The sequence below is a fragment of the Oncorhynchus keta genome, chromosome 26, assembly GCF_023373465.1.
Source record: "Oncorhynchus keta strain PuntledgeMale-10-30-2019 chromosome 26, Oket_V2, whole genome shotgun sequence".
Classification (NCBI taxonomy): Eukaryota; Metazoa; Chordata; class Actinopteri; order Salmoniformes; family Salmonidae; genus Oncorhynchus; species Oncorhynchus keta.
In genome coordinates, this window is record NC_068446.1 from 31,128,060 (window position 1) to 31,187,876 (window position 59,817).

Here is a 59,817-nt window from a genome sequence, read left to right on the forward strand (position 1 = left end):
TAATATCTAAATAAACTATCATATTTAAGACGGAGAGTAGTATGTTCAATAGGGAAGATAAATAACGAGGAGCGTGCACCTCATTCACACACCAACAACACTACTTTTCTAATGACAGACACCTTGGAAAAACTACTACTTGCTCATTTTTCAGAAAACACGCCTGAAACCCTTTCTAAAGATGGTTGATATCTAGTGGAAGCCATAGGCACTGCAATCTGGATCCTATCTATTTGCATATCCCATAGGCTAGCATTGAAATGGCCTGTGACCTAAAAAAAATAATTCAAGATGGATTTTCCTCTGGTTTTCGCCCGCCATATCAGTTCTGTTATACCCACAGACATCATTTTAACAGGTTTAGAAACTTCAGAGTGTTTTCTATCCAATTCTACCAATTATATGCATATCATATTTCTGGGCCTGAGTAACAGGCAGTTAACTTTGGGCACGTCAGTCATCCAAAATTCCGAACAATAACCAGTATGCTATAGAAGTTTTAACAGCCCAAGCCATAAGACTGCTGAACAACTAATCAAATGCCCACCCGGACTATTTACATTGACCCCCCCTGTTTTACACCGCTTCTACTCGCTGTTTATTATCTATTGCATAGTCACCTTACCCCTACCTACATGTACAAATTACCTCGACTAACCTGTACTCCTGCATATTGACTCTGTACTGGTACCACCTGTATATAGCCTCGTTATTGTTACTTTATTGTGTTACTTTTTATTTGATTTTTTACTTTAGTTTATTAGTAAATATTTTCATAACTCTATGTCTTGAACTGTATTGTTGGTTAAAGGCTTGTAAGAAAGCATTTCATGGTAATGTTTACACCTGTTGTATTTGGAGCATGTGACAAATACAATTTGACTTGATTTTTCACTGCACTGAGACTTTAAACAAACTTTTCATGTACTCTGAGTATAAAAAACATTAGAAACACCTGTTCTTTCCATGGCAGAGTGGCCAGGTGAATCAAGGTGAACGCTCTTATCCATTATTGATGTCACCTGTTAAAACCACTTCAATCAGTATATAGATGAAGGGAAGGAGACAGGTTAAATAAGCCTTGAAACATGGATTGTGTAGCATTCAGAGGGTGACTGGGCAAGACAAAACATTTAAGTGACTTTGAACTGAGTATGGTAGTAGGTGCAAGGCGCACTGGTTTGGTTATGTCATGAACTGTAACGCTGCTGGGCTTTCAAGCTCAGCAGTTCCCCATGTGTATTGAGAATGGTCCACCACCCAACCGACATCTAGCCAACTTGACACAACTGTTTCGACACCTTGTAGAGTCAATGCCCCGACGAATTGAGGCTGTTCTGAGAGACAAAGGATGTTCAATGCACTATTAGGAATGTGTTCCTAATGTTTTGTACACCCAGCACAAATTGCACACATTTTATGTTGACTATTATATTTGTTTAACAAATAATATTCTACACTCCTTTCAATACATATAACACATAATTGTCTTGTTTCTAAATCTACTCTTCGATGTATTAGTAGTCGTCTATCCTTGCCTACACTCTGCTCCTTTGTGTTCGATTAGCTTTGTCTTTTTCAAGATGGCAGCCTAGCGTGGAGAAGTGTTGTGCAGTTATGTGAACATGTCGCTATTGAGACTGTGTGCCTTACCGAAGTGTCTGAGTGGTCTAATATTGTTGGAAAGAAGTGTTCGTCGTGTGTCAAATGCTGGCCATTGCCACTACTTTCTTACACTCCGGAATAACGTTGGAAGACGAATATCAGGTAAATGTTGTTGTCCCTTGCGCTATCTAACTTGTTAAGTCAACGGGACGGTTGCTCAAGCATGCAGGATTCATATTTCAGACAGTGTTGTCAGACCTGGAAAGCGCGCTGAATATCACTTGTGATATGTCTCAATGTATACAGCTTGTTTGTAATGATGCATGATAAACGTTAGATACATTAACTGACCAGCCACCCCCTAAATCCTGTCGCGATTTGTATAGCCATGCAGCCAGCTAACGTTAGTTAGTGAACTTAGAAACAGTTAGCTAGCTATCATCATGGGTTACATTACTTAGACATCAGAGGTCGTTGGCTGATAAATGCCAATATATATGCATTTATTTTTTAAGACGTTGCTAATCCATACCAAATGGCAAATGATTTGACTCAAGTCAACCATTTACCTATGAGTTGGAATGTTTTGAAATGGCACATTTTGTTCATGAGCCGTGTCCCCCAGATTTGGGCCGTCATGTCTCTGTGATTTAAAAAAAGATCCATGTCCCAAGAGTTTGAAAATGTGTGAGAGCAGTGCAGCAATGGTTAGCTTTCTGTGTGTTATCACTTTTTCGCACCTCCATCCCATTATTTTTTTCCAATAGGGATTTTAACCTATGAGAAAATGTCAGTATAAAACAAAATATTGCTAGTTTATACCCTTTAATCATTGGACAGTTTTTATTCACAACTATCCATCAGACACATTTTCGGGTAAATTCAGGTTAACAGAACTTTGACCTCTAGGGTAAATACAGTTGAAGTTGGAAGTTTACATACACCTTAGACAAATACATTTTAACTCAGTTTTTCACAATTCCTAACATTCAATCCTAGTAAAAATTCCCTGTCTTAGGTCAGTTAGGATCACCACTTTTTTTTTTAAGAATGTGAAATGTCAGAATAATAGTAGATTTATTTAATTCAGCTTTTATTTCTTTCATCACATTGCCAGTGGGTCAGAAGTTTACATACACTCAATTAGTATTTGGTAGCATTGCCTTTAAATTGTTTAACTTGGGTCAAACATTTCAGGGAGACTTCCATAAGCTTCCCACAATAAATTGGGTGAAATTTGGCCCATTCCTCCTGACAGAGCTGGTGTAACTGAGTCAGGTTTGTAGGCCTCCATGCTCGCACATGCTTTTTCAGTTCTGCCCATGTAACAGTATAACTTTAGCCCATACCCGGGCGCGAACCAGGGACCCTCTGCACACATCAATAACAGTCATCCCTCGAAGCATCATTACCCATCGCTCCACAAAAGCCCTTGCGGAACAACTACTTCAAGGTCTCAGAGCAAGTGACGTCACTGATTGAAACGCTATTTAGCGCTAAGCTAGCCGTTTCACATCCGTTACATCCACAAATTTTCTATAGGATTGAGGTCAGGGCTTTTAAAGCCATTTTGCCACAACTTTGGAAGTGTGCTTGGGGTCATTTGTCCATTTGGAAGACCAAGCTTTAACTTACTGACTGATGTCTTGAGATGTTGCTTCAATATATCCACAATTTTCCTACCTCATGATGCCATCTATTTTGTGAAGTGCACCAGTCGCTCCAGCAGCAAAGCACCCCCACAACATGATGCTGCCACCCCGTTTTTCACAGTTCGGATGGTGTTCTTTGGCTTTCAAGCTTCCCCCTTTTTCCTCCAAACATAATGGCCAAACAGTTATTATGGCCAAACAGTTCTATTTTGGTTTCATCAGACCAGAGGACATTTCTCCAAAAAGTATGATCTTTGTCCCCATGTGCAGTTGCAAACCGTAGTCTGGCTTTTTTGTGGTTTTGGAGCAGTGGCTTCTTCCGTGCTGAGAGGAATTTCAGGTTATGTCAATATAGGACTCGTTTTACTGTGGATATAGATACTTTTGTACCCGTTTTCTCCAGAATCGTCACAAGGTCTTTTGCTGCTGTTCTGGTATTGATTTGCACTTTTCGCACCAAAGTACGTTCATCTCTTGGAGACAATGCATCTCCTTCCTCAGCGGTATGACGGCTGCGTGGTCCCATGGTGTTTATACTTGCGTACTATTGTTTGTACAGATGAACGTGGTACCTTCAGGCATTTGGAAATTGCTCCCAAGGATGAACCAGACTTGTGGAGGTCTACAATATTTTTCTGAGGTCTTGGCTGATTTATTTTCATTTTCCCATGATGTCAATGCAAAGAGGCACTGAGTTTGAAGGTAGGCCTTGAAATACATCCACAGGTACACCTCCAATTGACTCAAATGATGTCAATTAGCTTATCAGAAGCTACAACTATTGTTTAAAAAAATCACCCATATTGTGCCATTAATATTAGAACGTTGCCATAGAAATCCTATGTTTTTGGATTGTATGCAATTTGGTACTTATTTCACTTAAGTTACAATTCAAAAACATAGCTGCCTCATTACATGGATTTCTATGGCTACGCTCCAAACATTCTAATATTAATGGCACAATATGGGTGATCACATTTTTTTTTATTGCCTATTCTTTTAGGCAAAACTACTCCAGCTCCTTCAAGTTGGATGGGTTCCGCTGGTGTACAGCCATCTTTAAGTCATACCACAGATTCTCAATTGGATTGAGGTCTGGGCTTTGACTAGGCCATTCCAAGACATTTAAATGTTTCCCCTTAAACCACTTGAGTGTTGCTTTAGCAGTATGCGTATGGTCATTGTCCTGCTGGAAGGTGAACCTCCGTCCCAGGCTCAAATCATCTGGAAGAGTGAAACAGGTTTCCCTCTAGAATTTCCCTGTATTTAGCACCATCATTCCTTCTATTCTGACCAGTTTCTCAGTCCCTGCAAATTCAAAAACACCCCCTCTGTATGATGCTGCCACCACCATGCTTCACTGTTGTGATGGTGACTCGGGGTGATGAGTAATCTTGGGTTTGCGCAAGACATAGTGTTTTCCTTGATGGCAAAAAATATCAATTTTAGCCTCATCTGACCAGAGTAGCTATTTCCATATGTTTGGGGAGTCTCCCACATGTCTTTTGGCGAACACCAAACGTGTTTGCTTATTTTTTTCTTTAAGCAATGGCTTTTCTTCTGGCCGCTCTTCCATAAAGCCCAGCTCTGTGGAGTGTACGGCTTAAAGTAGTCCTATGGACAGATACTCCAATCTCTGCTTTGCAGCACCTTCAGGGTTATCTTTGGTCTCTTTGTTTTATCTCTGATTAATTCCCTCCTTGCCTGGTCTGAGTTTTGGTGGGTGGCCCTCTCTTGGCAGGTTTGTTGTGGTGCCATATTCTTTCCATTTTTAAAAATGGATTTAATGGTTCTCTGTTCTTCTCCACAACTTTGTCCCGGACCTGTTTGGAAAGCTCCTTGGTCTTCATGGTGCCGCTTGCTTAGTGGTGTTGCAGACTGGGGCCTTTCAGAACAGGTGTATGTATACTGAGATCGTGTGACAGATCATGTGACACTTAGATTGCACACATGTGGACTTTATTTAACTAATTATGTGACTTCTAACGGTAATTGGTTGCACCAGATCTTATTTAGGGACTTCAGAGCGAAGGGGGTGAATACGTGCTACTTCCGACAGAGATGTCCGCCTCGCTTCGCGTTCCTAGGAAACTATGCAGTATTTGATTTTTTTTACGTGTTATTTCTTACATTGGTACCCCAGGTAATCTTAGGTTTTATTACATACAGTCGGGAGGAACTACTGGATATAAGAGCAACGTCAACTTACCATCATTACGACCAGGAATACGACTTTCCCGAAGCGGCTCCTCTGTTTTGCCCACCACCCAGGACAATGGATCAGATCCCAGCCGGTGAACCAAAACAACATTGCCGTAAAAGGGGCAGACGAAGTGGCCTTCTGGTCAGTTCCGGAGACGGGCGCACCGCTCCCGAGCATACTACTCACCAATGTCCAGTCTCTTGACAACAAGGTTGATAAAATCCGAGCAAGGGTAGCATTCCAGAGAGACATAAGAGACTGTAATGTTCTTTGCCTCACGGAAACATGGCTCACTCGAGACACGCTATCGGAGTCGGTACAGCCAGCTGGTTTCTTCATGCATTGCGCCGACAGAAACAAGGAGCTTTCTGGTAAGAAGAGGGGTCTTATGATTAACGAGACGTGGTGTGATCATAACAACATACAGGAACTCAAGTCCCTCTGTTCACCTGACTTAGAATTCCTCACAATCAAATGTCGACCACATTATCTATCTACCAAGAGAATTATCTTTGATTATAATCACAGCCGCATATATTCCCCCCCAAGCAGACATATCGACGGCCCTGAACAAACTTTATTTGACTCTTATGTAAACTGGAAACCACATCCTGAGGCTGCATTCATTGTAGCTGGGGATTTTAACAAGGCTAATCTGAAAACAAGACTCCCTAAATTCTATCAGCATATCGATTGTGCTACCAGGGCTGGTAAATCCCAGGATCATTGTTATGCTAACTTCCGTGATGCATATAACCCCCGCCCTCCTTTTGGAAAAGCTGACCACAACTCCATTTTGTTGCTCCCTGCCTATAGACAGAGACTAAAACAGGAAGCTCCCGCGCTCAAGTCTGTTCAACTTTGGTCCGACCAATCTGATGCCACGCTTCAAGATTGCTTCGATCACGTGGATTGGGATATGTTCCGCATTGCGGCGAACAACACCGTTGACGAAAATGCTGATTCGGTGAGCGAGTTTATTAGCAAGTGCATCAGCGACGTCTTACCCACAGCAACTATTAAAACATTCCCAAACCAGAAACCGTGGATTGATGGCAACATTCGCGTGAAACTGAAAGCGCGAACCACTGCTTTTAACCAGGGCAAGGTGACCGGAAACATGACCGAATACAAACAGTGTAGCTACAAACAGTAGCTATTCCCTCCGCAAGGCAATCAAACAAGCTAAGCGTCAGTATAGAGACAAAGTAGAGTCGCAATTCAACGGCTCAGACACAAGAGGTATGTGGCAGGGTCTACAGTCGATCACGGATTACAAAAAGAAAACCAGCCCCGTCGCGGACCAGGATGTCTTGCTCCAAGACAGACTAAACAACCTCTTTGCTCGGACAATACAGTGCCACTGACAAGGGCCGCTACCAAAACCTGTGGACTCTCCTTCACTGTAGCCAACGTGAGTAAAACATTTAAACGTGTTAACCCTCGCAAGGCTGCAGGCCCAGACGGCATCCCCAGCCGCGTCCTCAGAGCATGCTCAGACCAGCTGGCTGGTGTGTTTACGGACATATTCAATCAACCCTTATCCTAGTCTGTTGTTCCCACATGCTTCAAGAGGGCCACCATTGTTCTTGCTCCCAAGAAAGCTAACTGAGCTAAACAACTACAGCCCCGTAGCACTCACTTCCATCGTCATCAAGTGCTTTGAGAGACTAGTCAAGGACCATATCACCTCCACCCTACCTGACACCCTAGACCCACTCCAGTTTGCTTACCGCCCCAATAGGTCCACAGACGACGCAATCTCACTGCACACGGCCCTAACCCATCTGGACAAGAGGAATACCTATGTTAGAATGCTGTTCATCGACTACAGCTCAGCATTTAATACCATAGTACCCTCCAAACTCATCATCAAGTTGGGTCTCGACCCCAACCTGTGCAACTGGGACAACAACCAGCCGAGCCACTGCCTGTTCACCCTGCTATCATCCAGAAGGTGAGCTCAGTACAGGTGCATCAAAGCAGGGACCGAGAGACTGAAAACAGCTTCTATCTCAAGGCCATCAGACTATTAAACAGCCACTACTGACATTGAGTGGCTGCTGCCAAAATACTGACTCAACTCCAGCCACTTTAATAATGGAAAAATGTATGGAAAAATGTATCACGAGTCACTTTAAACAATGCCACTTAATATAATGTTTACATACCCTACATTACTCATCTCATGTATATACTGTACTCTATACCATCTACTGCATCTTGCCTATGCCGTTCTGTATCATCACTCATTCATATATTTTTATGTACATATTCTTCATCCCTTTACAATTGTGTGTAAAAGGTAGTTGTTGTGGAATTGTTGGGTTAGATTACTCGTTGGTTATTACTGCATTGTCTGAACTAGAAGCACAAGCATTTCGCTACACCTGCATTAACATCTGCTAACCATGTGTATGTGTCAAATATAATTTGATTTGATTTTTTACATATGCACACCCCACTTTTCCATTTAGGATTTTTGATAATTTTTTTATTCAAGTTATTTATTTCACTTCACCGATTTTGACTATTTTATTGTGTGTCCATTACATGAAATCCCTTTAAAAACCATTTCAATTACAGGTTGTAATGCAACATAATAGGAAAAACTCAAAGGGGGATGAATACTTTTGCAAGGCACTGTATATAGTAATTCTCACAACAATCTTCTTACAGATCCACCATGGACATCACAACGAAGACATTTCTCAGCTCTGATCCCAAAGAAAGAGGATGGGAAAAAACGAGTATGGGAACAATCTCGGCTATTAGATGGTATGTAATAAATTCCTTTTATCATGCATGTGATCCCTCAAATGCTTTTACATGTTTGTTTTCTATTATATCACAATGCTAGTATTTTCTCTCTCCCGTTCTTTTTTCCAGTACTTGAGGCCAGAATCCAGCAACTCCAATCTGACATTGTTTTAGATGTCCAACATGCAAAGGTACAATTTGTCAATGCTACCAAGTCGGGGAGAGGGGCTTCTTCAGGGAAGAGTCACAAAAATGTTTGTGGGGGGAGGACTGAGTTGCCCAAGGTGGGACAGACTATTAGTAAGGGAGGGGGACAGACTGGTAAGGGAGGGGGCAAAGATGCTTCAGCCTCCAAATCCCGCTGGATGGAGAAACTGATTCAGGAGAAGACGACTAAAACAAAGAAACTGAACCTGAAGCTAGGCATAGAAGATAAACCTGTGAAAAGCAGAAAAGGAAAACTGATGCTGCCAGGTACCGCACAAAAAAACATATTGACAAAAGCTGGGAAAAAGACTGCATTGACCTCTAGAAAGAGCAAGACTCTGAAAAACCAAGAGCCAACTGCTATCCAAGCCGACACTATTGCAGGTCCCCCGGTTGCTGCTGCAACTGTGCCTATTAGAAAAGCCAAAGGAAAGGGGAAAGCCTCAAAGGAGCCGGCTCCTGAGTTTTCTGAGGCCAGGGACCAGGAGCTGGCTGAGCTGGAGAGGAAGACGGAGGCCAAGGCCCAGGAGCTAGCTGAGGTGGAGAAGTTGGAGAGGAAGCTTAACCAGTGGGCTATGTCTGCCAGCCCGGAGCTCGTGCAGGATAACAGCGTAGCTAGGATGTACGAGGGCGTCCAGCTTAGTGTGCATTGCTACCTGGAGGCCTGTGTGTTCTGTGGCGACATTGACCGAGCCCAGCGCCTCCTGCTCACTCACCACCGCATGATCAGCCGACGCAACCTGCTCAACATAGGACTCTACAACGTCATGATGAGGGTCTGGGCCAAGAAGGTAAGTGCTGCTCTTGTATTAGAATTCTATAATTCTAATACATTGTCTACACAAGTCTCTAAATTATGCATTACCTCCTTATTCTCCATGTGGACAACTGCAGGGCTCTTTGAACCAGATTGGACGTATGTTCATTCTGGTAGAAGAGGCAGGTCTGAAGCCTAACCTCACCTCCTACTGTGCTGCACTGGAGTGCATGGGCAGAACCCCTAACTGTTCTCCAAAGGTCATCAACAGGTAGGCTAACCCACAGACAGCCATTTACAGAACTTAACTAAAAACTGTAACTCTAGGTTAATCTGGAACTTGTTGACATTAGGTAAATATGATAATATCTGACTGTTAAGCAAAACAATGCTTAGACTGCTTTAAATGTGTAAGAGAATTCTTTGTGGTCTTGGATGATTATTACTAGATGGCCAGTGCATTTGTAACCTGAGTTTCCCACTAGATGTCAGACTCTCCTATTAGCTTTGCAATTCATATTTCTCTTTATTCTAGCCTCCTCTGTGATCCAGTGTTAACGAGCGTGTCTAGAGATACTGGGATTTCAACACTGTTTAAATATGAGATCATCAATATTTCTACCCAGTCTAGCACCTGGTCACTCAATAACCTCTAGTCTAGAGGATGCTGCCATTTATATTTCCTGTAATATGTTGTTGTTGTGGGGTATTTTATGAGGGCTGAGCACGTGGGCCAGCTGTGTGTGCACGTGGGCCAGCTGTGTGTGCACGTGGGCCAGCTGTGTGTGGAGAGGTCTTATGGGTGAAAGTGAAGTATCTTTCCTGGAAGTGAGGAGGCGCTAGGCAGGCATCCTGAATGGGAAGTCTCCATTGAGTGATATTGCGTTTAGGTCAGTGGTGGTGTCGGGTACTGCATGCTTCCTCCAGACAGATTTATTGCATGACATTTAGCATGGCGGCACACATTGTGTGTACTGATATGTGTATTGATGTGTTTACAGGGCTCATCTGTGAAAGAGACCATGGTCTCAGCATGACTCCCTGTCAAAATAAATGTTAATATAGACCTAGTCCTGGGAGAGGGAGAGAGACCTCGCTATATCTTAATGAATGTCCCTATCTGTTGTAGGCCAGGACAATCTGCTGGCTGACTATACAGAGACCGGGCCAAATGGATTTCAGTCAGGCCAAATGGATTGTGATTGATACTGTATGTGTTTGTTTGTTAACAACCTGCTGTCAGTAATTTGATTATGATTATTGGACAAGGAAATAACAGTCTGTTTGGAGGCTTGGTGGAACTCAATTTGTCCATGTCAATATGCTGACTAGAATGTTAGCCTAATTCATTCAAAAGGAGATTAAAAAAAAATAAATCAGCAAAAATTGTCTGGTAATGGTATTCATGACACAGACTATCAGATTTGGTTTCTAGCCTTGTTGTGTAGAACTGCAGTTTGTTTGAATCCATCAATCATGGTGATACCAATGACATTGTTGTTCTGCGGTGGTGCTCTCTTGCTCACTCTTCAGCCCAGCCATGACATCTTTCTCGCACACTGTTCTTCCTCCCCTTCCCCTGTTCGTCTCCAGTTCCCCCTCTTTCTGTCTCCAGTGTCCCCTCTTTCTCGTTGTACTGTATCTCCTGGCCTGATGTGGTTTCCATTGTCCACAGTGGCACTGTGCCTGGCGGCTAGCATCCTTTTTTAAAGCACATCTCATTCCTACAGAACTAAAGTTTATCTTCAGCTTACACAATTCAGCTTTCTCTCGGTCTCGCTTCTTCGTGTACCCTTGTCAGCTCCCTGTCCTGATCTGCGCTGTGTGAGCTGATAGCAGTGTAATCCCCGCCCCTGTCTCTTTATTCCTCCAGACCACACTGAGAGCACAAGGCCTAAACCCCTCTTTGTTCAAGAGACACTGAGAAAATGACATTTTAAACAGTACAGGGAGTCTTTAATGGCCAATCCAATCTGTCGCTCCCGACCAGAAGTACTTTAACGATACCAAAACAAGCAAAGAAATCAGGGTGACACAAACATTGAGGATTCCGTTTGGTTCTGTGAATGCTATTTAATTACTGTCTTACAGAAAGCTCTGGAGGGCAAAGGAATACTCTCTCATTGATGACAAATCTTCCCCCCTCCAATACCTCATCCCTTTTGCTTTGTCAGTGTCGCAGTATTCTGTTTTACTCCACTAGGGGGCAGTGGTAACACATAAGCCCACCAGGGCCCTCTGTCTCTGGGTTACATCGAGGTGTTACACATCACATGCCACAGCATAACTTTTCCTTCCTACTGACAGATGGCATTCATACAGTGCTCTGAAACAGTCACATATAGGAGCAATTGACCTCAACCCCAGAGTAGAGTAGGGTAGACGACTCACCTCATCATGGTCTAAGACACTGCATCGCAGTGCTAGAGGTGTCACTGCAGTACCTGGTTTGAATCCAGGCTGCATCACAACCGGCCGTGATTGGGAGTCCCATAGGGCGGCGCACAATTGGACCAGCGTTGGCCGGGGTAGGCCGTCATTGTAAATAAGAATTTGTTTTTAACTGACTTGCCTAGTTAAATAAAGCTTCAAAAGAATTGTTTAATCCCATGAGTAGAGTAAAATAGATGAATTATTGAATCTATAGTAACTAGACTGGAATAGAATGAAATAGAACAGAACACTATTTCCAGCATGCCATGCGGCCATGCTGTCTGACACACAACATGCCTCTTCTCAGACATTCAGGTTGACTTAGCTTAGTAGTACACTTCAGCTTTGTCTCTTGCTTAGTTCCCAAAGGCTCCATCGGTTATCCAACGGGCCGCTTTGAATTAGCCAGGCCTTAGTTTCCTCAATCCCTCGTCAGCTTCAGTTGTCGCTCCATACACTACATTCTGTATCCCACTGGCTGTGTGCACATCGCTATCTCCTGAATTCAACAGTCCAGTCATGGCAGGTGTGGAGTCTCAGGATAACCATCATTTGAATTAAAATTACACCAATGTGCTCTGTGACCGGTCTGTGGACTGCCTTGATGTTTCCAAAAATGATGTTTGTTATGTTGGCATTGTCAATCAGCATAATAAAGCCATGCATAATGATATCGGAGCCGAGGTGCTTTAAATATAATTAAGTCACCATGGGGCCACAGTAAACTAGATCCGGCATTAGGCCTTGTTCACCTTCTGAAGACCAAGGTCAAAAAGTTCTATGTTTTTTTTTATGCTGATGAAAGTACATGCCTAACGTTTTACTTCAAGCAATTAATATAATATTACCAGAAGATTATCAAGACTTGTAATCCATCCATTGCCTTTATCCATCCCCAATGCACTCATCTGTAAGTAATGGCTATTTGAAAGAAATATGCAAAATGCAACTTTGTAGTGGAGTACTTGCATCTAGATCGAGGTGTTGTACTACCTTGTTTCTGACATTGTGTTTCCTGTCTGTCCTCAGGGTCCTGCGTCAGATGAAAGAGGATGGCCTGTGTGTGGAAGAGCTGTTTAGACTCTGTGTGTTCAGGCAGGATGAGAGGGACATGGTGCTGAGGGCCATCCACACCGTGGAACCAGACTTTCAACCCAGCATCAACACTGTCCTGCACACTTGCTCCTCACCTCTGGTCAAAGACTTCTACACAGAGGTAGGACACATGTCAACATATGAGTAGAGTAGACACCCATCTGCAGAGGATGCACAATGTAGAGGCTTGGCTTTTATTGCTTGACCAGACCTGTCCTTTTTGTTAGTTTTTTTGCTTATGAAGCGTTTTGAGAGATCTATTATGAAAAGTGCTATATACATCTAATAAATGATTTACTATGAATAGAGTAAAATATAATAATTATTGAATCTATAGTGACTGAACGAGAATGAAATAGAATAGAACACTCTTTCCATTGTTGGAGACAGAAATGTGTCTCTCTGTCCCTCTCGCTGTCATGCAGCCATGCAGTCTGACACATAACGTGCTTTTTCTAGGGGTGTATACGTCTTGCAACAGAAAACGTTTATCGTTTATGAACCAAACTGAGCAAATTGAACGAAACATGGAGGGACCTACCTGAATTTGAGCAATATAAACTTGTTTTTTGTTGCAAAACGTTTCCGTTTGAAGTAAACGGTTTCGCAACAATCAGCGTAATAAATAAATTCGCCCCAGGCCTGGAGGGCTCTCTGAAAGCAGTGGTTGGACTGTGTCATGTTTGTCCTATAACAATCTCCATGTAATCATGGTGCAGTATCCAGCAGCATACCACCCTGCATCCCACTCTTTCCTCTGGTCTAAAAAAATAACATGACAGGGACTGAGGACATGACCCTGCGTAAGGTGACATCTTTCGGATGGGATGTTAAACAGGTGTCCTGAATCTCTGTGGTCACTAAAGATCCCATGGCACTTATCGTAAGAGTAGAGGTGTTAACCTGGTGTCCTGGCTAAAATCCCAATCTGGTCCTCATACCATCACGGTCACCTAATAATCCCCAGTTTACAATTGGCTTATTCATCTCCTCTCCTCTCCACTGTAGCTATTCCCCAGGTTGTTGCTGTAAATGAGAATGTGTTCCCAGTCAACTTACCTAATAATAAGGGTTAAATAAATAAAACACATTTACAGGAGCAATTAAAACCAAATCAAACTTTATTTGTCACATGTCAGTGAACAGCATTGTCAATACAACATGATTGAGAGTCATCTGTGCAGTCTGAAATGTCTAGGGTATCTGGGATGTACAAGCCCTTAACCAACAATGCAGTTTGAGAAAGTGTTAAAATATTTACCAAATTAAAGAAAGTAAAAAAAAAAAAAAAGAATTTAAAAAAGTAGCACAATAAAATAGCAATAACAAGGCTATATACAGGGGGTCAATGTTCTGGGTTACAGGTTAGTTGAGGTAATTTGTACGTGTCGGTAGGGGTAAAGTGACTTTGCATAGATAACAAACGGAGAGTAGCAGAAGTGTGTGTGTGGGGGGGTTTAACCATTTGATCAGTCATATGGCTAGTGGGTAGAAGCTCTTCAGGAGCCTTTTGGTCCTAGACTTGGCGCGGCGATACCGCTTGGCGTGCGGTAGCAGAGAGAGCAGTCTATGACTTGGGTGACTAGAGTCTTTAACAATTTTTTGGGGGCTTTCCTCTGCAGACAGAGTTCAGTCAAATCAGGGACACCATGTTGCTCTTTCCTACTATATAGGTCCTGGATGTTGCCTTTGCCTACCCTTACCACCTGCCCGTCTAAAAAAATGCAGAACCAAGAACAGATACAGCCCTTGCCCATCAAAAGGATCCATCGAATAGCCCCGTGCAGAGGGAGGCAGAAGTTTGCATCCTGTGTTTAGTCCCAGAGTCCGATAAATCCATGATTATCGAAAACATCTTCAACGGCTGGCCATGCCTTCCGCCTGTTGAACTTTGTGGGCACTGAAAGAGCTGCAAAGTCAGTGAACTATTTCTGAAACTATCTACCATTGTCACATTACTACAAAAGCCTGTTCAACATTCCTTTTGTCCAGGAAAGGACAGGGCAGTGTGGAGTGTGATTGAGAGTCATCAAACAGGTCACTGCATCTGTTCCAGGGGCGATCACGGGTCCCTAAAGTATGTGATGATATTGTGGAGTGGGTCTCGGCAGACTCAACAGCCTATCTGGGATGTCACTGTTGTGAGCCATGACCAGCCTTTCAAAGCACTTCATGGTTACTGATGTGATAACTACGGGCTGGTAATCATTTAGGCAGGTTACCTTCGCTTCCTTATGCACAGGGACTATGGTGGTCTGCTTGAAACATGTAGGTATTACAGACTCGGTCAGGAAGAGGTTGAAAATGTCAGTGAAGATACTTGCCAGTGGGTCATTGCATGCTTTGAGTACACGTCCTGATAATCCATCTGGCCCTGCAGCTTTGTGAATGTTGATCTGTTTTAAGGTCTTGCTCACATTGGCTACCGAGAGCGTTATCACACCGTTGTCCTGAACTTTTTCACCTAGCTGGTGCAGTGTTAATCTGCAAAATTGTATTATTCGCCTACCTCCTCATGCCTTTTGCACACATTGTATATAGACTGCCCATTTTTTCTACTGTGTTATTGACTTGCTAATTGTTTCTCATGTTGTCTGTTCACACTGCTATGCTTCAGGTCGCAGTTGCAAATGAGAACTTGTGTTGCTTGCACAGGGACTATGGTGGTCTTGATATACAGTAGTATACCGTTGTCCTGAACAGCTTGCCTCGAAGCAGGCATTAAAAGGCATTTAGCTCATCTGGTAGGCTTGTGTCACTGGGCAGCTCGCTGCTGGGTTTCCCTTTGTAGTCCATAATAGTTTGCAATCCCTGCCATATCCGATGAGAGTCAGAACCGGTGTAGGATTCAATCTTAATCCTGTATTGACGCTTGTTTGATGGTTCGTCTGAGGGCATAGTGGGATTTCTGTTAGGGTTAAGTGGTGCTGCTATGCTTTCTCACATGATTCACTTACAGCATTTTTGCCATACAGGATGTATTTTTAGCTGTGCTTGCACCATGGGGAGGGGGGGAGAGAGGGAGAGTTGTTTTTTAACTCCGTGCCAAGTTTTCATAACACCGTCTCACGGGAAGTCGAAACTGCACATTAGAATACATTAGAAACTACACACACACACACACACGCATATTTATATATTAATATATATATATATATATAAATATTAATACTCTACCTGGACAAAAGGTATACTAGGTACTATTTGCAAATTGGATGTGCAGAAATGCAGTTTGATCTAGTGTTTGGAGACGCTGTGTTCTCCTGTGAGGGGGATATTTCATTTCTATCATTATGAGCTAACTCATTAATCTTGGTTCCCTACTGCACTTGATCTATGGCCTTTGCCTTTGCCAGGGGTCCTAGCTGGAAGAGAGAGCGAGAAGGAAAGGGAGGGAAGCTTGGTAGTTGTCCCATTCCGAGCCATGCTGGCTCTGCTCCGTCTCTGGACAATCTCTGCCCCTGGGCAGAAACAAGCGTCTGACACACGCAAACAACAATACACATGAACATACTTATTATTCCGTCCTCTCTCATGGCCCAGCATGAACTGCCACAGATGCACTGAAACAGAATGTTATAAGATTGTCTGCTAAATGACTCAAATGTAAATGTATGCGTCCAAATACATCAGTGTATATACTGTAGTTCCTCAGCAGCAAAACTGGCTCTTTAATTAAGACTAGTATTGTGCCATGCTTTAGTGCCTTCGAGCCAGTGACGAAGTGATTTATCTCCCGCGTAACCTTTAGCTTTGTTTTCGCTGCCTTTCAAGCGGCCTCTCCTTTGCGGACATATTTAGTGTCTCTTCCTGTGTCTCCCGGGTTAATAAAGAGACACCGTACATCAACCCTTCAATGAGGTGTTACCTGATAAATCCCAGATGTCCTTGCACAGGTCACGGACGCCCTCTTTCAATAATAAATCACAACATGTAAAAGTACACAGGCCCTCTCAGTATGTAGGCCTACTCACTACCCTTCTCGCTGGACCACTTAGCCAGCTGTGTGTTTATATAATGAGATATATGTGCCGCCACTTTCTAGGAGCTTTTTAATTGGGTGCCAGCCAGACCTTTGGTGAGGGTTAAGCTTAAAGCAGCAGCATGTAATGATGCAGTATAAGCATATTTATTTTTTTATTGGCCGTGGGAGGGTGATTGGATGGATGTTAAATTTGCATAGCTACTGGCTGTTAATTGAGGCTCCGGGTTTGGTTTGTGTTAGTTTGGGCCCTCGTGTCCTCATTATTTCTCTCTGTCAGGTGACTGCAGGCACATGGGGAATGGTGGCGTGGGCCTGCCTTAGTCCATTTAGTGCCTTCACTCGAAGCACCAAACACACAGAGACAGAGACAGACAGACACAACTACACTGACCTTAAATGAAAAAAACATCAAATGATAGATGTAAACACAGGAATTTTCATACTCCTTTGTAAATTATATCATTTGATTTTTCGGAAATTAAATGCCAAGCAGTTAAGGTACCAGTCCACAGTAATTGGAGCACACAGATGTGACTACACCTTATTACGTCGAGCACAATGAGCCATCTGTTTACTTTATAGTCTTGTGGCGCTGAATGTCTAGCGATTAAGCCTGGGTAATGTTCTGTGTGTTGGCAGCAGACTAAGCGTTAAGTGCAGGGTTCCCCAACTGGCCAAATTTGGCCTGCGGGTGATTTTATTTGGCACCCCAAGTTTTCTGAGCAACTGTTGGGGGGTGCAAATACACCAGCACATCAGCTCCAAAAGCTCGAAAGTATTCCCACGCATAATAGAGAGGTATACACTCCGTGGCCAGTTTATTAGGTACACCGGGTCGGACCCGCACTTTGCCTCCAGAACAACCTGAATTATTCAGGGCATGGACGTGTTCCACAATTGTTATCAAGGGACCTAACATGTGCCAGGAAAACATTCCCCTCACCATCCTGTACTGTTGACATCAGGCAGGATGGGTCCATGCACTCTGCTTACACCAAATCCTGGCTCTGCCATCCGCATGATGCAACAGGAATTGAGATTTGTCGGACAAGGCAATGTTTTTCCACTCCTCAATTGTCCAGTGTTGATCACGTGCTCACTGGAACCACTTCTTTTAGGTAAAAAACACATTTTTGTCATTTAGCAGACTCTCTTATCCAGAGTGACTTACATACATTTTCAGATATTTGTTTGTACTGGTCCCCCATGGGAATTGAACTCACAACCCTGGCGTTGCAAGTGCTATATTCTACCAACTGAGTCACAGTACTGACTTACCGACTTAGCTGATAGGAGTGGAACCCGGTGTGGTCGTCTGTTGCAATAGCCCATCCGTGACAAGGACCGACGAGTTGTGTGTTCCGAGATGCCGTTCTGCACACCAATGTTGTGTCATTATTTGCCTGTTTGTGGCCCGCCTGCTAGCTTGCACAATTCTTGCCATCCTTCTTCGACCTCTCTCATCAACAAGCTGTTTTCGCCTACAGGACTGCCGCTGACTGGATGTTTTTTTTGTTTTTTTGTTTCACAATTCTCCGTGAACCCTAGACACTGCGTGTGTGAACAGGGGTGTGTACCTAATAAATTGACCACTGAGTGTATGCGATCGTATACAAATGTAAGAAAAGTTTTGAGATTATGGTTTAGTCAAATATTATATATGTTTGGGCTTTTTGCGGTCAATTTTCAGTCTACAAATTATTTGTAATTGTGTTCCAGCCCCTTGACTATCCGCTAAAGAAAAAATCTACCCTCGGCTGAATCTAGTTGATAATCCCTGGTCTAGTAATTAAGGCTGCGTAATGCTCTGTGTGTTGGCAGCTGACTGCACTGTCAACACGCACTCAGCGACGCACCCTGACCTGACCGAACCCTCCCCATCACCACACACTCATATTATTCAGAATACACAGACGCACCCTCTTTTTGGCTAGGACTGGACAAACACGCTCGAATGTGCACACACGCATTCCAAAATAGCTATGTGAGTAATCTAAATGTATCTAATATTGATTCTGATAATAGACATTAGGTCTAATGTATGCTCCCTTCCAGTGTCTCTCTCCTGTGATGTGATAGTCTCTCCCTGTAAAACCCTATCTGTGTATGGCCTCTCTGAACCATCTGACCTGTGTGTGTTTCAGAGGGCAGATGCTAAGTACCCCAAGTTGGCCTTCAGCCTGGAGGAGCTGCGGGAGAGGTTCAGCCGTCAGCTGAGCATGGAACAGGCCAGCACCATCACCATTCACTCTGTGGAGGCCATGAAGCCTGTTACCCCACACATGGCCAAGATGGTAAACCAACTGCCCCACCCACCTAGACATATAGTCTGGCCAAACACTGAAATATACTACTATAGTTGTATGGGATAGAGACACACTGAAATATACTATACTTTATTTTGTTTTTAATGGCCCTGAAATGAGCAATTATTGGAGTTGTATAGGATCTCAAATCACTTTACATTGAAGGGGTGGAATTTTATTTCATCCTTTGCCAATGACAAAATCATATTTTCATTATGTTGATTTTTATTTTATTTTTTAATGTCAGTGTCAAGTTTGTCTCCAGACATCAGTCAAAACTTTAAATGTAATGCTTTGAGGTCTCTCCTGTTATCTCAGTGATCTGGGGCCAGGCATTTACAGTTTAAACTCTCCCTGCATCTACAGACAGTGTTTCAGACTGGGAGCAGGAGGACGAGGGTCCCTGGTGGTTCTGCAACATTTACAGCGGAATGATAATGTACAGCAGAATGATAATGTACAGCAGAATGATAATGTACAGCAGAATGATAATGTATTTTGATGGGGCTCTCCTGAGGGTGCGAAGTCATCTAGAGGCCAGGTCAGCCTATCTGCTCTGTGTCAGCTGGGCTCTCTCCTCCTGGCATGGACAGGCAATATGACAGTCCCCTAGATAGAGGGTTGACCCAGTTTCACAACCTGGCTGGAGACCTGTTCTGTTCGATCACAATATATAAATTGGAACACATGCTGAATACCACAGACGGTTATTGGCTAACTAGTCGAGTCCAAATGAAAGTTATAAGGTGTTTGTTGTTTAACTTGACATCAACTTTGAACTCATATCCAAAGTGGGTCTAAGGCAGAACTTGCTTATGGAACATACTTTATGTTTTCGTCCACCAGAACCACACAGTACCATGCAGTATTACCGTGCTGATGGTGGTGCATGTGAATGTTTCAGAGGACTCTGCTGGCGGAGCAGCGGATGGTTTGGCACAAAGCCCTGTTTGGGGCCCTGAGGGAGAGCAATATGATCCTGGCCAGCATCACCCCGAAGGCCGTCAGACTCAGCCTCTACCCCTACCTCTGTCTGATGGACCAAAAGGACTATGTAGACATCATGATCCAGGTATAAAGCTTTTATTATTATATAACCCACTTCATCCTCTCAACTCTCTCTGACCTTGGGTCATATACACTGAGTGTACAAAACATGACATAGACTGATCAGGTTAAAGCTATGATCCCTTATTGATGTTACTTGTTAAATCCACTTCAATAAGTTTAGATGAAGGTGAAGAGACAGGTTAAAGAATGATTTTTAAGCCTTGAGACATGGGTTGTGTGTGTGTGTGTGCCATTCAGAGCGTGAATTTGGCAAGACAAAATATTGAAGTGCCTTTGAACTGGTTATGGTAGTAGGTGCCAGGTGCACCGGTTTGTGTCAAGAACTGCAACGCTGCTGTTTTTTTAACGCTCAACCGTTTCCCGTGTGCATCAAGAATGGTCCACCACTCAAAGGACATCCAGATAATTGGTCACAACTGTGCATTGGCGTCAACGTGGGCCAGCATCCCTGTGGAACGCTTTCGAAACCTTGTGTGCAACTCAATATTAGGGAGGTGTTTCTAATGTTTTGTACACTCAATGCAGATACTGTATCTCTGTTGGTTTAATTATTATTTTTCTGAGTGGTATCATTGTCTGAGCTGGTTGACAAATGATATGAACGTTGTAACGTTTAATTTGGCGTTCCACAATGTTCTGTGTTTGAACCCTTCGGGGAAAGCCCACTGCATCCCAGCAGTATGTTGGACCTTGACTTGTTTAGACCTCTGATGTATCTAGACTTCTAACGTCAGGTTTATTTAGCATCTTTGTAGCTTGATATCAAATGTAATGCTATGAAATACAGATGATCCTAATAATGTTGATATTTGTCATTGTCAGAGTCTGTCTAACTTGCCACCCAGTGGGGAGTCTCTCCACATCCTGGCCAAGGAGCTGGGAAACCGGGTCCACAACAAGTTCTGCATCCGCATGAAGAGCCACAACCAGATGGTGGACAAGCTCAGCCATATCTACAATGAATATGCTGAGCTACTAGCCAAAGACTCTAAGGTATGACACTCCACAGAAATAGAATGAGTAGAACAGGCGTCCCCATACACGTCAATGATGGCATAATGGGTGGACTGGTGGCGATTGCGAGTTTGCCTAGTACCCATTGGATCAAAGCAGGAAGTGTACCCATCAATATCTGCTGTGATTTGTTGTTTCAACTGACATTACTAAAAATGCATTCCATAGCATGAGCCACATCAGTTAACATCATTTGAATAAACATTCTACATTACCATAGAAATGTTGCATCACAAGGCAGGCAGCCATTGCGAGTGTACCCATGAGTTTACCAGTCATATTGTCAGCGGTAGAGGTTCTAAGCCCATTCTATTCATTCTATTTCTGTGTGTCACTCTTCCACCCACATCTGGTCTTTATCTATTTTTTGTTGTTGTCTGCCTGCAATTATTAAATCATTGACCTACTGTTTGACTTAAAGAACTTCCTTACTGTGCGGTGCAGGATTTTGACGTATTGCCTAGGGAACGATGGTGGAAGCTGGAGGCGGAGCATAGCTCTGGTCCCTCCCTGCTGGGGGACAACACCCAATGGCCCCACACGGTGGTGGTGGAGCTGGGCACCTACCTGGTGGACCTCATGGTCAAGCACATGAAGGTGAACAGCGACATCCTCAACCCTGCCAATGACAGGAAGTTCATCCCTGTCCTCTACCACATGTACACCTTCCGCAGTAACAAACAGGTAAATCGTATACTACATTTTGAAGTGATTTATGCCAGTAATTTCTTTCACCAGATTTAAGGCTTCGGGTCATTTTCGTGACATCTCATTTTGGTGTCATGACTTAGTCTTCACATCGACATTTTATGAGCGAAATCAGTTAGTGCAGCATTGAGAAGGTGCCATAACATAACAGGCTACCTTGGTTTTCGAAAAGGGCTATCTGTTATAGCTGCTATGTCTTCTATTCAGCTCTCCTCTCACAGCCCAGCTCCCTCATATTATGCTCTCTGCCTGCACGGTCTGGGCTCATAAGCATATGAATAATAAAACCGCTTTCCCTGCAAGAGTGGACGGCGGTGCAGTTGACTAAAAGACAATTTATGCTTTGTCCGTAAATGTGGTCGGAGGCTCCGTATGGAGGGTGTGATGCAGTTGCTCCATACCACATCGCTGTGTGCCTCCAACATCTGTTTATAATGCGGAGGGCTCTGTATTGCTCAGCATTGACTTGATTGGTTGACGGTAGGTGGGGGCGGGAGGTCCTGTATAAACACGAACTCACTTCCTAGTCAATTTTCTACTCAACAGCTCTGCGCTGCTCCGCAAAGCGTAACAATTATGAATTCCTTGACTTCTGTACAGGCCGTGTCACTGTATATGCTGCACAGCCAATGCAGAGCTGTTGGCTGGCTGATTGATTGCCCTGGGATAACTGACAAGGAAATGAAGACACTTTCTATTTTGTCCTCTGAGCCTCGTTCCTGGTGTAAAAGAAGTGCCTGCCGGCATCTCAATCCGCTGTGGGTTTCATAGCTGGTCTCTGGCCACTCCTCCCTCTGCTGTGCTGGCTCAGGGGGGTAGAGGGTAGGGCAGCAGGGGTGCAGCCTAATGACTTTTGCAGCATGCAGAGTTGTTAGGCTGCACAATGCTTCTCTCATTTATTTTTCATGGAATATCTGCCTGGTTAATGGACTGGATTTGTTATATCTGTTATATTTGTTATATAAGGACTGAATCTGTTGTCTTTCTCTGTCTCTGTGTGTGTTAGACTGCACTGTTGGTTTATACAGTACGTTTTCTACAATGCTGTGTCTCTCTGTGGGTTTGGTTGGTGGTTTCAGGAAGTAGCTAATTAGTCTCCAGCTGTCACACATGATTAAAACTGCTATGAACCAGATGCCTTAGCTGGTAACCACAGTGTTTACATCATCACAATTACACTTAGTCAGGAAATAAATCAGCCGCATGCGCTCTCCACCAGAAGCCATGGTTAATGTGGTGGCGTTGTCACAGCAAATAAGGCTGCCTGTTTTACTGAAGCTTAATTAAAACGTTCAGCTCTGCTTTTGAGCAGACATTTGATTGGACTGGTACTGTACCTGTGTTTTTGTATTTCATGTATGTAATTGGATCTCTCGTGTTGTGATTGGCTGCAGGTCGGCTTCATCAAGCCGCACCCCATCCTGACACAGATGCAGCAGGACGCCATGGAGACCACGCTGACCTTTGACTCCTACGTGATGCCCATGCTGTGCCCGCCCGTGCCCTGGACCTCGGCCAAGTTCGGCGCCTACCTCCTCACCCCCACCAAGATGATGCGCACGGTGGTTGGCGCCAACCAGCATGAGATCCTGCTGGAGAAGTGCCAGGACGCTGACCTGCATGCCGTGCACGACTCCCTCAACCAGCTGGGCAACGCGGCCTGGAGGATCAACCAGCCCCTGCTAGACATCATCATCTCCATCTTCAACGATAAGGGCAATGAGAAGCTGGACATCCCGCCGCCCAACTCCGAGGCCCCCAAGATCCTCCGCTACAGCCAGCAGGACTTGGCCACCTACTCCTCAGCCGAGAAGGCCCACCTGAAGAGGGAGCTGGTCAAGGCGAAGAAGAAGTGCAGTGAGATGCACAGCCTCAGGATGGACGCCCTCTATAAACTCTCCATCGCCAACCACATGAGGGACGAGGTCTTCTGGTTCCCCCACAACATGGACTTCCGCGGGCGGACGTACCCGTGCCCGCCCTACTTCAACCACCTGGGCAGCGATGTGACCAGGGCCATCCTGGTGTTTGCGGAGGGGAAGCCCCTGGGGCCGGGCGGTCTGAAATGGCTGAAGATCCACCTGGTCAACCTGACAGGCTTGAAGAAACGCAGCTCGCTGGCCGGCAGGTTGGAGTACGCCAACACAATCATGGACGACATCCTGGACTCTGCAGACAACCCCCTCAACGTCAGTCTGCTAACAATGTGTCCTGTTTATTATCATACTGTTACAGCTCCAAGATTGTGGATGTAATATTCTACCCACTGAGAGATAATCTAACCATTGATCTGTGGTACCTGATACTGTATTGTCTGTGGTTGTGTGTGCGTTTCCACTGCAGGGTAAGAAGTGGTGGCAGAATGCAGATGAACCCTGGCAAGCCTTGGCCTGCTGTATGGAGATAGCCAACGCTGTCAGATCACCTGACCCCACACACTTCATCTCCCACTTTCCTGTGCATCAGGTAATGACACTGACCTCTAACCCCCGCCCCTTGACCGTCCATTTAGATCGGAAAGGATTAGATAGGTATATGCAATACGGTCATAGCTCCATATTACCCTCTGAAAGAATAGGTGTAAGTTTTGCTATATTGCATACTCCTAGGGTCTAGGGGTCCATTTTGTTTAGCTCCCCTCAAGAGGTTGTACATTGGAGAACCTTTGAACACGCGGTGTCTCACTTACGCGCTATACTGTTATTTTAGAGGCCTCATGAAAAGTTGACAAGGCAACAGCTCCCCTGACACCATTTTGGGGAAATGGTTGTTATGTCACTTGACTTTGTGCTCAGTCACTGCCCTGTCTGATCCATCCTAAACAGTGTGTTCAGACATCAGTTAACCTCTCTGTTGGTTGGGCTCTAGCTATGTAGAGTTGAGCAGCTCATTGACCTCATCTGTCTGTGCTTCTTCAGGGCTCATCTATGACCTCGATTTAAGCTTTTATTTGCAACCCCAAAAAGTGTCTTATATTTCTCTCTTCACTCCCTCCTTCCTCCCTTCAGGATGGTTCGTGTAATGGTCTCCAGCACTACGCAGCCCTGGGTCGGGATGTGATCGGTGCCACCTCTGTGAACCTAATTCCCTGTGAGGTGCCCCAGGATGTCTACAGCGGGGTGGCACAGCAGGTCAGTCAGCCTGGGCACCAGAGGGCGCCAGTGGGCAGTGGCTGGGTGATTGTATTGCCCTGCCCCTACCACCTATAATGTAGAATTAACACACAAGGTTGAAACAGTTGCTGAAATCCGTAGTTTATCAATTAATACATAATGTTGTACTTGAAGAGTGTCTCATTATCGAGCTTTGCTAATTTATTTATCTGGGTGGTTGGATACCTAGGGAACAACGGTGTACTTTTTCCTTTACACTGAGCACAGTCTACAATAACAGCACCTGCTCTCCTCAGACTAGTCAGAGCAGGCTTTACTTTACCTCTCGCCCCAGGCCTCCCTGAGCCCCAGTCACTGCAGCGCTGAAGGCACAGCCCAAGGATTTTGCTCTGACCAAGCTACATATTTTAGATGGGAGACCATTTGATTTAAGCACCGGTGAGAGCGGAGAGCGTTTATGCTGTGATTAAAAAAAAGCCCAAAACATGAAGTCGCGTTTAGCTGGAGTGTAGTACACTGATGAGTTCTCGATGAGCTGAGCTGCTTTCAGAATGCTGCTGTGGCAGCGCTTCCTGCTCCCTTCTCCTACCTCCATTGTCCAGCCACCCCAGAGGAGCGCTTATTAGAAAGCAGCTGATGAAATCAGCTCCGCTCCGAGTCTTGGAGGACAAACACCTCCAGTACATACAGGGCACCAATCATCAAGGCAACAATGTTTACAGGAAGGATACACCTGGTGTGTCTTTAAGGTGATTGCAGTTCATTGATTTAGACTGTTCACTTGTAGAACTACTACAGCAGGTTCTGTACAGGATATACAGCAAACTGCTGCTAAAGCCACTGGCCCGTTGAGTCCGATGTGTGATAACTGAGTCATTCACTGGCAGTCTAAATCAATGTACTGTCTGCAGCACAATGTGGTTCTCTTATGCTCCCATGTTATACTATGGGACTGTCAGAGTTAATGTATGATACTTTTGAGTCCGTGCGGTTCCCTTTGGACAAGATGACAGTCAGACTGTGTTTGGTGCTCTGTGTGTTTTATAGGTGGAGGAGTTCCGTGCGCGGGACTCAGAGAAGGGTCTGAAGATCGCCCAGGTGCTGGAGGGCTTCATCAGCAGGAAGGTGGTGAAGCAGACTGTGATGACGGTGGTGTACGGGGTGACGCGCTACGGAGGACGCCTCCAGATAGAGAAGAGGCTCAAGGAGGTTGATGACTTCCCCAAGGTACGGCCTACCAGTCATCTATGTAATTGACAGTTTTTGATGTCACTCACTGTGGCCTTTCTGGATGAATAGTATCACATAATCATCTCCTATAACATACGACTGTGTTACGAGAAATGTGCCATACTGACGGCTGTGAGACGTCTTAAACTGTATCTGTCTATATTAGCCATTGATTTTATTATTCTTTAGATGCTTCACATGCACACAGACCTATTATAATTCGGTAGTAACCTAATCTGATTTTGTCTTGCGTGTTTCCCGTCTAACAGCCAGGGAAATTGTCTCATTAGTTGAAACGGGAATCTGGGAACAATGTAGCGGTAAATGTTTATTACTGTGAAAACCGCCTTATCCCATTGAAATGCAGTTGTTTGGCAGCCATATTGGAAATGGCCTAGGAACAGTGGGTTAACTGCCTTGTTCAGGGGCAGAACGACAGATTTTTACCTTGTCAGCTCAGGAATTTGATCTTGCAACCTTTCGGTTACTAGTCCAAAGCTCTAACCACTAGGCCACCTGCCACCCCAATGCGACGTTCACAAAGCACTGTAATGTGACGTTCATACTTCTTTAGTTGAGCGCAGCAATATCATCAAGAACTTATACCTTTTCTTTTCAGTCGAATTTTGCACCAAAATCGTTGATACCTATAAAAATGGTGATTGTCATAATCTACTGCAGCCATGCTCAATAGGCTGACCGCAGGCTGGATCCAGACCCAGAATGGGGTCAATATGATTCGGGATTCGACTCGTGATATCATATGAACACGCATGTAAAATTGCAGGCAATATGTAACTTTTTGGGGGACACAACCAGTTCTTAACTGACTTGCCTAGTTAAATAAATAAAATAAATACATTCTCATTGAATGCAAGTCTATGAAGCTATTTCTATGCTTCCTATTAAGTTTCATTTTTGAGTCTTTTACTTTCAGTTTTGTACACCATCTTCAAACAGCTAAAAAGACGATATTTTTGGTTATGGAAAACATATTTCACAGCGGTTTAGATGGTACAATGATTCTCTACACTATACTTACGCAAACTATTAGAATTGTAGCAACCAGGAAATGGCGGAGCGATTTCTGCATAGTGCATCTCTAAAACTGCAAAGGTTTTCTCTCTGCCAACAAGAGGGGTGTGAACAGTTCGGGGTTGCGAGGTGGTTTGTTACAATGCAACCCTCCCTATTCAAATCAACCCAGGAATTATTTTATGGAACAGCACATCATTTACCTTGTGGAGTTCCTCTGGATTCTGTGCTTGCTCTTTTACTCATTTTGATTATGTGCCTATAAATAAATATACATGTGTTGGATTTGGATATATGCGTTGTCCTGCCATTGAGATTGTGTTGTGATTGCAGGAGTACGTATGGGACGCCTCTCACTATCTGGTCCAACAGGTGTTCAGCAGTCTGAAGGAGATGTTCACCGGCACCAGAGAGATCCAGGTACCCTGCGTTGACACACATTACTAATATATCCATTTACCTGCTGCATATACCAGCTCCACAGTTGACGCAGCACTTATTAGTAACGACTATAGTTTGCTTTACTATTAGCACAGTAGCCGTGCTCGTTCATCATATGCATGGGCTCATGCATTAAAACCAATTGCGAAAGAATGATCAGGGTAGCTTTACGGTGAGGGCACACAGCCCCAGCTTAAATGAAATATTCCCCCTTCATCTTGCTCCAGCTCCTGGTTCATCTCTAAATTGGTCAGGTCCTGCTGGGTCTACACAGCAGTCTCAAGAAGAGCGCAGCGGTGGCTAGTTACAGTACATGATCAATCCCTCTCTCTTCCCCTCCTCCCTGTACCTGGCTGGGAGTTCCTGGATGAAGGAGGGGGAGAGGAGAGGTAGGATGATTAAGGGAAAGAGGGCCAGAAAGCAGGCAGACAGTCTGATTAATGGGCCAGCTTTGGGCCTGCCTGCTAGCTGGGTCGTGTGGCTCAGTTGGTAGAGCATGGCACTTGTAATGCCAGGGTTGTGGATTCGATTGCCATGGGGACCAGTATAGAAATGTACACACTCACTACTTTAAGTCTCTCTGGATAAGAGCGTCTGATAAATGACTTAAAATGTGAAATGTAAATATTAGTCTCCTACACTGAGGCTGTGGATGAGGACTTCTAGAACCCTAATGCTCTCTCTTGAATAGAAGCGATATATGTCAGACTCAGCAACAGCCAGGCCAGCACTGTTGCTCTGTTATATCTATGCTAGTGTTATATTGTCTGCAAGCAACAACGTTCCACCTGTTTCTTTGAAAACTCTCCATTTGTTTGCACGGATAGATATAATCACGAAAGAAACTGCACCTAAATTTAAACTGATTATACTTCCAAGCTGCTGAGTGAATGTAATGTGTCTTTATTCTCACATTTTCCTCAATTTCACAAACATCTTAATTTGAGCACAAATGTACTCACCAGTGAACAGTGGGTGATGGAAGTGAATTGAATTGCTTAGCTCTGTGTATCTACAGTAGCTGGCAGCAGAGGAGTAGAATGCTGTGACCTGTGAGTGGTATTTTCAAGTGTCCTACTTTCACTCAGTAGCTACCTCTCCTTCCATTGGCTGACCCGTGGCGGTGCTCTCTGTTTCAGGACTGGCTGACGGAGAGTGCCAGGCTCATCGCTAAATCGGGCAACACGGTGGAGTGGGTGACGCCCCTGGGCCTGCCCATCATTCAACCCTACCACCGGACCAGGACGCAGATGGTAAGACTAAATGTGGCTTACTCTAGATGTTGCTTAGTTAGAGCTCAGAGAAGCATGAAAGTAACTCTCCAGTGTTTCCAAATATCTATGAAATATAACCTAAATTTAATGACAATATTAAAAAATATATATTTAAGTATGTTCTTTCTATGTTGGAATGGTGTGGGCGTACACCAACTACAGCATGGTATGGGCGTATACTGGTCATAAAAAATATTCATGTGAGTAGGCCGCTGATTGGCCAGCTCATCCTCCTTGAGGAAATAGTAAAGCATTTTTGAAACAGTCTGAGATACAAGTTTGAGGTGTTTTTAAAATATTTTTAAGTGTTTTTGTTTTCTCCAATCTATGCTTTGACCACATACGAGTATAGGATGAGTCAACAACATTATTTGGCTATGAGTTAACAGAATATTAACTTTCAAAAGTCTTTCACTGGACAGTTGAACGTCTTACACCCAAGCAGCGAGCCTTCCTTTTTTGTCCCGCTACACTTGTCCACAGTAAAGTTACCCTGTACCGATGCGCTGTTATACGAGCGCGTACATGGCAAACATAGTCTTTTTCAAAGGGAAATATTAGAATATTTATACAATATATGCTCTATAGTTTAATCAATCTGGCTGTGGTCACCATTAATGCCAGTCACATGTCCACTGGAGAGATCATGAAAATAACAAGCAAACTTATGTCCCTTTTCCCCCCTAATTGACCCACCTGGCAGACAGCTTATTGTTTGGCTATTGGTGTGTCTTTAACTGGTAGAGGGGCCTGAAAGCAGTAACCAATTACAGGGCTCTCTTCACCTCATTTGACTTCTGCTGACAGACAGGGGGAGGAAACCTCTGAAAGCTCCATCTCTCAAGTTATCTATCCTCAGCACTTCAGGTCTCAGCTGTGTCCTGGCCTGTCTCTGTCCCGGCTCAGTGCACTGCCACCTTGAGCAGGGCACCTCGCTCCTCTACTGCTCTGTGTGTGTGCAGGTGTGTGTGTGTGTGTGAGTGTTTCTGTATAAGCACTTTGTGACATCTGCTGATGTAAAAATGGCTTTAGAAATTTATTTGAAAGTGATGGGCCCCATTTTTCACCTCAACCTGGTCAAACGCCTCTCTTCTGTGACAGCGCCTACAGTTGCTAGTGGTGTGTTTCTGCTCTGTCCATAGATGTTGTTGAGATATTGAGCACTAGGTAGAATCACTCCTAGGGAACAAACTCTTTGTTAACATGTCTTAGTAGGCTTGTATTTAGCATGCTAGCTCAAATCAGGTTTTACCAGTAATGAATGTCCTATTGTCATGTCTGTTACCTCTGAGCACTTGGAGGTCAATCAGAGGCATTCAATAAAAATGGACTCCACATTAATTTGATCTTCCATCAATTTGTTAGAAATAAGGACTGACTTAGGTGGTGGAAAGTCTACCCTGTTTGAGGACAGAATGTCATCCTAATCCAGTGTCCCCTCCACAATTTCATTGACTGAAATGACATCATCAAACCTACCTGACTCACTCATGTCCTCCCTTTTCCCCTCATGTCTGCTGCAGCTGAAGGGTACCATACAGGACCTAAGTCTCCAGATCACCCATGACTCTAAACAGTAAGTTCTTCTCCATCCCACTGTTTTCCACCAGCTGCCTTATCTGCTTGGTCTGTTTCACAAGTGTTCCCGGAAATCTCGCAATGTTGCACCTCTGGGTTTAGAAACTCTGTGGCATGATGCTCTGTGTCATGATGCCTTCATCGTCTCTGTGAGTGAATTTCTGGGTTCTACAGTGCGACCTTTTTACTCATGTGCCTAAAAATAGATGTGTGCGAGCTGAAAAAGTAGCGTGAGCACATGTGCGAGTTGTGATACAGCATATAGCAAAAAACATCCTGCCGTAGCTATTTTCAAACTATTTCTGCTGTTTTGTTTTATAGCTGGTAGCTAATCACACACAAAATAATATCACATAAATAAGAATGATTTCTTATTTCTATGCAAAGAACTACGTAGAGTCCCATATATCCCACATCGGACTAGTAACCGAAAGGTTGCAAGTTCAAATCCCCGAGCTGACAAGGTACAAATCTGTCGTTCTGCCCCTGAACAGGCAGTTAACCCACTGTTCCTAGGCCGTCATTGAAAATAAGAATTTGTTCTTAACTGACTTGCCTAGTTAAATAAAGGTACAATTTTAAAAAATAAAATAAAATCGCACAGCTACAGTGCCTGGGTCACTGAGTGAAACACTGGAAGATACATTTTTAGAAGCGCACAGGAATAGAAGTTAATATAATTTACACTAAAGTCTACTAAAGTGTGAATTTATACTTGTGTTTCTTGGCTATTTACATCATTTGTTCACTAGGTTGTTCAATGTTAGTTTGAGCTTGCTCAACTGCTACAAGCAAAGATGGACCTCTCAGACAGACATGCGAATTAAAGGGGGAGATGAAGGTGACTCAAATGTACTTTCGTTGTACTCCTAAATGTGGTCCTTGTTAAAAATGTCAGCGTAGAGCCTTGAATTTCCACATACCATGTCATGTAGCCTAAGCATTAACGATGAGTCAAAATCCACTTAGCCTTATTATTTTTTTCTGGTATATTCATTGATTTTCTTTCGCATTACATATAGCAGCTCCCTTTCGAGCGTTAACCTGTTTAATAGTTTTATTTATATCGGCCACAGAACGCGATCACACTGATCCGGAACAACGGGGGCTTTCATGCAAGACTCAGTGTTATTTTCTTCGACACGAGTATAAAAGGCATTTAGCTCGTTTGGAAGTTCTGCGTCACTGTGCATTTCACGGCTGGGTTTCCCTTTGTAATCCGTTATCGTCTGCAAGTGTTGGAGCCGGTGCAATAGGATTCCACCTCGTCGGAGGTCATAGCTGGCTTTCTTGTATGCGTCCGTGTCCCGTTCCTTATAAGCGGCCCGTGACTGATGTGGTAAACTCCTCAATGGACATTTACATTTCTGCAACCTTTCAGTTGGAAGACAGTAGCCAAAACAGCTGCAACGACTGCAATATGTTTTCCTTTCTTGTCAACACCCAATTAGCTGTGGGCTTACACAGGACATCTACAGGAAGTGGAAGTATAGAGTGCAGTTGTGTTGGCGAGCTGCCTTTATCAGTTGAACATCTGATTTTTTCCTTTGTTATTAATTCATACTGACCTACCTGTGCACTGATCCGTGGACTAAGACCCTGGCTTTTCAGGGACTTAATTGTGTGTGGGTGCATGAGCGAGACCCACTGTATGTGTGCGCTTTCTCTGTAAACAACTGCTTTTTGTTTTCTGTCCACAGGAAGCCAGACACAGTGAAACAGAAGAATGCCTTCCCTCCTAACTTCATCCACTCTCTGGACTCCACACACATGATGCTGACTGCTCTCTACTGCTACAGGTACACTAAGTACTGACCTCTGACCCCCACCACACGGACCTCTGATCACATTCCCTACCACACTCTACCACCATTCAGCTGATGCACTGTCTGCTCTCAAGACCCATCTGAATAACAATTTCTGTTTGATCCCATAAACTGTTTTCATAGTATGTCACGTTGATTCAAATCTCAGTTTGTCTAACAGGCTGTGTCACCTCATTACGGTTTCCACCACGATTTCCTTCCACGGCGTCTAGCCCTATGTCTCATGTTTCTACTTTGTGTGCTCCTCTAGCGCCGGCCTGACGTTCGTCTCCGTCCACGACTGCTTCTGGACCCACGCCCTTACAGTCGACACGATGAACAAGGTACTTTAGTACAGTACAATCCTCACCTTCATTACTGTAACTTTTACGGTCTTAGCACACAGCTCCCCTGTATTCTACCTTTTTATAGTCCTTCCCTGATGTCAATTACTTTACACCACTGTCTGCCTGTACATGCCGTTACAGCTGTTGGCAGGCAGTGCCATATGTCCCGCTGTTGCGTCCTGTCCTTTACGGACTGTATATATGGCTGTGTTTCCCTGCCCCTCAGGACATCGAGGTGTCAACAAGTCTAAATGGTTTCCACTAGACTACACAGCTACAAAATTTACTATATCGTCAAAAAATTCTGAAATCAAAGAGTTTATTTAAGCTTAGTTAGGCATAAGGTTAGCAATGTGGTTAAGGTTAGGTCTAAAATCAGATTTGAAGAAAAATTGTATGAATAGGCAGGGTTTATGACTTTGTGGCTGTGTTAACTAGTGATGACCAGACCATATTGAGATGCTCCGGTTCTATAAAGATCCAAACTATCCGAATTACCATAATGGCATTTCTGTATGAATTATGTGAAGAAAAGCGCTTCCAACTGTTATTTCTTCATCCAATCTCCAGTGATTAGTATTGAAGAGGTTATTTCATAGTATTGTTATTTCTTGTCATGTTTAAATCTGTAAGTCGCTCTGGATAAGAGCGTCTGCTAAATGACTTAAATGTAAATGTAAATGTTTAAATCTCAGTGCTCTTCCCTAATTTCATAGCCAATTGAACAAAAAGCAAGGGGAAACGCTCAAAATAACTAGGTCAGCACCTCAACATATGACATGGGATTTTATTACCCATTTAAGATGCACTCCAGAATCTGAAACAACAAAATTTGTCACGAATTGGATTGGTAACATATCATATGAATGGAAGACGACAACAAAATAAGGAAGAAATTCAGGACGTAACATATCACGCTAAGTGGATGACGTACTGTAGTATACAATTTGATAACGTAGTACACACAAAACGGGGCACACTTTTGGCTCATGACCACCACTTTCGGAACTACTGTCTGAAATATTACAAAAGTTTGAGTGCATCTTTAGGTCATTCTTCAGGAATGCATCAAATTGGTCCTGACCTGACAGCAGTAATGATTGGCACCAATCATTCTAGCTTGTCTTCTATCCCCTCCCTCCTTTTCCTCCTCTGCTTCTCTCCCCCTGTCAGTGTTGAATAGAGCGGTTGGTTGAGTGTTGGGAGTAGAATAGAGTAGCTGAGCATGTTGTGCTCTATTGGGTTGCCAGGTTTGCCGGGAGCAGTTTGTGGCACTGCACAGCCAGCCCATCCTTCAAGAGCTGTCCAACTTCCTACTGCAGAAATACTGCTCTGGGCTATCGTAAGTTTCTACAACACACACACACACACTGGACCACTGGCCCACCTCACTGGCAGAGCAGTTTGGTTTAATTTGCACATAATTATTATGAAGATAAAAACCAGACAGGAAAAAGTTGTTTTTTAAACACACTTTTATATAAATACACATCACACTATTTTATCTCAGAATGTATGTCACTGTGCATATTTACTGAATACGTTGCTCACCAAAAAGTACATACAATGGCACAGCCAATCCCACTGCCTCAGCCATGTATGCATAAAACAGCGTTTCCCAAACTAAGAAGTCACGTCGTCTGATTTTAAAAAAGGGTTGTGAGAGAAACTTATATATATAAATATTATAATTATATATATTTTAAATCAAGCTTGGTTCTTAGAACCGGGGTTACGTCAGTAACCTACGGTAGCAGTTAAATCTGTTTGTAATGAACACAGCGGTTTCAGGTTTCTTCCTTCAAATGTGCCCACATAAAAAAATACAAAATAGAGCAGCCTTTCGTAAAGTGTGGGTCGCGACGTGTCAGAGTAAATGTATAATTCTTTAGTTAATTACTGGAATTGATTTGGCCAAGTGCATCTGTGCTTTCTGTTCAGTGCGCTCTCTGCTTAGCAGCGGTCTCTGCTCAGTTTGGCAGATGTGGGAGAGGGAGATGCCCGTGTGATTCGCGGTTCACCTGATCTTTTTTCTGCAGTTTTCTTGAAGATCACTACGCGAGACACGATGCAACGCTGTCGTTCAGCAGCAGATGATGTCCTCTCAGCCACTGACTTGTCATTCACACTCGCCATCACTCACCGCTGTCATCAAATGGACTTATGCTAACCACAAGTTCTGACTGAGATCAATTGTCATGAAACGCAAATACAGGGATTAGTTTCTCTCTCTTTCATGCAAACGTTGAGAAATAACGAGGAGCGCCCACAATGTGTTTTGTGTGGGGAAGTGCTTAACGTTAGTAATGAGCCTCTCAAAACGAACAAATTAATACAACGACACGCCCTGGCCAAACATACAGCATGATGGTAAACCCAGGGAGTTCTTTCAGAACAGGGCAGAATGCTTCAGGAAACAGTGCTTCAACAGTGGAAAAGTAAGTCAACTAGCAAGGGATTGTTGTCATTTTATAACAGGCGATAAAAAGCAGAAATAAGGGAGTGCGAACTCTCATAGTAGTAGATGTGAGTTTCGCTTTCAAACAATCCCGTGGCTTTATAAATTACACAGTTAACGTTAATAGTTAACATTAGCCAAAGCAAGCTAGCTAGTTACTGATGGTGAAACCCGTAGTAACAGTATAGATAAAGCTCAGGCCTACTGTACATATTACTGTAGAAATGATTGTTGAAAACTAGTCTAGGATGGAACTGTTGCTGTTAATACAAATAATAAAAAAATATTCTGAACTGGAATAAACTGATTGAGGAAAGATAATTTTTGAGGCAAATACTCACACAGTTCTGGGTTGCTCATCTACAGTAGGAAGCGGCCTCCTGTAGTGTATACTGTAGTATTTACAGTTAACTATAGTATAAATACTGTAGTAAAATAACTATTATATACTAGAGATGCACCGATATTACATTTTTGATATTTTCCTTGCCCTCCAAAAAAAGATACGATAACCAATTTGATATATATAGTGATCTTTTAAGCGTTCTAGTATAGTTAAATAGTTAAAACACACACATGCTGACCAAATTAGTTTGTTGGCATTTACGTATGTCCCCATTACCAGTAAAACATCATTAAAACCCATTTCTTTCACTTACCTGCTGTGCTGTTTCCTTGTTCATTTGTTCATTCTCAACCAGGATTTCATCATACATGTCAAGCAGTGAAGTTTCAGCTCTGTCTGTGGCCTCTCTTCCTCGGTGCGCACTGTCACTGTGTCCGTTTCCATCTTGTCCAGCTGTGTCTAACATTTCACATAAACCCTGTTTCTTGTCTGCATCGAAGTGTGGGGCCTTGTACCTAGCATCGAGCAAGGTGGCGACTCCGTAAAGCGGCTCAGAGAATGACACCGGATCGCTTGTTCACAGCCTCTACTAGAGTACTTTTGCAAGTTTTCACCCCACGGTCTGTCGGCAGTTTTGTTGAGCAGGCGTTTCAATGCCATGACCGAGGGGATCACGTCTGCTGCAGTCGCAGTTGATGAGCTTATTTCTTGAGTTAGTTATTCGAATGGTGCTAGGAGTGTGTTCATGTGTGAAACATGTTCTCAAATGCCATTGAAATGGCAGCAGCGGTATGAGAACCAGCACATTCTTGAGCAGTACGGCTTTCCTTCAGTACGAAATTCTCATCGACCCACTGTGCTGTCAGACTCGGCATGCTCATGGGGATGACATTGCTGGTCCAAATGTCAGTCATGAAGCTAATAGCAGTGACATTCGTAGCAAGCAGCTCAGGGATGTGCATTTCAACCATACAGTGTAACTCCGGTAGGGAAACCATCTGAAAAATGGCACCTACTTGGTAGAGTGGCCCGGGGCTCAAGGTGCTCGTCCAGTCGGCGAAAGCCAACAACATCCGCGACAGAGAATGGTTGATTGTCAAGGGCCATGAATTCCATTATCTTGACATGAATGGATTTCACCTTTTGAGCTTGTCTCGCTGAATTTTTCTTGCTCTTTCAAATGACTGCTGGACTTGAACTTGTTTAGTTGTTGGAAGTGTGCCCTTAGTATTTTTCTTCTTTTGTTCTGTGTAGTGCTGTATTTTTTACGTTATATAAGTATGCACAGTTAACTACAGAATTCTATACTATACTTCATGTGGGTGGCACTATCCTTTGAACACTTTAAGCTACAGAAAATGATGACCCCATAATAAGACTCTCAAGCACTTATGTGTTTTCTGTTTCCCTCTACAATGCCCACAAGCCAGAGTGGACAAGACCAGGCACTAAATCTGACTGTTCTTCCCCCCCCAATCCCTGTATCTCCTTTTCTACACGAAATGATTAATCTCCCAATTCCTTTGTTGCATTTGTCATTTCAAACCATACTTACTTCAGATTTAAATACTGTCAAAAGTAGTCATACTGATTTTTAATAGATTGTAATAACCCCAACTTAAAAAAGCAAACGTTGATATCGTTTATTTACTTTGATCACTTTTTTTACATGGTGGGGTCGCAACATTTTTTTTGTCAAACGACAAAACGAGTGTGGTAACCCCGGTCATAAACTGTAAAAACAGACATGTACTGTAACTATGGTAGATAAATGGTTCTAAAACACGTGGAGTTTCCTGCTGCGATCAGTTTCTCTCTCTCTGCTTGTACTTTTTAAGCCTGGAGTTGCCATAGCTGGACTTTAATGGTTAAGCATACACACACATCCTTAAAGTACTAGTTTGAGCACTGTATAAACTAAACTTACTAAACATTAGATGGGCTTTTAACTATGCCATCAAATACAGAAATGGCTTTAAAAGTGCACCGATTCCCAGACTATACCTTTAAAAGTAACTGTTTAGAAGCTTGACAGACCACTAGTGGTTACAGTAAAAAAAATTAAAAAAAAGTTGTTTTTACAGTAATCACTTGATGTTGGGTTAAGTGTACATAGTATCCACACTGCTCCTTCGGTGGGGTAATTGGGCATCCAGGCCAGCCCCTCATCTCCTCTGCCAAGGCCCCGTGAGGTCATAGCCCCTAGGAGGAGAGGCGAGATGAGGAAGGCAGGAGCTTAACGAGATGAGCCTGAGGAGACTGCACCACTGCCCTCCTCTCTTCAATAGCAGGGACTCCTGATCAACCTCTCACCACAACAACAACAACAACTTAATAAGCACCTAATCTGACATCCTTTCTCCTCTAGGAGCGAGGTCAAAAACAATAAGTTTATGGAGTACCGGAGGATGCTGCTACTACTGGCCAAAGTGCCTCAAACAGGTCAGTTTCTCTCTTTGTCTGCACCCTACAGGACCTGTGTATTCTGTTCGTCAGATCCATGGGATAATCCCCACAGCACAGGGGTTGATTGATTAAAGTGTCAGCACCACACCAGTCTGCCCATCATTCCTGAAGAAGGCTTTTGTGGTTGTTTAACCTCTGTCAATCTGAGGCTGGTTAGTACCAGCAGCTCCACCCGCCATGCAAAGTCTCCTTACACGACTCAGGCAGGTGTAGTGGTTTCTGAACCACACGGAGGCCATCACTACGGTAACCTCTGGCTGTCTCCTCTAACAGAATACAGTGAAGTACTACCTGAATACTAGCTAGACGTTGTTATACAACAGGTGTACTCATGTACTATTTGAGAGGGTCCGGTCACGCAAAGGTCCGGATGGATATAGTCATTTATTGGCATAGTAACAAAGCCCCACCTCACAACCCATGGGACCCCAAACTATTCACACCCCTCTTGTTGGCGGAGAGTCCATTTTTTTGTAAATATACATACTAGTCAAAAGTTTGGACACATCTACTCATTCAAGGCCTTTTCTTTATTTTTACTATTTTCTACATTGTAGAATAATATTGAAAACCTCAAAACTATGAAATAACACATATGGAATCATGAAGTAACCAACAAAAATGTTAAACAAATCAAAACATATTTGAGATTCTTCAAAGTAGCCACCCTTTGCCTTGATGACTGCTTTGTACACTCTTGGAATTCTCTCATCCAGCTAAACCTGGAATGCTTTGACCAACAGTTTTGAAGGAGTTCCTACATATGCTGAGCACTTGTTGGCTGCTTTTCCTTCACTCTGCAGTCCAACTCATCCCAAACCATCTCAATTGGGCTGAGGTCAGGTGATTATGGAGGCCAGGTCATCTGATGCAGCACTCCATCACACGCTTTGGTCAAATAGCCCTTTAGGTGTGTTGTGTCATTGTCCTTTTACAAAACAAATGATAGTCTAAGCAAACCAGATGGGATGGCATATCGCTGCAGAATGTTGTGGTAGCCATGCTGCTTAAGTGTGCCTTGAATTCTTAATAAATCAGACAGTGTGGAGGTGCTTTGCTAGTGACTCACATCTCCTCCTCCATTCTTCACGGTGGGAACCACACATGTGGAGATCATCCGCTCTCCTACTCTGCGTCTCACAAAGACACAGCGGTTGGAACCAAAATCTCAAATTTGGACTCATCAGACCAAAGGAAAGATTTCCACCGGTTTAATGTCCATTGCTTGTATTTCTTGGCCCAAGCAAGTCTCTTCTTATTATTGGTGTCCTTTAGTAGGTGTTTCCATGCAGCAATTAGACCATGAAGGCCTGATTCGTGCAGTTTCCTCTGAACAGTTGATGTTGAGATGTGTCTGTTACTTGAACTCCGTGAAGTTTTTATTTGGGCTGCATTTTCTGAGGCTGGTAACTCGAATGAACTTATCCTTTGAAGCAGAGGTAACTCTGGGTCTTCCTTTCCTGTGGCGGTCCTCAAGAGAGCCAGTGCATCATAGCGATAAATGGTTTTTGTGACGGCACTTAAAGAAACTTTAAAGGTTATTTGAAATTTTCCCCATTGACTGACCTTTGTCTTAAAGTAATGATCAACTGCCGTTTCTCTTTGCTTATTTGAGCTGTTCTTGCCATAATATGAAATAGGGCTATCTTCTGTGTACCACCCCTACCTTGTCACAACACAATTGATTGGCTCAAACACATTAAGAATTTACAACATTTACTTTTTAAGAAGGCACACCCGTTAATTGAAATGCATTCCAGGTGACTACCTCATGAAGCTGGTTCAGAGAGTGCCAAGAGTGTGCAAAGCTGCCATCAGGGTAAAGGGTGGCTACTTTGAAGAATCTCAAATATAAAATATATTTTTTGCTTACTACATGATTCCCTATGTGTTATTTAATAATTTTGAGGGCTTCACTATTCCTCTACAATGTAAAAAATAAAGAAAAACCCTGGAATGAGGAGATGTCCAAACGTTTGACTGGTACTGTATGTAAATAAGGTATTTCTGTTCAACCTTTTTTTTTATTTGTCACTTTGGGATATTGTGTGTAGACTGGTGAGGGGTCTGAATACTTTTCGAATTCACTGTATATAATGGTAGTGAGAACATTGACTCCTATACAGTGTCCTATAGAAGTCAACAGCCATATGTCAGGGGAACTCAGAATTGGACCACAATATTTGACCGATCAAAACGTAGACAATCATTACCCATTAATGTATCTTCCACTACGTCCTACCCCTTTTCCCTGACGTGAGGTTGTGTTCTTGTCTCCCAGGCGACTTTGATCTCCAGCAGGTGAAGGAATCCACTTACTTCTTCAGCTAAAAGGAACAGACTGACAATCAGAGCAACAGGATGCAAAAGCCAATGGATGAGATGAGTAGGATTGACAGACTGTGAGGCTGAACACTGAGAGGGCTGTGTGGGGACTGGGAGGGCTTGTCTCCCAGTCCCCATCAGATGACTGATCCACTGCCTGCTGTGTGAAGCCAAGGCTTTCTGCAACAGCTCCATCACACATAATGACCCACCCAGACAGACCTCTGTAGAGGAGACAAGGAAATGAGAGCAGCTTCCCCACTCTGGACTGGAGAGGATCTCAACAGTGCTCATTTAGGCTTTGACATTTCCCCTTTTACTGTTGTGTGTGAGAGAATGAACGATATCCCTTGTCTGAAAATGTGAGCGTTGTTATACGTGTGTGTTCCGGCGACTCTGTCCTCCCATAATGAACACCTTGACTATAAAGAGACTTCTAAGAGTGTGTTTCCTCCCTATCTCTCTCCACAGTGTTCTGATCTGCCCGTTCCCTCCCTCCCTCTAACACCTGGCTGATTAAGCACATGATACTACCTCTCATTTATTGAGGCACCCACTCTGACATTTAGAGCCACACCTCATTTACCTCGCAAGTTTCCACTGGAGACAGTTACTCTCACTCACATTGAGAGGGAAGAAAAATAGTAATAATGGGTGAGTGGATGGATGAAAAGGTAGCTGTGAGGGAGGACGTCATGAATTGTCCTTACAAAAAAAGAAAGTTTTCAAACAATATCTGCAGTTGCCATCTGGGGGGGGAGAAATGGTTCACTTCTGAGAGGGATTTTTTTGTCAGTGAGCATTTCTCCTTTGCCAAAATAATCCATCCACTTGACAGGTGTGGCATATCAAGAAGCTGATTTAACAGCATGATCATTACACAGGTGCACTTTGTGCGTGTTACAATAAAAGGCCATTCTAAAATGTGCAGTTTTTTCACACAACACAATGGCACTGATGTCTCAAGTTTTGAGGGAGCGTGCAATTGACATAAGTACAAGAAAGAAGTATTTGACCCCCTCTCAATCAAAGATTTTTGGCTCCCAGGTGTATTTTATACAGGTAACGAGAGGGGAGGGGTCAAATACTTATTTCCCTCATTAAAATGCAGATCAATTTATAATATTTTTGACATGTGTTTTTCTGGATTTTTTTGTTATTCTGTGTCTCACTGTTCAAATACACCTACCATTGTCAGTGGGAAAACTGTGCAGCAGTGGATCAAATACTTTTTTCCCCTCGCTGTATATATATATATATATATATATATACATAAAAATAAATATATGTATATATATATGTTCATAGATATGCAGAAGGAAAAAAATAACTGTTTTTGCTTTATGGTGTATTGTGTGTAGATTGATGAGGAAAGTGTTTTTTAATCAATATTAGATTAAGGCTGGAATAAGGCAAAATGTGGGAAAAAAATCAAGGAGTCTGAATACTTTCCGAATACACTGTATTACTGAATCTCATCTGGGCCAAGGCACAGGAATTGGAATGACTTAGTATTGCCCACAAGTCATCATTTCCTAAAGTGCCATCAGGAAAATAAAGTCAAAGAAACGTGGCCATGCAGCCAAGAATGAAAAGCAATTCAAATTTATGACAGTGACAGGGCGAACTCGTTCTCTGGGACTCTCCTAATAGACAGATGTAGGATGCATAGCCTAACATGCTCTTAGGAGCTCAACCACTCACTATTATCATACTGTACCAACGAGCAATACTAATATCAGAGGCTACAGCAGTCAATCTTATTGTTTTTTTTTTTTCATTTGTCCACTGATACTGTCCCAAATGTTTTGGGATGCATTTTGCATCATCATAATAATGTGGTCAGTGACACTTTGCTTCTTGAAGGTCCAATATCTTGACTTGACTGCTGACATGTAAAACATTTTAGGACTGTATCAACAGTGGACTAGTAATACAAAATAAATAGTTTTTGATTGGATTTCCCCCTTAAGCAGTGAGGGTCAGTGTTGGTTGCTACCTCAGGGTATTTGTATCTGAATTAAAACTAGCTGGGGGAAATGGCTATATTCTCTGTCCCCAGAGCATGTTTCAGCTCCTCTGGGCTATAATACGTACAGCCCCATAGTGACAGTTATCCTTGAATGTCACATGTCACTTCCAATAACATACTTGTTGTCATTATTCAATCTTCATTTGTCCTGTGCAGGAGCTATGACAGTTTACTTGTCTAGAAAGTATGTATTTGAATAATTGGCATAAGACCTATGATTTCAAGCATGAAGCATTCCAAGTCTGGCATGATCCAAAATGGTGAGAGATCACATCAATACAGACCATCGTTATTTGGGGCGGCAGGTAGCCAGCCTAGTGGTTAGAGCGTTGAGCCAGTAACAAGTTGCTGGATCGAATCCCCGAGCTGACAAGGTGAAAATCTGTTGTTCTGCCCCTAAACAAGGCACTTAACCCACTGTTCCCTGGTAGGCGTCATTGTAAATAAGAATTTGTTCTTATCTGACTTGCCTAGTTAAATAAAGGGTAAATAAAAAATCTAAAATACTTTTGTAAGATACTTAAGATATGTATTGTAGGTAACAAGCCTATGGGCTTGTTACCTACATGTTTCAGGTTTGCAATACAGCTCAACGGTAAGTACAAATCCTGCTTTTGGAATGGATATTAGTTTGATTTATTTTTCTTGGTGCCATCTAGTGAGCATGATTGGGAATTACAGAGATTTTACCAATATATTAGTAGCAGTACTGGATCAGAACAGGTGATGTCACTGTGGTTCCACTGAATGCAGTCTGGGGAGGCAGTTGACTGCTATCAGCGTAGGTATATTTCTACATTCATCAATATACATTTTATGATGTCTATTTTTTTCCCTTTGGAGAGGGTGTACATCTAAGAATAAATATTCATACACCTTACTCAGGACAGTATTTTGAACCAGTTCCTATGGGCAAAACATAATCAGAAACAATCAAAACGAGCTCTAAATGCATCCAAGTTTGTATTCACAAGCTTGATGTAACCATTGCATGCTAGGAATATGGGACCAAATACTACACTTTTTATTACTTTAATACACTAGAAATGAATTTGTCAAAATACTGATGACTTCTTCAAATAGGGGGACTGGATACATCAAGTGCTTTTATTTCTAAACAGTAAAACAACATTTAGTACTGCCCCCTCATGAAACATTTGATCACAAATCCAAAGTCTTGGAGTATGGAGCTACAACCCCTGACATCTGGACTGAGCTGAAGAACCCGAGAGACATGGTGGTGGGACAGAGAATAGAGCTGAGGCCAGACTGAAAGACAGCTTAGGCTGACCTTGAACGAGCGTCACTAAGAGTGTTACTAAGGCTGAACTGCTGTTCCAAAAGATCAAGGTGGAGGAGCTGAAGAGAGAATACATCCCTGAAAGCCAGTGAGAGAGGTGGAGGAGCTGAAGAGAGAATACATCCCTGACAGCCAGTGAGAGAGAGGTGGAGGAGCTGAAGAGAGAATACATCCCTGACAGCCAGTGAGAGAGAGGTGGAGGAGCTGAAGAGAGAATGCATCCCTGAAAGCCAGTGAGAGAGAGGTGGAGGAGATGAAGAGAGAATGCATCCCTGAAAGCCAGTGAGAGAGAGGTGGAGGAGCTGAAGAGAGAATGCATCCCTGAAAGCCAGTGAGAGAGAGGTGGAGGAGCTGAAGAGAATGCATCCCTGAAAGCCAGTGACAGCCAGTGTGAGAGAGAGGTGGAGGAGCTGAAGAGAGAATGCATCCCTGAAAGCCAGTGACAGCCAGTGAGAGAGAGGTGGAGAAGCTGAAGACAGATAACACAGCCAGACCAAAGGTGGCCTTCTCTGCTAGTTTGGCTAATTTATGACATGTTGGCTGCTTCAATACTGACATTACATTGGTCCACAATAGAGATTTCAACAAATATTGGCACAGCCTACAACCCTACTTCAGATTCACTGACTATGATCCTTGCACTCCTGAATACATTAGTGTATTCCACGGGAGGCTGCAGAGGGGAGGACAGCTCATAGTAATGTCTGTAATGGAGTTAATGGAATGGTATCAAACACGTAACGACGGGCTATTACTATGAACCTGTCCTCCCCAATTAAGGGGCCACCAGCCGCCTGTGGTGTATTCATGTATCACAATACCCAGACAGTTATGTTAAATGCCATATACGAACGATTCTAATGGATAGGATGCACCTGCATCTAATGCATTGTCTTCAGAGCTAGAGAATGGGGATGTGGTCTACATGCTTCTCTCCCCAAAGGCTACAGGCTCTATTGTGATATTGATTCCCCCTTCAGTGGCTTGTAATGTGCTTTCATTATAACTAATTTCTGTGTTCTATTCATGTGTTGTTCTAATAACCCATTTCTGTGTTCATGCAAGTGACTGATTTAACGAATCCTCACTTATCAGTATCTGCAATTTGGCAGGACGCCCAGACCTTATTTTGAGAACTACAGAAGATATCTCAGTTTCAAGGTCTCAGCTTACAGAGAAAAAGCCTCGTGAGATATTGGTCTGTCACATGTTATGAACCAGTATTGCTCAGTCACACGAATGAAACAAAATGGTAATGATGCTAAATCATGCAAATATAACTTGTCTGTGTATAGCCATTTATAGGACAACTGCTGGGGCTGCCAAAGGGGAGATTAATATGTGTACTACGCTGTATTGAGTTGGTTGGAACCTCTCCAGCGCTCTGACAAATTAAGGAGTATTCATTTACGATTTACTTCGAGTGTCCCTGTGTAAGAATTTCCCCAACAGGCTTGCTGCTCTTTCCTAGGTTAAGGGGGCACCAATCTGTAACGCTGTAATTAACAGCTATCTCGTGAGCAGTTGTGGGGTTAAGATGTACCTCTATAATGATAAATATGCTTTTAAAGAATACATTATAATTTTTTTTTTCCCCAGGGTGATTTACAGAGCATTTATTTTCCATCATCTTTAATTGCAATTTCCCAATTCTCTCTGCAGCTGTTATGAAGATGTCTGATACTCATGGATAATAATCATGCAAGTCTGAGGAGACATCAGCCCAGTGTCACGGTCACGTGCTGGGGCAACAGCAACCACACACACACACACACACACACACACACACACACACACACACACACACACACACACACACACACACACACACACACACACACACACACACACACACACACACACACACACAGAGGCACACTATGATACTCCTGTATACTTCTGGCCCTTCTTTGGACACTGTTTTAACTAACCTCCAGACGAGCTTCAATGCCATACAACCCTCCTTCCGTGGCCTCCAACTGCTCTTAAATGCAAGTAAAACTAAATGCATGCTCTTCAACCGATCGCAGCCTGCACCTGCCCGCCCGTCCAGCATCACTACTCTGGACAGTTCTGACTTAGATTATGTGGACAACTACAAATACCTAGGTGTCTGGTTAGACTGTAAACTCTCCTTCCAGACTCACATCAAACATCTCCTATCCAAAATCAAATCTAGAATCGACTTATATTCTGCAACAAAGCATCCTTCACTCATGCTGCCAAACATACCCTCGTAAAACTGACTATCCTACCGTTCCTTGACTTCGGCAATGTAATTTACAAAATAGCCTCCAACACTCTACTCAGCAAATTGGATGCAGTCTATCACAGTGCCATCCGTTTTGTCACCAAAGCCCCATATACTACCCACCACTGTGACCTGTATGATCTCGTTGGCTGGCCCCCAGGTCATCTATAAATCTTAGCTAGGTAAAGCCCCGCCTTATCTCTGCTCACTGGTCACCATTGCAGCATCCACCTGTAGCAAGCGCTCCAGCAGGTATATTTCCCTGGCCAATTCCTCCTTTGGTCACCTTTCCTTCCAGTTCTTTGCTGCCAATGACTGGAACGAACTGCATAAATCACTGAATCTGGAGACTCATATCTTCCTCACTAACTTTAAGCACCAGCTGTCAGAGCAGCTTACCGATCGTTGCAGCTGTACACAGCCCATCTGTAAATAGCCCACCCAACTACCTCATCCCCATACTGTATTTATTTATTTTGCTCCTATGCACCCCAGTATATCTACTTGCACATTCATCTTCTGCACATCTATCACTCCAGTGTTTAATTGCTATATTGTAATTATTTTGCCACTAGGGCCTATTTATTGCCTTACCTCCCTTATCCTACCTCATTTGCACACACTGTATATAGATGTTTTCTATTGTATTATTGACTGTATGTTTGTTTATTCCATGTGTAACTCTGTTGTTGTTTGTGTTGCACTGCTTTGCTTTATCTTGGCCAGGTCGCAGTTGTAAATAAGAACTTGTTCTCAACTAGCCTACCTGGTTAAATAAAGGTGATTAAAAAACATTTTTCAATGATGGGTGGATGTACAGTATGTACTTAGGTGACAGATTCAATTAATTCAGAACAATGACTGCAGCTTCAAAACCACACATTTCAGTATTTATTCAGCATGGGGTTCTATTTTATCTATTTTATTCATGGGTCTTGTAATGGCTTAGCTTTGCAGTGTTACTGCAGTGCAGTGCCTGCCTGCCTCCCCTCCTCTTGCTTCCATTGTGTGGGTGTGCACAGAACTCGCTCCCTGGTCCTCACACTGAAAGACCCCGACCATTCATCCTCCACACTGAAGCTCATTAGAACTCTATAGAAGCACAATTGTGAGCCTCACATTAGACACTTCCTCACTGCTGCCACAGACACCACACAAAGTGCCAGTTTGCTGCTAAGCTAAGCGCATTGTCTTCTGATTCATAGAGTCTGGACCTCCATTCATGATATTAAGTTTGAGTGGTGGAATATCAATTGAGTGTGCAATAGCCCGGTAATCTTTTTTAGAGACCAGGGACAGAAAGGAGCTCAGCTGGTCTGCAAAGTGCTGGATCTCAACAGGATCATTGTGTAGCTCTGAATGGGGGACCTCACTTTTTCTCTCCAATAGAGAGCAGAATGGACATCAAATGAATTCACAGGAACTTGTTTTCAGGGTATTTTCAAGAGCCGCAATCCCGATGTCTCAATTATACCTACTTCCCTTGGAATGCTACCTTGGAATCTGTCCCATTAACAAGTTGTGAATCCTAACGATGCTTTTCATGCCAAATATCAAGTCTTACAAGATTGCAATCCATGTACAATCCATTTGTTGATTAAGCACAGTCAATATCATCAAGGAAATAATCATTGTTGTTACTTAGCAGAGGCATAGCATTTTACCCCCTAGATGTATCCAATGCGTTAGACACAGTTGATCATGAAATATTATTTGCTAAATTACATTATTACGGTTTTCATGATCTTATATAATTATGTTTATGATAGAGAACAATTTGTATATGCAAATGGTTGTGCATCTACCAGGGCCAGGATATCCTGTGGCATTCCACAGGGTTCGATCCTTAGACCTGTGTTATTCCTAATCTATATTAATGACCCATTCTCTTTGCTGATGATACCAACTTTGTAAGTCGCTTTGGATAAGAGCGTCTGCTAAATGACTTAAATGTAAATGTAAATGTAACTTGGTTTTATCACACAAGAATTTCGATTCACTAATCAATGAAGCCAACTCAGGCATAACCAAGTTTTCTGAATGGTTCCATTAAATGTAAAAAAGAATCCAACTGCATTGTATTCATTGGTAAGAATAAGAAAGAAAAAAAAATGAGCCAGAATCTCAATTGGTGAGAATGAAATGGACCAGGTTTAATTCACTAGGTTCCTAGGTGTTGGAAAAAGCATATGCAGCAAATTTGTATCATCAGAAAGATTAGTGGATTGGTTCATCAGCCTTGCTTCCTAACACTATACTACATCTTAAGTTACCCATATCTCATTTACTGCAATATTGTCTGGGCTATTACACATGCTTCCTACCTACCCAAATGACTCATCACATAGAAGAAATTTGCAGGACTAGCCACCTCCTTTAACTACTTGGCTCCATCTGCCCCTCTGTTTAAGAAACTCAATATATTGTCCATTAATATACTCCATGAACCTTCATCTACAAATACATATACCTCCCAGACAGCCTACCTAAACCTTCAATGGATTCTTCCATGTTCATTCCCAAATCCATGCATTCAACACGACACTGCAATAACCTTCACCCTTGCCTCACATAGTCAATTCTCTAGCTAGCAGATACAGAGGTTCCATACTCTGGAATTCCTATCTTCACTTTGACAAAACGTCATCATCACTCAATAACTTCAAGTGAAGACTAGGGGTCAGACTGATGATCCAAACTACCCAGTAGTCTCCTCCATGTAGCCTAGCTCTCTCTCACACACACACACACACGCGCGCGCACACACACACACACACACACACACACACACACACACACACACACACACACACACACACACACACACACACACACACACACACACACACACACACACACACACACACACACACACACACACACACACACACACACACACACACACACACACACACACACACACACACACACACACACACACACAATCAAACATGTTTTTCCTGTATATTCAGTATACTATCAACATTTGTAATTAGTATTCTTTGTTTAACTGATTGAACAAACTTTTTGTTGTACTAATATTTGTATATTGTTTTTTTGGTGTGGTTTTCATTTAAGCCCTTTTGGGTTTCCAACCTCACCTGCACACCAGTTTTTTTTTTATCTGTACTGTTTTGTCTTTAACTTGTTTTCTTTGGTGCAAATAAATTAAACCTAAAAACCCCAAACCCAAAAAAGAAAAAATTGTTTATCCCTTAAACTGAATAATCTCAAACACATTGCAGATAAAAACAACAGTGCACTCATCTTGCAGGCAGTATCATCAGAGATGCAGCTTATTATATGATTTTTTAATTTGCAAGGTTGACTTATTTAGAGATAAATAGTCCCACACTGCTGCCTGTGGCTCACTGTGTCATGAACAAATGGTTCCTGTTGGCAACAGACAAAAGCCTTGGGCAGTATCACAAACAGCGGCCAATGTGGAGCATGTAAACAGGCATTAGGTACACACAGAGGTAGATAGCACAGCCTGAGCCCACTAACACCCCTCAAACAAGACACCACAGTTGCTTTTTCCACCAGTCTGGAGAATATAAAACCTCAAATCTGATTACAAGCAACCTTTGGCTCCCTGGCGGCCAGACAATTGCTCTGGCTGTCTGGGACATTTTCCATGCCCAGCATGAGGTGTCCCCCAAACCGTGCACCCCCTCGCCTCGCTTTGCCTGGACATGCTTGCTTACTGTTCCACAATTTAATTTCCTCCTTTCCCCCAGCTCCTCTATTATGAGGCTGAGTATCATTAGCCGGAGCAGTCAGCTCAGGGTCATATGGTTACACATGATACCAGCCACCCATTGGCTAAAATATACCACACACGCACTCACGCATACCCCCCTCACACACACACATATAAAATCGTGCTACACACATATCAACCCCACCTTCCCAAAACCACGTGTAAATATTGCACTATAATTTGTGCCTTCCTGTATTATACTTATTCTAACATTTTTATTCTATTCTACTGAACCATTTACTTTATGTTCATATTCTTATCTTTTATTATTTCTTGTTGTATTTGCATTGTCGAGAAGGAACCTGCAAGTGAACATTGAATTGGACAGTGTATACAGTACTATAGAAAGTATATCCTGTAAAGCTTCAACTGTGCCTCTGAAATTCAATAAATCTATAACAACAAACCCGGGTTCGAGTTCCAGTTCGGCTTCCCCTGAATCAGTGGAGGCTGCTGAGGGGAGGACGGCTCATAATAATGGCTGGAACAGAGTCAATGGAATGGCATCAAACACATGGAAACCATGGAAACCATGTTTTTGATACCATTCCACTCATTCCTCTCCAGCCATTAACAAGAGCCCGTCCTCCCCAATTAAGGTGCCAACAACCTCCTGTGCCCTGAATTTGTTGTAGTATTATATACAGATGCTTCTCACATAACCAATAGTATTTCAACTACACCGTTCTATCAAAGTTGACCTCTTACATTGTCTCTCCCTTTCATCCACATCAGACCCCAACGTTAACTGCTGTAGATCCTTCACAGCTTTTTTGTGCATATTTCTATCAAGCTGGACGGAAGGTATTTTTAAAACAGACGGAATCGATTCTCTATCTCTAGTAGGAAGCAATAAGCCTGTCAAGTCTGTGAGTGACAAACCATAGTAGGCCAACCAAGTCACTAAAAAGAGGAGGAAAGTGGTGGGAGAATACCACTTAGACCATTACAGAGGCAATCTGAAATATGTATTAATTTGTTTGAATTTATAGAGTAAAACATGAAATATGAATGACCTGATTGAATCGGTCATTCACAACATTCATATTCTGTATCTGGTGGTCAATTAAAGTTAAGTGTAATTGAGATCAAATTCCATTCTTGACCAAAACATTTAATTAAAAAAATGTAGTAGATATTTAAATTCTACCTCAAATGTGCACGGTATTACTCAATAAGAATAATTATAAAATGATTAACTCTTGAAAAGTAAAGATATGAGAAGGCAATGTACATTCTTTGTGGGAATTCACTTTTTTTCTAGTTATGTTACCTTGCATCAAAATTCATATTTAAACAGTGACCTAGATCAAACCAAACTAGTATTATTATGCATTGTTCGCACAAATGAGATGCAAACTATTTCATGTCCATGCCTTTCTATGGGACACAATGGCTGCTCTAAGGTAGCTGCAGAAAAGAGAACTATTTACTGCAGGGCTGAGAAATATGCTTGGTGCACGTTAAACTTTGGCCAGCAGTCCATTTTATCTGGTGTCTATCATTTAATAGGCAAGTTGACATAATGAATGGAGACGGGCCCACCTTCTGCCACTCCAGAAAGCACCCAGTCTTATCTGAATTGAAAATCACATTAGAGCCTCTTAGCCAATCACACAGTAGCCCTGGAGCAAAGTGCAGATCCTGGAGGAGAAGAGAAAGAGAGAAGAGAAGAAGAGAGAGCGAGAGAGTGAGAGAGCTTTTCTTTTCCTGGGACTTTAATGAAGTTGGCCGTGGTCTGGGGAGACTTGGAGGGATTATATCTCAAATTTGAGTCTTCTGTAACTTGGCTCTGTGGCTGCTGAGACTAATGGGCTGTACTGTGAGGTGAGTGAAAGGGAAAGGGGGATACCTAGTCAGTTGTACAACTGAATGCATTCAACTGAAATGTGTATTCCGCATTTAACCCAACCCCTCTGAATCAGAGAGGTGCGGGGTTTCCTTAATCGGGTGAGGGAGCGTTCCTTAGGGTCACAGTGAACAGGATGATCGGTGGTCAGAAGGAGAATATGGAGGCAGGATCACCTACTCATCCAGGCTTTGGCATCTCTGGGAAGAGCTTCCTCATAGACAACCTGCTGCGCTCGGCAGGGCCATCCTTTTCCTCATCCTCTTCCTCGCCCACCTCAGGTGGACCAACAAGTGGGCTCTTCAAGGAGCCCTCGACCGGCCCCTACTGGAGCACCTGGGGCCCTCTGCATGTTTTCTATGAGGGCCAGAGTAAAAACTGTGAACGAGTCAAAGACAGAGGGCTTCCTCCTCATCCACACTCAGGTACAATGGTATATAATACACCACATGATGATATTATTATATTATATTGGTGGTTGTGAGACCTAATGTGTAGGCCCTTGAAACTATACATGGGGGAAATGTGATTTGATTTTATATATAGTGGTCCTTCTGTAGCTCAGTTGGTAGAGCATGGCTCTTGTAACGCCAGGGTAGTGGGTTCGATTCCCGGGACCACCCATACGTAGAATGTATGCACACATGACTGTAAGTCGCTTTGGATAAAAGCGTCTGCTAAATGGCATATATTATTATTATTATATATATATATTTATTAAAAATGTATCTGCCTTAGAATTGACAAAACCAGTTGTTTCGACTCTCCCTCGTGTCAAAATGAATGCAACATGATTTGAAATATTTAGAATCAGTCGAAGTAAAGCACATTTTCAGAAAATACTTATTGTTCAGAACAAATCCTATTTATAAAGATGTCTCATTAAAAAGACACTGTAAGGAAGTGTAATCTCTTCATCCTATCAACTTATTCTTCCATGCCTTCAGTTCAAAATATCAGAAAATTGTATCAGATACAAATTCCATTTGCTATACTGCCATTTAGGTAACACTTTATTTGGATAGTTCATCTGCAGATGATTAGCAATATTTCAACTAACTATCTACTAACCCTAGCCCCAATCCTTATTCTAACCCTAAACTTAACCTTTACCCTGACCCTAACCCTAACCCTAACCATAAACTTAACCCCCTAACCCTAACCCTAACCCTAACCCTAACCATAAACCTAACCCTTACCCTAACCCTAACTTACCTAACCCTAACCCCCTAACCCTGACCCCTAACCCCTAACCCTAACCATAAACTTAACCCCTAACCCTAACCCTAACCCTAACCCTAGCCCCAATCCTTATTCTAACCCTAAACTTAACCCTAGCCCTTACCCTAACCATAACCCTAACCCTAAACTTAACCCTTACTAGCCCTAACCATAACCCTAACCCTAACCCTAAACTTAACCCTTACCCTAACCTTAACCCAAACCCTTACCCTAACCATAGCCTAACTAACCCTAAACTTAACCCTTACCTTAGCCCTAACCCTAACCTTAATCTTTGTTCTAACCTAACCCTAAACTTAACACTTACCATAGCCCTAACCCTAACCTTAATCTTTGTTCTAAACCTAACCCTAACCATAAACTTAACCCTTACCCTAGCCCTAACCATAACCTTAATCTTTGTTCTAAACCTAACCCTAACCATAAACTTAACCCTTACCCTAGCCCTAACCCTAACCTTAATCTTTGTTCTAAACCTAACCCTAACCATAAACTTAACCCTTACCCTAGCCCTAACCCTAACCTTAATCTTGGTTCTAAACCTAACCCTAACCATAAACTTAACCCTTACCCTAGCCCTAACCCTAACCTTAATCTTGGTTCTAAACCTAACCCTAACCATAAACTTAACCCTTACCCTAGCCCTAACCCTAACCTTAATCTTTGTTCTAAACCTAACCATAAACTTAACCCTTACCCTAGCCCTAACCCTAACCTTAATCTTTGTTCTAAACCTAACCCTAACCATAAACTTAACCCTTACCCTAGCCCTAACCTTAATCTTTGTTCTAAACCTAACCCTAACCATAAACTTAACCCTTACCCTAGCCCTAACCATAACCTGTAATCTTTGTTCTTAACCTAACCCTAACCCTAACCATAAACTTAACCCTTACCCTAACCCTAACCCTAACCCTAACCATAAACTTAACCCTTACCCTAGCCCTAACCCTAACCTTAATCTTGGTTCTAAACCTAACCCTAACCATAAACTTAACCCTTACCCTAGCCCTAACCATAACCTTAATCTTTGTTCTAAACCTAACCCTAACCATAAACTTAACCCTTACCCTAGCCCTAACCATAACCTTAATCTTTGTTATAAACCTAACCCTAACCTTAATCTTTGTTCTAAACCTAACCCTAACCTTAATCTTTGTTCTAAACCTAACCCTAACCATAAACTTAACCCTTACCCTAGCCCTAACCCTAACCTGTAATCTTTGTTCTTAACCTAACCCTAACCCTAACCATAAACTTAACCCTTACCCTAGCCCTAACCTTAATCTTTGTTCTAAACCTAACCCTAACCATAAACTTAACCCTTACCCTAGCCCTAACCATAACCTTAATCTTTGTTCTAAACCTAACCCTAACCATAAACTTAACCCTTACCCTAGCCCTAACCATAACCTTAATCTTTGTTCTAAACCTAAAGTGTGACTGACATTTTCTTTATGTGTTTTACTTTCGATAATAAAGTAAATACAATTCTAAAACATTAGAAACTTCATCTTCACTTGCAGGTTATAATGGATATTTACTACAAATAAGACCCATTCTAAAAGATAACACGTAGTAGTTATTATACACATGACAATAATGAAAGTCAGAGTCATTTTTAAAACTTTTTAGTTGCTCCTCTAATGTTTACCATTTGACTACCCAAAACATGCAATATGTAGTATTTGTATTGAATGAATAGACTTTGGCACAGAGAAATGTACATGCTTACATACCACATGTCGTAAATGTATCTCATACCAGCTTCCATCTCAAATCAAATCAAATTGTATTGGTCACATACACATATTTATCAGATGTTATCGCGGGTGTAGCGAAATGCTTGTGTTCCTGCAGCAGTGCATTAATACCTGACAATACAAAACAATACACACAAATCCAAGAAAGAAAAATAAAATAAATATGATGGTGTGTATGGACATAATGGCCAGTATATGAATAGAAACGGTGTGTACAGCAGAGGTTTTATAGGATAGGCCTTGACTAGAATACAGTATATACACTGAGTGTACAAAACATTAGGAACACTTTCCCAATATTGAGTTGCAGCCCTTTTGTTCTCAGAGCAGCCTCAATTCGTTGGGGCACAGACTTTATAAGGTTGAATACAATGCTTCCCACTATCGTGTCAAGTTGGCTGGATATCCTTTGAGTGGTGGACCATTCTTGATACACACGGGAAACTGCTGCGTGAAAAACCCAGCAGCGTTGCAGTTCTTGTCTCGCTCAAACCAGTGCACCTGGCACCTACTACCATACCTCGTTCAAAGGCACTTAAGTCTTTTGTCTTGCCCGTTCATGCTCTGAATGGCACACATACACAATCCATGTCTCAATTGTCTCAAGGCTTAAAAAATACTTATTTTACCTGTCTCCTCACCTTCATCTACTCTGACTAAAGTGTATTTAAGGGATCATGGCTTTCACCTGGATTCACTTGGTTAGACTACGTCATGGAAAGAGCAGGTGTTCCTAATGTTTTGTACACTCAGTTTACATATAAAGTGGGTAGCATCCATCAGTAGTTATAAAGTGAGAGAGGCACTCGTAACTGCACCATTAAGTATCTCTCCTATTCCCTTTCAGCTACTGTAGAGAATAACGGAACCTGTGGGGAAAGTCTACCAGGAAACTCCAGTATATAAAATCCAGTATAATTAAGTGTGCGGGGCTGGGGGTGTAATAAAACCCACTAAAAGAGATTCTGTGTTTCCTCTGAAATTACACCTTATATGTCTCTCTGCTCATGCTATTTTTTACTTTAACTTACCCCCTCTCTCCATATTCTCTCTCCCTTTCCCCCTTCTTTCTCTCTCCCCCTCTCTATTCCTCCTTCCCCTTCTCCCCCTCTCTATTCCTCCTTCCCCTTCTCCCTTTCTCTCTTCTCTCTGCAGGCCTGTTGAGCAGTGTGTTTCTACGGCGCCCTCAGTATGTGCTGGCAGCAGTGTGCTGTGGTGGGTCCAGCCCTCCACTTGTCTTCTCTGGTGAGTGTTTAACACTTCATCAGCGATGCCTCAGCTCCTCTCTAATCATTAACAGCAGGGTCTCCCATATTCTCTATGGCTAATTACTGATGCAATGCCAAGGAGCTAATTCTCCACTCAACTCTCTGCACTGCTATTCATGACCATTCACGGCTATTTAGACCATTTAGGGGTGGGGGGGGAGGTTGTGGAGCGGGGTGGGGTGGGGGTGGGGTGCTTTTATGGCCATTAAGGCCCCCATTTGGAGTCATATAGATACGCACACAGGCCCACTCAAGTGTGCAGAGCGCCTTGTCTCTGTCAGATTAGGACTGTATTAATAAGAGGTATGCCATGTAACTGTTATTGGTCTCTGTGTGACATTCGTATTGCATCTCTGTGAGCTGAGTCTCAGCACATAGGACAGTTTGGCTGATATTTCGTCCAACTGTGATAATTGAATCAGTGTGACCAAACTGCTAATGTTCCGAATTGCCAAAGGAGGGGATTTATTTATATAATGAGGCTCCTAAAATGATTTAGTGTAGGTTTCATGGAAAATATTTCCATGAAACCAGAATCTATATGGATTTGAATTGTGTCATGTAATTGGATTTATTTTGAAGTCTGTATTAACCTTTCATAGTGAAAGTCTCATGACGAGGGCAGCATTGATTTCTCCTAACTTCTGTCAGGGTTGTGATGCTAGTTGCTAGGTCCTTTGACTCCTGACAAGTGAGGCAGCAAATATAATCCCTCAGTAGACCCCCTGCCCCCCCCCCCCTCCCCCGGTTCCCTGAGCCTTCTTAGTGGGCTGACACTTTCCCACAGTGCCCAGCAACAGGACAATGCCGTGACCAATCAGCACTTTCACTCCCCCATCCACAAGGGACCCCGCTGCAATTTTTCACTGCAGTAATAAACTCTGCGAAGCACAAAAACACAGAAAACAGCTATTCCTCTGCAGAAAGGGGGCTGCCCACTCCCTCTTTGTGTGGCCACAGAAACCAGCTCCTCAACTCCCTCCTTTTCCTGTCAACTCACTCTCATTCCTTTCCATTTAAAGTCCCCTGACCTGAACATAAAACACTCAATGAAAGTGTATAGACTTATTCGAACTCATCTTCCCATAGAACCGGGCCCATACCTGCAAGAGAAAATATTTAGTGAGGAACGCTGAGACAGCGAGTAGTGTCCTTTCAATGAACAGCCTTTGTGGTAGGACCCTAAGGGTTGTGCGCTCAGACCATGAAGCCCTTGGGAGTGACCTGTTAAAACTCCATTTAAGTGGTAGCCATTGAGGCCTGAGGAGCGCATCTAACCGGTTACTCGCACCCCAGAGGTGGTCTGTGTGCAGATTTGTCGTACAGATTAAAAAGGCATTGCTCAATGGGATTTGGTCAAATGTTCCACTTGACTCTTGTTGTGCGTCAGTCAGGCAGTGTGGGATTGCTCTTCACCCAATCTCTTTCTCCTCTGTGAAAATGGGTCTCCATTCTCTCTTTAGTCACCCCCATTTTGTTAAATTAGACAGATTGATGCAAACTAAGTAGTGGAGAGTAAGTGTGTATAAGAGTGATGGAAAATGGACACAATCCATGTAGATAGTGAGTGACGAAGTGAGGCAGTTAGTAGATGCGTGAGTCTGCCTTTTACACTGACCAAAATGTGTTGGTCCCATGTTGTTTGAGCGAGTGTGCAATTGACATGCTGACTGCAGCAATGTCCACAGAGCTGTTGCCAGAGAATTGAATGTTAATTTCTCTACCATAAGCTGTCTACAATGTAATTTTAGAGAATTTGGCAGTGCGCCCATCACAACCGCAGACTACGTGTATGGAGTCGGGTGGGCAAGCAGTTTGCTGACGTCATTGTTGTGAACAGAGTGCCCCATGGGGGCAGTGGGGTTATGGTATGGGCAGGCATAAGCTACTGACAACAAACACAATTGCATTTTATCGATGGCAATTTGAATGCACAAAAATATTGTGACGACATTCTGAGGCTCATTGTGAGGCCCATTTCTTTTAAGGTAACTGTGATCAACAAATGCATATCTGTATTCCCAGTCATGTGAAAGCCATAGATTAAGGCCAAATTATTTTTTTTAAATGAACTGATTAACTGATATGAACTGTAACTCAGTAACATCTTAGAAAAATGTTGCATATTGCATTTATATTTTTGTTAAGTATATAATCAGTATAAGGATGTATTCAGTGCTTTGGACTGGACTGGATATGATAGCCAGAGCAATAATGCATTTTAATACCAAAACTTCCATTCATTAATTAGGATGATTTTCTATTTCAGTCCACTTGATGTGGGAATATACAGTAATATATTTAACTTGTGTATTAAAATAATTTCTTGTTATTGACTTTGTTCACCTTGCATCCATTTCCATATTAAAATATTGGTACTTGTATCTAGTAGGGCAAATGTTCCATTGCATTCATGCAACAGAGAACATATGTCAATGAAAATAAATGTACTCATCCATAATAACCCAATGCAAAAAATGACATTTGCCTTTCCTCAAGTCAGGTTATTTTTTAGCTGGAATACAAACATGAATATGAATGATTCTGACCTCTGACCTTTCAGAGGGAGCCTATATTCCGATGTGGTCCCCGGATACGAGCCCCAAATCCCGGCGAGGAATCCTGAGGAGGGCGGTGTTCTCGGATGAGCAGAGGAAGGAGCTGGAGAAAACGTTCAAAAGACAGAAATACATCAGCAAGACAGACAGAAACAAACTGGCAGCAGATCTCAGCCTGAAGGAATCCCAGGTAGGATACCATATACTGTAGGTATAGGTCGGAGGTCACCATTACAACCCCATTTTATATCCTATGACACATCATGCTTTTTTCTCATATCACCTCTTCATTGAATGCAAACACATCTTACTGGGTATGAGTGCTCCAGCCTAGATTTAGTAAATATCTTCTATGGTAAGTGTCCCTCATCTTAAAATGTTATTACAATACTGCTATCACTACTGTGATAATTGTAAGAAGTAGACCAAGATGTCATACCCTCTAAGCTTTTGTCTAAAGTAGGGGGAAAGTGGTCAACATTTCAGTTGTAGTTGAGGTGGCTACTAAAACAGCTGTAATGTTTGATTGGAAGAAGATATTTCTGTTCTTATTTTAGATTTGAAAAGCAGAGAAGTAGACTAAAATTGCATATGCTCTAAGTGTTTGTCTAATTAGAAAAGTATAATTGTGGCACTTCAAACAGACTGAATAAATAGAGATAATGCTCCCTGCTGTATCATAGACTTAGATTTGACTAAACAAAACAACTGGCACCCCAAAATGAACCTCTCACTGACCTGTGTGTCTACTGTAGGTGAAGATCTGGTTTCAGAACCGGAGGATGAAGTGGAGGAACTGTAAGGAGAAGGAGGGCCACAGCTGCCGCTCCCCCATGGAGGAGCTCATATCCCGGGGCTGCAACCAGGAAGAAGAACGCAAGGGGGCACCAGAGAGCACGGGCACACCATCAGACAGCTCACCCTCACAGCAGCAGGACTCGGACACAGGTGTTACCACAGAGAAAGAGTCATGCAAGGAACCTGCGACTTTGAAACAGTCACTGAGTCCGCACAGATACACTATGACCTCTGACCCCTGAGAGGATGAGAGACTGAAAGATGGGCGTTGAGCATTGGATAAAACGACTAACACTTCATAACAAGAAAATCTTGTCATTTTAATATTGTGTGGATTGCTATTGTGTAGTAACATTTTCTAGACTGACTGCAAGTGTTTTGGAAACTTTATTATATCATACACTGTATATAAACACAAACTGAAGGTTAGTCAGCTACACACAACCATGTACAAATGCTAGTCAGCTACACACAACCATGTACAAATGCTAGTCAGCTACACACAACCATGTACAAATGCTTTAACATGTAAGACTGTATTCAGAATATTTATTTTACTCTTTTAACTGAAACAATTTCTGTAAATAAAATGATTCATTAAATGCTGATTTCTTCATTCCGTGTTAACTGTTATGAATTAAAATGGTTAAAAATAAATAAAAATAGCTTCTAAGCAAAGATCAACTTCTCAAGCTAGAATATTGCTAGGACTGTCTGGGAGTGGTCTGAGGGGTGTAATTGGATGAGCCTAATGGGAGGGATATGTAACCTGAAAACTA

At 42.8% G+C, this 59,817-nt stretch overlaps 2 protein-coding genes and 1 non-coding gene across 3 annotated transcripts; all 3 read left to right on the forward strand.

Annotated features, from left to right (window-relative positions):
• The first annotated feature begins 1,456 nt into the window (after positions 1-1,456).
• On the forward strand, positions 1,457-40,703 carry LOC118359249 (DNA-directed RNA polymerase, mitochondrial-like). Its single transcript, XM_035737667.2, has 21 exons — positions 1,457-1,767; positions 8,140-8,238; positions 8,350-9,218; positions 9,322-9,455; positions 12,647-12,833; positions 18,842-18,991; positions 19,908-20,075; positions 20,897-21,067; positions 21,533-21,772; positions 23,191-23,985; positions 24,140-24,262; positions 24,805-24,927; positions 25,957-26,136; positions 27,508-27,594; positions 28,755-28,868; positions 30,413-30,465; positions 32,168-32,266; positions 32,544-32,616; positions 33,870-33,961; positions 37,792-37,865; positions 40,171-40,703. The coding sequence occupies exons 1-21, from the start codon at positions 1,626-1,628 to the stop codon at positions 40,218-40,220; spliced, it is 4,023 nt and encodes a 1,340-aa protein (XP_035593560.1). The 5' UTR covers positions 1,457-1,625; the 3' UTR covers positions 40,221-40,703.
• Positions 28,087-28,159, forward strand: trnat-ugu (transfer RNA threonine (anticodon UGU)). Its single transcript has one exon. It is a non-coding gene; the product is annotated as a tRNA-Thr (tRNA).
• A 10,533-nt stretch (positions 40,704-51,236) lies between the features above and the next one.
• LOC118358741 (homeobox protein DBX2) lies at positions 51,237-59,570 on the forward strand. Its single transcript, XM_035736673.2, has 4 exons — positions 51,237-51,834; positions 55,570-55,659; positions 58,246-58,430; positions 58,996-59,570. Exons 1-4 carry the CDS (start codon positions 51,546-51,548, stop codon positions 59,278-59,280), a joined length of 849 nt encoding a protein of 282 aa, XP_035592566.1. The 5' UTR covers positions 51,237-51,545; the 3' UTR covers positions 59,281-59,570.
• Positions 59,571-59,817: the final 247 nt, after the last annotated feature.

Excerpts from the sequence above, each read along its gene's own strand:
- LOC118359249 (XM_035737667.2), top strand. The coding sequence starts at position 1,626 with ATGTCGCTATTGAGACTGTGTGCCTTACCGAAGTGTCTGAGTGGTCTA. Across the intron at positions 21,068-21,532 it reads TACTAGCCAAAGACTCTAAG|GATTTTGACGTATTGCCTAG; the intron begins GTATGACACTCC and ends TGTGCGGTGCAG. Across the intron at positions 37,866-40,170 it reads GGCCAAAGTGCCTCAAACAG|GCGACTTTGATCTCCAGCAG; the intron begins GTCAGTTTCTCT and ends CTTGTCTCCCAG.
- LOC118358741 (XM_035736673.2), top strand. The coding sequence starts at position 51,546 with ATGATCGGTGGTCAGAAGGAGAATATGGAGGCAGGATCACCTACTCAT. Across the intron at positions 55,660-58,245 it reads CCCTCCACTTGTCTTCTCTG|AGGGAGCCTATATTCCGATG; the intron begins GTGAGTGTTTAA and ends CTGACCTTTCAG. Across the intron at positions 58,431-58,995 it reads TCAGCCTGAAGGAATCCCAG|GTGAAGATCTGGTTTCAGAA; the intron begins GTAGGATACCAT and ends TGTCTACTGTAG.